The sequence below is a fragment of the Garra rufa genome, chromosome 3, assembly GCF_049309525.1.
Source record: "Garra rufa chromosome 3, GarRuf1.0, whole genome shotgun sequence".
In the NCBI taxonomy this organism is placed as follows: domain Eukaryota; kingdom Metazoa; phylum Chordata; class Actinopteri; order Cypriniformes; family Cyprinidae; genus Garra; species Garra rufa.
This window is the reverse complement of record NC_133363.1, coordinates 65,784,119-65,845,369: the sequence shown is the minus strand read 5'-3', so window position 1 is coordinate 65,845,369 and position 61,251 is coordinate 65,784,119. Positions and strand designations below refer to the sequence as shown.

At 33.5% G+C, this 61,251-nt stretch overlaps 1 protein-coding gene across 1 annotated transcript; it reads right to left on the bottom strand.

Moving 5' to 3' along the window:
* Window positions 1-17,517: 17,517 nt before the first annotated feature.
* On the bottom strand, window positions 17,518-48,576 carry LOC141331750 (uncharacterized). The gene is made up of 10 exons (XM_073836780.1): window positions 48,570-48,576; window positions 46,015-46,180; window positions 43,498-43,607; window positions 41,860-41,941; window positions 36,607-36,799; window positions 36,444-36,512; window positions 26,570-27,525; window positions 23,805-24,595; window positions 21,358-21,561; window positions 17,518-18,534 (listed from the first exon to the last, which is right to left on the bottom strand). Exons 1-10 carry the CDS (start codon window positions 48,574-48,576, stop codon window positions 18,281-18,283), a joined length of 2,832 nt encoding a protein of 943 aa, XP_073692881.1. The 3' UTR covers window positions 17,518-18,280.
* Window positions 48,577-61,251: the final 12,675 nt, after the last annotated feature.

The window sequence follows — 61,251 nt, the reverse complement described above, 5'->3', positions numbered from 1 at the left end:
AAGAGAATGTTGGTTTAAAGAAGAAAAAACGATTTGGGATAATTTGGTAACCATCCAGAGACATTAAAAACTGTAAAGTTTAAGAAAAATGAGATAGTGATTCTCAGTTTTAATTATATTGAATTTTTATTCAATAGGAAATAACATAGCCTAGTAATAATAGAGTATAATACAGTGCTAAGAAAGCAAGTAAAAATGGAGAGTAGTAAAAAAGAAGATAAGGAAATAATTAGCTTAAAACCTGAAGAAGGAAATCTTTCAGAAAAACTAGAGGAGGAATTGTGGTTATTGAAAAAGAACCCGTACAGATAAGTGCCGTTTTTAGACTGCTAGAAGAACAGGCGTAAAGAGAGATAGAAAATACACAAAAATAGTTAGGTATGCAGAGTCCAGGATTCTTTAGAATTACGACTGGATCGCCTTACTGGAATTTTGTAGTGCATGCCGTAATGACAGACTGCATGGCGAAGTTGCGTACTATAAAATACTCAAAATTAAAAGATAAAACAATAATGTAGTCCTTGATTGAAATTGCAATCAGTTGAGAGGTTAAAATAATACATTTAACCTTAATAACGATAGGACAGTTTAGACATTTTGGAATAGCAATGATAAAGGAATGCTAACTAGAAAAATAAGTAGACTAGAAAGGCAATTGATAAAATAAGACTGTTAATGAACAACAAGAATAGAGAAAACTAAAAACAAACTTACAATGAGAGAAAGGGAGTAATAAAAACCCCTGAACGGCAGTTTTTGCCACAGAGAGACAGAAGGGAGCTCCGAAAACCAGTAAGAAATAGAAATGAGTAGTAAAGAAGAAAAGAAAAAGACTCTTATTAGTCAACACTAACTAAAGAAAGTAAAAGTAGTGAAATACAGTTAGAAATATGATAAGATACAAGACTACATTAGAAAAAAAGGAGGTGGATTGCAATTAAGAAGAGTGACCAAACAAATTTAAAGTGAATGACCAGAAATAGAAATTAAAGTAACTAAGTATAAAGATCCCACTAGCAATAAGAAAGGAAGAGATTTAAGAAGAAAACGAGTTAGGAAGATTGTTCCTGAAAATAATTTAACTTACAGGCAAATGCGAACAGCAAGCCAGTCACCTTATGCCACTAAGATAAGCGAGGTAAAATGAATGGTTAAAAATAGGTACACAAATTATATGCCAAAAGGGTTTGAATTTAACAGAAAATAATTAGAGAGATGGAAAAGAGATAAAAAGCTTAAACGTAGAACTAAAGCAAATAAGGAGGGAGTTGAATACTGTGAGGGGTCGGCAGGCTATAGCAAAACTAGAAATCGGAATGTGGGAGACTCCAGCGAAGCGATTAGAATTTACAACTCCACAACAGAGTAGAGAGGAGTAAAATGATATACAGGCAAAGTTATTAGAACTGTAGTTAACGGAGGCAGTTAGACAGCAAATAGGATCTAAAAAGGCAGGAGAAAATCATAATGCTTATACAGATCGGATTATAAAAGCGGCAGAGAATGCAAATTTAGGTTGTGAAGCTATAGCTCGCTTTAGTCCATACATGTACAGGTCATGCAATTTCAGCAACAGTTATAGAGAGGGTGAGGAATTTAACCGGAACAGAGGACAAATATACGCAATGGAAGGAAATGTTAATAAATGCGTCTAAAGATCAAGTTCCATTGTTAAGTGTATGGTTATCGATAGAAGAAGAGATACCTATGACAGATAAAGTAAGGTTATTAAGAGATGTAGGATGAAATATTCCAGGCGGATATAAGTTAATAGCAATTTTAGAATACTGTAGCTAAGAAATAAATAGAAGAGAGACTAGCTTTTGATCTGAGTTATCACCATGTAAGAATAGTGAAAAGAAGAATCCCAAAATATGCTTAGGCAAAAACAACAAAAAGTTAATCTGTTGAAAAAGCAGAATACAAAAGTGAGTGAAGGAAAAACATATAATACTCATTTTCAAATTAGACAAAGAAAAAAAAAAAATAAAGGTGAGAAAAATAATACAAGAATAGGAAAAAATGACATAGGAAGTAATCCTGGAAAATCAAATTATATTTCAGAAGATAGATGAAGAAAAATGACTCCAGAAGAAAGAAGCCGTGTGATTCAAAAGTGTAAAACAGAAGAATCAAATTTAATGTGTGTTCAGGCAGTAGATCTCTCGTCTTAGACAGAACTATTTAAAAAATAATAATAATAATAATTTTGATAAAGACAATAGTCTAAAAAGATATGCAGTCAAATGTAGGGAATGAAACAGGAGTAATAGAGAAAAAACAAAAAGTACCACAATGAAGGACATTTGGTCTGTTAAAACGGAACATTTATGACCAGAGAGTAATAGCATATGAAGAACATTTATTTGTTGATTTAGAAGGAGAGTATTTTTGGATACAGGAGCAGATGTGACCACTATAACAGAGCCAATACAATTTACAGATAGTATTTTAATTCAAGCTTATAATAGAAATATAGAAAAGAAACAAATAGGAGATAAATTCGGCATTAAGATGTTAAAGGGTATAGAAAACTTATTAGCTGCTAGAGATCTAAAAAAAGGTCCTGAGATTAAAAAAAAAAAAAATTAAATATCGAACACGAATTAAATAGAATATGAAACAAAATGATAGGATCAAAAGAAGCGAAAAATGAATTAATACAATTCATGGGAAAAGCTCCGTATAGGAAATATAAAAATGAGTGTGGAAAAGTAAGTGATAAATATGCACATGAAATAATAGGTGTAATACATAAGCCTCAACGTCAATATCCAATAAATTAAAATGGCCAAAGAAGAATTAAATCGAACAATAGAAGAGCTGGTAGAACAGGGAGTTCTTCAAGAAGTTAAGTCTGTGATAACAAACAGTCCAATACAATTAGTACCAAAACTAGACAAAACGTACTAGTTACAGATCGTAAAGCATTGAACAGAGTAATGACACCAAATAGACGTTATGTAAGTAATGCTAGAGACACAGTTAAAAGGTTAAAAATTGAAGATTTCTAACTAAAGCTAGATTTAGCGAATGGCTTTTGGTCTATTCCATTAACAGAAAAGAATTAGAAAAAAAAAACTATTTTTACTTTAAGTAATACACATTATGTATTTAAACAATTGCAACAAACTTAGTAATATGTAAACCGTAATGAAGTTACTAAACTATTCATAAGGAAATACTAAAGCAATTAGAGATTTATGGTGGTGAGATATTAATCATTGATAACAATGGAAAAACTTGTAAAAACTGTAAAGAAAGTGGTGAATCGCCAAGCGGAGGCAGGATTGAAACCGAACATTAAGAAAGTAATGACAGATAAGGGTGAATTTTTAGGATTTTGGATATCAGCAGAGAATAGAGAAATTACACAAAGAATAAAAAAGTGAAGTACAAATCTAAAAACTTTAGAAAGGGTTAAAAAAGTACAACAAATGATGGGACTTATGAATTATGTAAGGGATATAATTCTTAAGCTTAGTAAAAAGCTTAACCAATATGCTACAATGAAAGGTAGTAAATTAGGTTGGACTGAAAAAGCAGAGAAAATGCTACAAAACTTAAAAGACGCAATTCTAAGTTTAGGTCAAAGAAGAAAGGATGAAATTATGAGAAGGCTTAAAAAGTAAATTTAGATTGTGATTTAACTGGTTATCATTTAATAACAAAAAATTAAAGAAGTAATTACAAATACTAATTTGTAAAAGATGTGAAAGCTGGAAAAATCCAGAGAAAAATTTTTACCTATCAAGAAGAAACTAGCAGCAATTAGTAAGAGATATGCAGAATGTTAAGATCTAGCACAAGGACAGAAGATATTAATTAACATAGATGAAGCAATAACGGGACATTTAATGAAAAATAAAAGATCCGAAAGCCCAGAATTTGAGATGACAGTGATTGGTTCAAACTATAAAATAAAATAGAGGTAGAGAAAAATGTCAGAAAATGAAAGTAACCGTGTTTAAAGGAATAACAGTGTACACAGATAGGTCAAAAACTCTCGTGGACGCTAATATAGCTCATTGGACATTTATCATACAAGTAAAGAAAGGAGAAAAGTTAAGAGACGAAAGCTGTGTTCTCGAAATAACTCAAATTGCAGAGGTAATAGCTTTATTAAAAGCTTGTGTAAGATTAAAATAAGCTAATAAAAGCTTAAGTTATTCTTATAAAATATAGCAAATATGTTAAAACAAGAATAAATGAGAACGTAGACATATAGGGAAAATTTATTGGAAAACCTGTTGAACATAGTGAACTAGAAGGAAATTTATGATCTAATAAGAGAGTTAGATCTGATAGTTATTCATCAAACTATGCATTCCTTAGATGACACAGAAGTAGCTCAAGGAAACTGAGAGGTAGACAAGTTAGCAAAATTAAGAAGAAGAATTGTAGTCAGAGAAAACAAGAATAACACTGTTTAGAAAATACATATACATGAAAAATACATGAAAAATCCCAGTATAAACCTAAATAGGCAAAGTTTTATCTGACAATTATATAACTATTGCCAATTAGAAGAAAAATATAGACAAATAGGACTAAAATGTAAAAATTGTATGCAAAAAAGATACAATGAAGCTATAAGAAATGACTATGGTAAAATTACACCAGAAAGAGTTAGTCAAGAATGGTCATTAGATATAGCTGGACCTTTAAATCCTAAATCAAGGTCAGGAAATAAATTCATGCTGATAGCAGTAGATGAATTTTCAAGTCGGATTTGGGCAAAATCCTTAAAAGAGGCATCTGCAAATGTGATTATAAGAGCATTAGAAGAATAGACAACTAGTTGGTTTAGACCTCAACCGTATAAATGTAATTACGCTACTTAGTTCATTCAAAGGGAGTTAGAAGATTGACTTTCGGAGAAACATATAGTTGTATATAAATCTTTATGCTGTACTCCTGAATTAAATGAAATCGCAGTATGCAAGTGAAGTATATCATTATACTTATTATAGATCAACTCACAATTATGTGAGATGGAATGAATATATGGACGAAGCCTTGTATTACAGTGACTTAGAAAATCAAAGAAAGAAAAACAATAAAGTGTCAAGTTAGAGATAATGTCTAATAATAATAAAGTTAGACAATAAGTAGTTAGCTTATCCTTTTTTAAGAGTTGAAAAGCAAACAAACCATAGAGCCATCTGAAAATGGATTTTGGAGTAAAAGAAATTAAATTTTAACTAAGTAAATTCTTGGAAAAGAAATCCAAGAAGAGAAAGAAAAATAACCCTGTTTCTAGAGTGCAACGTAAATGCAGTGAATTGCATAAAGAGAAACAGAGCAGCTTTACTCTAGTGTACAAATGTGAAAGATAGAAATTAGTAAGTTAAGGAAGCAATAATAGTATGTCTCTGGATGGACCAAAGTTAAGAGTAACTATGTTTAGTGAAAAATGAAGAATAGAAATCAACACTAAACTAGAGTCTGAGTAAATGGCAGAGCAAGAAAAAGAGGCAGTGAGTGAACAATGAATATTTACTGGCAGTGGTCTGGTCGTCTGGCACCGTAAGTATACAATTCATCAATTAAATAATGAATTGGAAATAACCCCCAAAGAAGGGGAACAAATAACAGAATGTTTTGAGTGTTGATCAGACTTTTAGAAGGGGAAGAAAGGCTAGTCAATAGAGAAAAGTCTTCTAACACATAAAACAACTTCAGAGTTGAAGATTCAGATCAAGAAGCAAGTGCTGGAATGTGGGGAAACGAATGATTAACGACTAAGGGAGATTCCAGAGCACTCCATTTTCTGTTGTATGATACAAGATAACGGGAACTGAAACAAAATGGACGAGCAGAGAGAAATATAGCAGAATAGTGTGAAAATGGAAAAAGGTCTGCTTAAAAAAAAACCAAACTTTGTAGTAACAATGATAACTATAGCTATACTTATAGTATTTTGGAATTTGGCAAAAAGCAGAACAAATTTGACTGTAATGGATCACGATACAGGGATAAGGTACCACGTACCCAGACTATGAAATTGACAACCTTAGTGATAAACAAAGAAATTCACTTGAAAAGTCAGAAAAAGAAGGGGTTAACATAGAACATCATAAAATGTTACCCTTAGATGAATAATAGCAAGAAAAGATAAATGAAAAACATTAGAGTGTAAAGAGCTGTTTACAAACGAAAATATATACATTATATGAAAGTTTGCAAAAGTTAAGAAATCCATTTCCCGGTCTAGGAGGGTATGGTGAATCCACTAGAGAAGTTAAAGTAACTTTAGGATATTATAAGTAATTAAGAGAAAAGAACATTTTATCAGATCAGTTATACCAGATTATAACAGATAAATACTGGGAGAAATGCCCTGACGATAATTTTAATGAATGAACCAAGACTAGATATTGATTGGAAATTACATGTGATGTGGCATTTTAAAGTACTAGAAATATTAAATAATAGATTTAAAAACCAAGCTTGCATGGTCAGAAAGATATATTAGATCAGCTGTATATGGGCAGGGCAGTGAAGAGGTGATGAGAGTTATAGTCACAGAGCAGGAATAAGGGCAAAAGTCAAAGGCAGTTATTGGATAATATTCTCACATAGAGATGGAGTTAAAAGTTAAGGAGTAAAAATTTAAACAATGTTAAAGCAACCACTGTTGTGGAGAAATCTGATAACGAAGAATAACACGATGACTGATCAGATTATAATACAGTTTAGGCTGTTTGATTTGCTGCAAGAAGTAGCAATGAGTATGGAAAGATAATTCCAATTAAAATTAAGAGTCCAATAAAATGATCCACAGTAGGAAATTATCGAGCTAGAGTACAGAATGATAACAAGAAGTTAGGGAAGGAATATCCAATACCTATAGTTTGAATAAGAGATAAGAACGATAAACAAATAAATACATAGGTAATTCCTGAAGAGATTCCAGAATACTATAGGAAAGAAGATGAGCCAAATATGGCTTATAAACTGATAAGAAGTTTTAGAGGTGATTTGTACATAACAAAGGATTAGTTCATCTGAAACTATTTTGGATGGTGAGATATTGTTATGATATAAAAGAAACTGGAATTGTGTGATGGGCAAACAAAAGATAGTAACAGAGATAATATGAATCAGGGAATTAGTAGGTTGCTATCCAAGACCATTAACACTGATATGGTGATATATACAGATGCATAAGTAAAGTATGATATGAAAAAAAAACGGAAGATGCATGCCTCCATTTCCACTATATTTCATAGCGGCCAAAAACATTATTTTAAAGAAAGTACTAATCCAGAGAAAACTAAAGGTACAGAAGGGGAATTTAAGAGAGTAAGGTCTCTAAAAATAAAAATAAAAAATACAAATATGAAGTAAAAAGGAACTTTTTATTTCTTGGAGGAATGTCAAAAAGTACCTATAGAAATTTGAAGTGGATCATGAGTAATTTTCATGTGATATTAATCACAATAATTGGACTGTTGGTTTTAATCATTTGGGAGAAAACTGATAAGAATGATTTGTTTCAGAATCTGTAGGATAATGAAAAAGTGTAAAAAGGGTGTAAAATAACCCCGACACTAATTTACATTCAACTATTCATGCACCTGATAAAGTGGGTGTTGTCAAACCTAGATCCTATAAGACCTCATACGTCTAGTAACATAAAGACAGAACACTTCAAGACTTAAGGACACACCAAGACTTAATTTGCCAACACGAAGAGAATATATGGCACATAGCAGAATGATGACTGCAGAGTCTGTCTTTGAACGACTTGATCATTTCGACCAAATGGTAATTATATATTTATTCTGTCTAAGAAAGAATAATGCTGTTCATTAGCAACAACTGAACATTGTAACTAAGAATAAAAGAAATAAGTAAAGTATGTATAGCGATACTTTGAATTGTAATATATTTTATAGGAGTTTAAAAGAACTGCAAGGTCAACTGTTGTCACGAAATCCAAACTACTGTATTGCTGTTAGAGAAGATGAATGCATGTGTTATCATCAGATGTTATTTATTCAGAAAACTAGATTTGTTATGGGAGATCTGTGTAACAATTGCTTTAAAAGATGTAAAGTGATAGCCTGGTTTAATGATGATGATGTAACAATGGAATACTGTGTAAGATCACACGAGTTGATCACATGCCTGAGTATAGATGTATTTAAACAATGCAAGAATAAACTGAAGTTGCTCCACCCAGAGGCCAGATACTGGTACAATGACTTAAGTGCTCACAAAAGTTGGCTAAATGATGACTTGCTTTTAGTGCATGAGTTGCATGGCAAGTACACCAATGATGTTAACAGAGTAGTGAAATTTGATGAAATGTTTATTTCATAAATGAAAACATTGAGGGAGTTGCTAGACACAAACGTCTCGACAGAGCTTCAAAATGACGTAGACGGCCACTGGGACGGTATTTGTACCTAGATCCAGAATTCCATTGGTTGACATTTGTAGAACATGTCTGATTAATGGAAGGAGCCGCACGTTTATTTGTGAAGACTCTAAGGGACAATTGATTGGAGCATGTTATCATGAAATTACTGATGGGAAATTGATGAGACAAAAATTTGGACAATATTTGACAATTATAAAACAAAACATCAAAATTTGGCCAACTGGTGATATTGTGAGTGGAAAAATTATAGAAAGTAAAATTATATGGCCTAAGAACAAATTACCCTGGGTGGATCAATATATGAACACATTCCGAATGAAAGTTGTTACGGAGTCGAGACAAGTGTATACTAGACTAAGCAAATGTGTCAAGAATAAGAAATGTTACATGCCATACATGGGTTTCAAGATGCAGGACAAACTTGCAAGACTGGGGTGTTAATGAAATATGCAATTTTCCTGTTGCAAGTATGTCCTTTTCTTCTATACAACACTTGTATTGTGTAGCTTCATTAAGAAAGACACCACACACTTGTATTGTATACGTTTTATTGAAAGTAGTTTATTAAGAAAGACACCACACACTTGTATTGTATACGTTTTATTGAAAGTAGTTTATTAAGAAAGACACCACACACTTGTATTGTATACGTTTTATTGAAAGTAGTTTATTAAGAAAGACACCACACACTTGTATTGTATACGTTTTATTGAAAGTAGTTTATTAAGAAAGACACCACACACTTGTATTGTATACGTTTTATTGAAAGTAGTTTATTAAGAAAGACACCACACACTTGTATTGTATACGTTTTATTGAAAGTAGTTTATTAAGAAAGACACCACACACTTGTATTGTATACGTTTTATTGAAAGTAGTTTATTAAGAAAGACACCACACACTTGTATTGTATACGTTTTATTGAAAGTAGTTTATTAAGTAAAACACCACACATTTGTATGGTATACGTTTTATTGAAAGTAGTTTATTAAGTAAAACACCATACTTGTTGTTTTAAAGCATTTATTAAGAAAAGGTTTATAACATGTACTAGCAAGAACATAGCTAGGAAATAAACATGTATTAGAAAGAGCTTTGCTAAAAAGAATGACCAAGAGGAATTCAAATGTTACCGTCGAGTGTTCTGTAGTAGACAGGCGTAGAGTGAAGCAGAGGAGAAGAATCCGGAGAAGATAGAATGCGAAGATGTAGAGAGGTTATATAGGTACTTTCTTAGGGGATTTCCAAAAACTCATGGTATCTCAGGACATTGGAATGCACCTGCTGGGTATAAAAGGCTGAAGTACGAAGAGGACATGAGATGCTGGTTCTGCAACAGCTTCTCCGGTGCCAGACGACCTGACATGACGACCTGCCATTGAAGCCTTCGAACGACTAAGATAGCAATTTATTTTCTTTTATATTTCTTTATTTTATATAGTAGTATTTGTATGTAAAATATATAACCTATAGACAATAAAATTATACTTTATTATAACCAAGAAGCCTGCCTGCCAAAAGACTCTGATTGATAGACTTGAACCGAACAGACCACGGAGGAGTCTTCTGAAGCCTATGGTGTGAGTATGAAAATTACTTATACGATAGGGCAGATTCGACTATCTTTACCTAACCTGAGAATAAACAAAATAAGGTAGAAGGTGTAGGAAATTGAGCACCGCAAAACAACTTGTAGAATCAGCTGAAGAGTCCAGTCAACCTTTACTGAGAAATAACAGCTCAGACGCCTGACTGACCAATGCTGTTGAATCAGAAGGTTGTATGGACATGTACTGGGAACATCAACCTCATGGATGTGATTATCAGTGATTACGTGTATAAAATGTACTCATGCACCCAAACAAATAAAAACAAATCATATTTGGCCATAGCATGACAGATTATAGACAGACGTTGAATGAATAAAAATTTTAGGTAACACTTTTACAATAAAGTTTGATTTGTAAACATTAGTTGACTACAATAGTTAACATGAACTAACAATGACAATTACTACAGAAGCATTTAGTAATTTTAGTTAATTCTGCCAAAACACATACGATAAAGTTTTGATGCTATATTATTTATTGTTTTGCTAATGGCTGGTTGCTAAGGGTGGTACACACTTGCTAAGGCTGCTCAGTGATACACAGAACCATTGGGTGAAGTGGTCATAGCAATGAAAAGCACAAGATGTGGAATAACTCAGCTGAGTACGACCGAGTGCGCATTGGGAGCCACGTCTCATGAAAAGCGCACAAACACTGAACCAGTAATGTACGTAACAAATTGTGTATGCATGTAACAATTCAGGGCTCTAGAGTGCGACCAATTTGGTCGCACATGCGACCTAATTTCTCAATGGTGCGACTAAAAAAAATCAAAGGTTGCACCGGTGTGACCAGCCGTTCGAGGAAAAAAAAATGAAACTCTGTGACTCTTAAAGTCTCCCTGTTGTTCAACAACAGACACACATTAGGCCCACATCGTGGTCTAAACCAATCAGAGATAGTGAAGAACTTTATATTGACCAGATTGTTAGTTAATCATTTACAAGTCAATATTGCCTATATGGACAGTGATTTAAAAAAATAAAATAAAATAAAAAATAAATAAATAAAGTGAACTTGTAAAACTGCTGTGTTAAATGTGATGCAGTTGAAAATTTGGGTGCACCTAACTTTTGTGCTGGTGCACCTAAGAAAAAAAGTTAGTCTAGAGCCCTGCAAATACATAACACAATTGTGTTGAAATACCCATCTTGGAGAGTATCCTTGAAAAAACTGTCAGTTATGTTTTAAGTGAGAGTAAACAGTTGAGAAAGAAATTGGATGTGTATCATTATATTAATCCAAAAAAAATGAACACAAGAAAATCAATCACTGCTTTTGACTGAATTACTTTGTAGTTTTAACAAGAATTAACCTAGATTTATTTTACATTTGATTATTCGGTTCCTGTTCCTGCACCTACAAACTTGAAAAAAAAAAAAAAAAAAATGAAACATTGCGTAAAACAGCACAAATAAATAAATAAAACAAACATACAAATTAAACTATTTCAAACAGGGCCCACAAGTACAACCTGCACTGGGGCCCAGCAAACCCCAGCTACAGCCCTGACAATATGTGTTCATTTCTGAGAAAATTTCTACCTACACTAGGTTCAGAGCAAAAAAGACCCCTGAAGAAAAATGATGGTAAAAGACAGTAGTTTGTTCACATTATAAGTCATATAAATAATAAGGCAGATAGGGGGACCAAACAGATGTACATACATGTAAAACATTTTAACATGTTGATTAAATCATGCATTCAGTTTGTATTTTAGCTCTCTTGTACCACATGTGTAAACAGATGAATGTGTTACTACTTCAGGTCATTGCACAGGTTTGTTTTTTTTCGTATTCGTCGCCCTTTCCTATTAAATAGCTTGCTACAAATGCAAAAATGCAGAAAAACAAACCTGACTAATTGTTTATGACGGACGAAAGTTTCAGACGCAGTGTGTAAATGCGATTGAGACAAAAGTTTCAGACAAAAATTTCAGTGTGCAATGACCTTTGCTTGTGTTCAAATAAGTGTTTTTTTGGTGCAGTTAAAATTCATAGAAATTAAAATACTTTTTGTTAAGGATTGCTAATCTATAGATGGACATTGTACTTTTTTGATCTTTGTGATGCATGTCTTTTAAGGAACACTTTGTTGTTTTTAATTTCTTATTGTAATAAAAGGCAGTGATCTGAAATGCAAAGTCTGAGATGATTTCATAAAACAAGACACCAGGTACAAACACACTCATGTAAATCTACAGCTGTATTATGTCCGTCAGCATAAGAGCTGCTGAAGATCTGAACTACATCTTCTGCTGTATCCTGATGTGTGGAAGAGGGGATTGAACAGATGGGAATAAACTGGAAAAGTCATTTATTATGAGTTTGGCATTAAGAATTGCTGAGTCCACTCCATACTATCTGTGAAGTGCTTTTAATGGAAGATAATGAAGTGTTGTAAACATGAAAGCATCTGTAGTGTATGTTTATTCCAAGTAGTTATGCTGCTTAGAAATAGTTATTTTGTCTTGTTAATCCAAATTTGGGTCTGGCCAAGTAACAAGCTATCATCCTGTTTATTCATCACTGGAAATGGAGGTTGCATTGTGGGATACAGCAAATTCACACTGTGTTTGCATGCTGAATATACTGCACATTTCATGATTGGTGCAGTATACTCACCACTCAAATAATTCTGTGGCTCCATCTAGTGTTGATCAGAGGAACCCATGAGAACATCAATCTCATGTGTTCAGGAAACTGCTGAAACAATTTAGAAAACATTGATCTGCGTAGTATTTTTGTGTTACTCCATAAGAACTTGTTTGCAGAGTATGTGTATAAATGAATGATCATATGCTGATATGGACTCAATCTAAAACAAGTGTTGGAAACCATGTGCAAACAATTACATGATTAATAAAAAGAAATGATTTGAAACACATTTGATTCTTTTAAGATGAGGCAATACAAGTAACAATACATTTCAATGTAAAGTTGCTGCCACAGTATAAAATAAAACTGACATTTAATCACATTTGTGACCCTGGAGCACAAAACCAGTCTTAAGTCGCTGGGGTATATTTGTAGCAATAGCCAAAAATACATTGTATGGGTCAAAATTATTGATTTTTCTTTTATGCCAAAAATCATTAGGAAATTAAGTACATGAAGATTTTTTATGAAATTCCTTCTATAAATATATCAAAATGTAATTTTTGATTAGTAACATACATTGTTAAGAACTTAATTTGGACAACTTTAAAGGTGATTTTCTCAGTATTTTGATTTTTTTGCACCCTCAGATTCCAGATTTTATGGACTCGATCTAAAACAAGTGTTGGAAACCATGTGCAAACAATTACATGATTAATAAAAAGAAATTATTTGGAAGATTTAAAAAACATATTTGATTCTTTTAAGATGAGGCAATACAAGTAACAACACAACATTTCAATGTAAAGTTGCTGCCACAGTATAAAACACTGACATTTAATCACATTTGACACAATCAAAAACTGTTTTGTTTTTTAATTAGTTCCTGCTTTAATGGTAATAAGACTGAACTATAATAAGGATAACTACACCATAACAGTGGACAATATTCTGTTTATTATAAGCATGGTAAAGTTTTGTTGTCTGCAGCTTCAAATGCATGTGTTTTATTGTTCATCAACTGGGGAAAAAAAACTGAGTAAGTGACTGCAACTATGATTTATTTTATATTTAATATTTTAGGGGATTGTATGGTACTAAACTATGTTTATGGACCAGTTGTGGTCAATTTATTTGCCGTTAACCACCGTTTTGAGCACTGACGTCATATTTTGACCTGAAAATGAAATGTCCACCTTACACTGTTGTAAATCTTAAATTCTTTGGAGCTCAGACTTAAATTTGTTCTTTTTTCAAAGAAAACACCTCTTAAGATTATTGCTGAATTTTTAAGTTTGTAAGTAAATCATGGTTTACTGTAAAATTGAAAAAAAAAAAAAATCATAAGTCATAAATCTAAGTTGTGTTCCAAATTTGAAGTTGATATCACAAAAATGAGTACAAGGTTATTTAGCAGAGGATGTTTAGAATTAACAACAACTGATAATGTTTACTATCCTGCAGCATGTGAGCAGCTTGTGTTGTGAGAAAACTTCAATCATAAATGACACACGCCTGACACGCCAAATGATGTTTCCATGTGTTTGTAGTTTAATAAAAAGACATGACAATCTGAAATTCAAAGGTTTTTCTTTGCAGTGTGACATTAAGCTCTGTATTTGTCAAGATATTGTCTCTAAAATCTGATATACCTTTACAACAGCATTAAGAAAACAACTTTAAAACGTAGTACTTTCATATAAGTCATATTTACAGAATGTACATCATCATCATCACGCAGCGGAAACACTCTACTGGCTAAAATCATGTTACGATACGTCACTGTACACCGATCAGAGATCAGAACACTGTACAGAACAGAGAGAGAGAGAGAGAGAGAGAGAGAGAGATAGAGAGAGAGATAGAGATAGAGATAGAGATAGAGATAGAGAGAGAGATAGAGAGAGAGAGAGATAGAGAGAGAGAGAGATAGAGAGAGAGATAGAGATAGAGAGAGAGAGAGAGATAGAGAGAGAGAGAGAGAGAGGAAATTCAGCGTCCTTCAACAGTCTGACAGGAGAGAGATATCACAAAATAAACACGCACTCGTGATCGGATTGGCACAGATGAGCAAAACTAACTCCGGCGGAATGAAACGCGACTGATCTCCAAACTCAATGATCCCAAAACACCACGTTCCTCTCGAACTGAACTGATGATGCATAGAAGCGACTGAATGCGAGTGGGTTGAAAAACAGCTGCGGCCACAGCAGATCAAGAGAAAACCAAGAACACAACCAAAGTTAAGGCAACTAAGACTTCAGAAAACAGACGGATCAATCCCACAAACAGCTCCAGATCATATCAGGTCCAGAAATGCAAAAGAAGACACTTCTGCATGAAGAGAATGAAGCCAGTTGCTCAGTTTTTCCGCATTTAGAGGCCATTTTCAGAAATTTAAGAATATTGTAGCTGCAAATTTTATTAATGTAATGAAAAAAAATAAATGCATTCATAAAATGATGACTACTTAACTGGGAAAAATGTTATACATCATGGTAGTATTTCCTCTGCTGATGTAAATTAAATTAATGTGTTACAGTAATGAGCATCTAGAGAGAATCACTACGGATAATGGCAATTAGAAAACTAACCAAATGTAAAATGTCCAGGAACTATGGTTTTTTTTCTACCAATGGTTAGCTAAAAAATAAAGAAATAAAACAGATTCAGACTTTTTTCAATTTAGACTTTGATCACATCAGTTTAAGTTTTTTGAGGGTAAAAAAAGTTAATTGCAACATTTTGGAAAAAAGTAACTGCAACTTTTAATCTCAAAATTGTGATTTTTTTTTGGAAATTGTAATTGTGAGATGAAACATTAGACTTACTTTTTTATTTTTTGTTTTTATAAGGTGGAAACAAGCTTGCATTGAAAAGCCTGTTGGTATTAATTGTTGCAAAAATAAATAAATAAAAAATATAGAATCAAATACAAATTAAAAACCACAATGCAAAAAAAAGCTATAGATAAAAACAGGCATCATTTTCTTTATGCAAAATATAATTTCCTATTTTTTTCTGTTGATTTTTGTAAAAAAACAAAAAAAAGGTAATTGCAAAATCTTGAAAAAAAGAGAACTGCAACTTTTTTTTGAAAAAAAAAAAATTGTGGGATAAAAAGTTACTTACTTTTTTATTTTTATAAGGTAGAAACAAGCTTGCATAGAAAAGCCTGTCGATATTAACTGTTGCAAAAAAAAAAAAAAAATTGAATTACAAAAAAATCACACTGCAAAAAAGAGGCATCATTTTCTTTATGCAAAATATAATTTGCTATTTTTTTCCTGTTGATTTTTGTAAACAAAAAAAGAAAAAAAGAAAAAGAAAAGGTAATTGCAAAATCTTGAAAAAAAGGGAACTTCTACTTTTTTTGAAAAAAAAAAAAAATTAATTGTGAGATGAGGTGGAAACAAGCTTGCATAGAAAAGCCTGTCGATATTAACTGTTGCAAAAATAAATTTAAAATACAGAATTAAAAAAAAAAAATCACAATGCAAAAAAAGAGGCATCATTTTCTTCATGCAAAATATAATTTCCTATTTTTTTCTGTTGATTTTTGTAAAAAAAAAAAAAAAAGGTAATTGCAAAATCTTGAAAAAAAGGGAACTGCTACTTTTTTTTGAAAAAAAAAATTGTGGGATAAAAAGTTACTTACTTTTTTATTTTTATAAGGTAGAAACAAGCTTGCATAGAAAAGCCTGTCGATATTAATTGTTGCAAAAATAAATTAAAATACAGAATTTAAAAAAAAAATCACAATGCAAAAAAAAAAAAGGCATCCTTTTCTTTATGCAAAATATAATTTGCTATTTTTTCCTGTTGATTTTTGTAAAAAAAAAAAAGAAAAAAAGAAAAAGAAAAGGTAATTGCAAAATCTTGAAAAAAAAGGGAACTTCTACTTTTTTTGAAAAAAAAAAATAATAATTGTGAGATGAGGTGGAAACAAGCTTGCATAGAAAAGCCTGTCGATATTAACTGTTGCAAAAATAAATTTAAAATACAGAATCAAAAAAAAAAAAAATCACAATGCAAAAAAAAGAGGCATCATTTTCTTCATGCAAAATATAATTTCCTATTTTTTTCTGTTGATTTTTGTAAAAAAAAAAAAAAGGTAATTGCAAAATCTTGAAAAAAAGGGAACTGCTACTTTTTTTCATTTTTTTTTTTTTAATTAATTGTGAGATAAAAAGTTAGACTTACTTTTTTATTTTCATAAGGTGGAAACAAGCTTGCATAGAAAAGCCTGTCGATATTAATTGTTGCAAAAATAAATTAAAATACAGAATAAAAAAAAAAAAAATCACAATGCAAAAAAAGAGGCATCATTTTCTTCATGCAAAATATAATTTCCTATTTTTTTCTGTTGATTTTTGTAAAAAAAAAAAGAAAAAAAGAAAAAGAAAAGGTAATTGCAAAATCTTGAAAAAAAGGGAACTTCTACTTTTTTTGAAAAAAAAAAATAATAATAATTGTGAGATGAAGTGGAAACAAGCTTGCATAGAAAAGCCTGTCGATATGAACTGTTGCAAAAATAAATTTAAAATACAGAATTAAAAAAAAAATCACAATGCAAAAAAGAGGCATCATTTTCTTCATGCAAAATATAATTTCCTATTTTTTTCTGTTGATTTTTGTAAAAAAAAAAAAAAAAAGTAATTGCAAAATCTTGAAAAAAAAAGGGAACTGCCACTTTTTTTTCATTTACTTTTTTTTTATTAATTGTGAGATAAAAAGTTAGACTTACTTTTTTATTTTCATAAGGTGGAAACAAGCTTGCATAGAAAAGCCTGTCGATATTAACTGTTGCAAAAATAAATGTAAAATACAGAATTAAAAAAAAAAAATCACAATGCAAAAAAAGAGGCATCATTTTCTTCATGCAAAATATAATTTCCTATTTTTTTCTGTTGATTTTTGTAAAAAAAAAAAAAAGGTAATTGCAAAATCTTGAAAAAAAAGGGAACTGCTACTTTTTTTTTCATTTACTTTTTTTTTTTATTAATTATGAGATAAAAAGTTAGACTTACTTTTTTATTTTCATAAGGTGGAAACAAGCTTGCATAGAAAAGCCTGTCGATATTAACTGTTGCAAAAATAAATTAAAATACAGAATAAAAAAAAAAAAATCACAATGCAAAAAAAAAAAGAGGCATCATTTTCTTTATGCAAAATAAAATGTCCTATATTTTCCTGTTGATTTGAGTGTGAATTAGGATCTGGACGTGTTTGTGAGATTGATCCTGATAGTAGAGCGGATCTCCAGAGGTGCAGACTGACGTCTGTCGGACAGAATCAGACTCCAGACGCGTGAGGTAAAGACTGTCCTCGAGCTTCGAGAAAGAAAAGCTGGTCCCACATAATCCAACACTGTTTATCCAGCGGATGGAGAGAAAACAGAAAAAACAGTCTAAAACATCGCAGCCAAACAGTCCATACCTGCTGTGCTCAAGACATCTGCCTTTCAGAGGAGTGTGAACACCGGTGTAAAGGCAGAAAACTGTGTTAGTTTGTCAGAGAAATGGTCTGAGAAACACACACAGGGGAATGTGGGAAGTGTGTGCACTAGCTTAGAAGAACAGCTTAAAGAAATACAACACTGTTCTGTCATCTGTACATGTGTGTGTGTGTGTGTGTGTGTGTGTGTGTGTGTGTGTGTGTGTGTGTGTGTGTTTCTGTGGTTAGCAGACAGCGGCGGCGGTCGTGTTCCCGTCTCGGCGTCCCTGTTTCTTGAGTAACTGAATGCGGTTGTGGCAGTAGAACTTGATGGCCCTCCAGTCGCGCTGGTTGCTGACCAATAGAGGGCAGAGCTGCAGGCATCGCTCACAGTCGGCTTTAGCAGGAACACGCAGCTCCATGATGTTACGCTTCAGGTGCGTCTCCACCGCCACACGCTCCGCCTCCGACCACGGACGCTTCAGGACGCCACGCTTCCCTGAGAGAACCATTAACAACAGGTCAACAACAAAAACACAGTCCTTAACATTCATGACGAGTATTGGGCATCTTACTTCCAGAATGTAACACATTATTTTGATAATTGGTCGATTCTTTTTTTGGATTAATCGGCTTAAAAAAATCTTTTTTTTTTTTTATCCCACATTCTGCCCAAAGTCCTTCAAACAAACGTGCTAAATGAATGTTATGAGAACAGTGCTTCATTTATTAGACCAGCGGTCGTAATGAAGAGAAAAGACAAATATCTGAAGAAAAACACTAGAAAGAGCTGGACTATTTTTTTCCACACAGATAACAGGAATAATTCTAGCATTAGAAATAGCCTACTGTTACTAAAGAGCTTATGCATAATGGAGGACTAACCAGAAACTAAAAAATGATTTTGCTGATCACAATACTGTTAGTTTGGAACAGCAGTGGCACAAACCTTACATCATTTGGTAAGACTGTATATAGTGAACAAAGTACAAATCTCTACATGAAAGAATAGCCTAATACAGATAATAAAGATGAATGAAATCAAACTCAGTGTTGACCAACAGATGAGAGGAATGCTCTGCAGGAACGCGCGCTTACTGCTCAAAGTCACGTTTACTTCATTTGGTTATATAAAAGGCAGCTATGAGTCGCCTGATATTTATATACAGATAATTAGACACTTTTACCCCTTTACAGTTCCTACTCTCCATAAATATGTGCACCACATGTTGTCTTTCAAACCTGAATTTAACATTCAACCACATAAACTTCAGCACAATGAATGTTTTTGTGTATTAAGTTTGAAATGTCTCCCTCTCTGTGTTCTGGCTGTCTGACGCTCATTCAGTAAAGATTTAAAATAAACTGTCAGGACGGACTTCTCTGCAAAAATGGAAATGCTTTTGTGAATTTGTGACATTTACAGATAAGGATAAGACCGTAAACTGAAAGTTTTCATGCTGGGGATGCAAACGGATGTGTCAAAGCGTCTCACAGGGCGAGCCATTCCGCTATTATCTTCAAGTTTAAAACAAAGAATTCTCATGTTTTTATATAATGTATACATTAGTTACATTTCAATATTACTGTCTCTCAGTTGCAATGTGTTACACTAGCTTTGAGTTACTTTCACCAAACTATTCACAGAGCTATGACTAGGCTTTCTAAAACACAAAAATGTAGTTTATTGCTGCTCATTAGCCTATACATCCAGTGGAGGCCGATGTGGTAGGTCTACCAAAGCAAAAAATGCTAAAATCACATTCAGATACCAGTATGTGGGCCTAAATGTTTCATTGTAGTTTAGGGTTCTGATTGTAACACACTGTAGATGGCATAGGCATGGCCTTATATATAATGTATATCAGTGTTTTTCCGGAATTTTTAAGTGCTTCACCTTTTTTTTCTTTCAAAATTGTCGCGATTCACATGCAATCAAGTCAAGCCAACCATAAGAATGCATACATAAACATTATTAAATGGTTAAGTGTTAACCAAGATATACATATACTACTGTGATATTGCTACTTTTGTAATGTGTTACTCCCAACACTGTTAACTGACATAAAACAAATGTGAAATGAAAAATACTAAAACCTTAAACATTTTTTATTTCATTTAGCTGCCAGAGAAGTATTTCTCATTTTCTGTTTCTTTATTTTTATTTTAAAAAGCAAAAACTACCTGAACATATTTAGAAATAAAAAATTATAATAGTATCTCAAGTAAAAATGTACATTAATTAATAAAACTAAGATAACACTAGTAACATATTTTAAAAAAAGTTATTAGTTTGATTTGACGCCCAAAAAAACTACAAGTGAAATAAAAACTATACTACAAAAAAAAAAAAAAACTAAAAGTACAAAAACACAACAAAACAATTCGCTAAAACTAAAACTGAAACGAAAACTCAAAAATTATTCTATTATTATAAACTATTCAAATTATTAAAAAAATAAAAAATATAATACTATATGTGACCCTGGACCACAAAACCAGTCATAAGGTTAAATTTTACAAATCTGAGATGTATACATCATATGACAGCTCAATAAATAAGATTTCTATTGATGTATGGTTTGTTAGGATAGGACAATATTTGGCCGAGATACATCTATTTGAAAATCTGGAATCTGAGGATGCAAAAAAATCTAAATATTGAGAAAATCACCTTTAAAGTTGTCCAAATTAAGTTCTTAACAATGCATACTACTAATCAAAAATTACATTTTGATATATTTATAGTAGGAATTTTACAAAAAATCTTCATGGAACATGATCTTTACTTAATTTCCTAATGATTTTTGGCATAAAAGAAAAATCAATAATTTTGACCCATACAATGCATTTTTGGCTATTGCTACAAATATACCCCAGCGACTTAAGACTGGTTTTGTGCTCCAGGGTCACATATTAATGATACCGCAAGAACACTGGGAAGACATTTATTATATATTTTTTTAAACATCTTTTATTACATTGCAAAAACCATTAGATATTATAACTAGAATTCAAGATTGTTTTTAGAGAATGTATCTTGTAAATCAATGTAAATCAAGTTCATTTTTCTTACACCAACTACACAACTGGTTACAAACCACAAAACATCTGACTAAATTTGGAGAGGTTTCCACACTCTCTTACTGTTGTGTGCAACCAGAGAGGACAAAACATGCTGTTATTGATTGATTTCTGTGTCATTTTAAACCTCACTCACTTCAGCATGCAGCTCTGGTTCAAGATGATGTCTGATCAACATAACTTCAAATGAAAAGTGGTTGTACCTCATGTGAAGTGCAGGAGTGTAGCGGAGACTGACCTGATTTGACCTGAGCGCTGCGTCTCTTGTGTGCCGCTGAAGATGAGCTTGTGGACGCTGACAGATGAGGACCGTTGCTCTTCTTCGTCCGTGGCGCTCGATTACCGGACACTTCCTTCTTTCCAGCGTCAGCTTTGTCTTTACTCTTACTGGCCTCTCCGTCAGAGTCGTCCGAGAAAGAGTCGGCAGAGTTCCCCGACATCACTGACACAAAAACAAGGAACGCTTGAACATGTTGCACACAATAAAACCCTCTAAACTACAGTCTTGACTCATTTAGGACATATCCTGCTGTGTATTTCCACATTTGCACATTAATTAGGCCAATGGGTAAATAAAGTAATTATGTAAATATATGTAATGCAATGTAAAAAGTTTGGGATAATCTCTACTGTCACACCAAGCCGAGTCTAAATAAGTGACCCTGGACCAAAAAAACAGTCATAAGGGTACATTTTTTTAAAATTGAGATTTAAAATCTGGAATCTGATGGTGCAAAAAAAAAAGTCTAAAATTGCCTATAAAAGTTGTCTAAATTAATTCTTAGCGATGCATATTACTAATCAAAACTCAAGTTTTGATATATTTATGGTAAAAAAAAATTGACAAAATATCTTCATGGAACATGATCTTTACTTAATATCCTAATGATTTTTGGCTTAAAAGAAAAATCGACAATTTTGACCCATACAATGTATTGTTACAATATACCTGTGCTACTAAGACTGGTTTTGTGCTCCAGGGTCACATATAAGGGTTGCTAAATTACACAGATATTGTAAAACAAATGTACTGCAATGCAGCTGCAAGTTGAAAATAAAAGGCTGCATGGTATTCATTTAATAATTCCTCCTGTATAAGAGCATCTGTAGTGTTAGTAATGTCATAACCACATGCATAAGTACATAACTAGTCAAACAATTAGGATTTTTGTTAATGCATTTCTTTGTCAAAAAACAGTAAAAACAGTGAAATATTATTAGAATTGTTTGGAAAATGTTTTTAAGTGAATATCTGTAAAAATGTAATTAATTGCTGTGATTACTCCAGTCTTCAGTGTCACATGATCCTTCAGAAATCATTTTAATATTTTGTTAAAGGTTTAGGATTAAGTTAAGTAAAAAAAAAAAAACGAAACGAAATGATACTTTTGTTCATCAAGGTTACAAAAGAGTTCTAAAAGCTGTTCTTTTGAACTTTCATCTGTGAATCCTAAAAAATGAAAACGGTTTCCAGAAAAATCTTGGGCAGCACAACTGTTTCCAACATTGATAATAATCAGAAACATTTCTTGAGCAGCATATTAGAATGATTTCTGAAGGATCATGTGACACTGAAGACTGCAGGAATGATGCTGAAAATTCAGTTGTGCATCACAGAAAAAAAAAATCATATTTTAACAGATAAACAGAATACAGTTGTTTTAAACTTTCATAATACTTCACTGTTTTTTAGGGGTGTGACGAGATACTTATCTCACGAGAACGAGACGAGATTTTTTAACTTTTTAAAAGAAATCCTCAATGATGAACTATATAAGGGAAAATAGTATTTTATTAAAAAAAAATTAAAATAAAAACACAAAATGCAAAAAAAAATATAGGTGCATTTTGATATGAACTTAAACTTATGAAATTAAACTTCTATTGTAATGAATTATATGCACTAATAAACATGCAAACTAATGCTGCATGATTCTGGATAAACTGAAACAAGTTTCTTTTATAATCTGGAGATCATGATTCTGAAGAAATAAAGGATTAGAAATCTAAACAAAATTACATAATTGTCTAGTGGTTCTGACAGAATGTTCGTCGCTTAAGTCTAAATTTGAAAAAAAAAAAAAAAAAATAGGAGCCAGTGTCTCAATTAATAAAGACTTGTTTCACTATTGCAATCTCATGAATATATAATTCAATGACAAATACTTTTTTTAAACGTGCGGTTGTGGCCACCTCCTGGTGAAGAGGATAAATGCTACACTACAGACGTGTTAGAAGATACTGATTCGTTTGATCGCTACTGAAGACAATAAGTGTTTATTCCCAAACTATAAGCTGTTATCCCAGTACTTCTGTTATTTAAATGTCTGTAACAAAGAAATAATGATGATGATGTGGTTAAAAAGACAGTTTGTGTTGCTCTTTCTGAAACAGCAGCAGATTTGAATGTCTTCAATAACTTTAACATGGTAAGCGTCAGTGGAGCGTGAAACAGTTGTAACAAATCGTTGTCATTCATGAATAAGATCGCATGGGTGTTTGAATAGAGATCGTGATATTTTAATTATTACTGCTAAATGTTTTGGCATGATATCGTCACGTTCTGCGAGATCTGACTGGGACGCATCGGTGTATATCGCGAGATCTCGTCACAGCCCTACTGTATTTGATGAAATAAACGCTCTCTCGTTGATCAGAAGTGTATGTGATTAGTTTTTCTGGTACCGTCCAGCTCGAGGCAGATGTGCTGCAGGCTCATTCCTCTGAACAGCACTCCTTCTCTCTCTCCGTAGAGCACGACCCTCCCCACGCGGTTCATCAGAGCCGGGTCCTGGACGATCCGAGCGCAGCTCTGAGTCACGTGATACTCCCTCTGCAGGAAATCCTCCAGTCGTTTGGCAGCTGCACCCGGCGTCCGTTCGCCCTCCTCCAGGAGCAGCAGCTGGGTCAGGATGGCCACCTGTCGTCGTGCGCGGGGCGCGGTGAGCGTCGTGGGGTTTTTAGCGCCGCTAGTGCGCGCCAGGCTCCGGAGCAGGTCGGTCCCGCGCAGCGGCGTGGCCGGGGAGTGATACGGCCGGGAGAACACGTACGGACTCTCGGGATCCACGCCCACGTCTGCAGACGTCTTCAGGAGGAGATCCAGACACGCTTCTGAATGCGGAGGGAGGATGAGCGGCTGGACGCGGCCGCGTTTGCCCAGGACACCCACACGCGGCAGGTGATCGAGAACGGCGCGCTCGAACGGGGAGAGCGAGGAGTCGAGCGGGCAGGAGGAGGTAGAGGAGGGTGCGGCGCGGGTACGGTAGTCCTGAATGGTGAGTTTGGCCACCTCGCACTCGCGGTGCCGGTTGTAGAGGATCAGGAGAGCCAGACTGGAGTGGCAGAGGAGACGCCAGGCCTCGGCTGACGGCGAAGCGCGGGACAGAGACAGGAAGGACGAGTGCTGCTGCCGGCGGAGGTACAGGACCAGCGTTGAGAGCGCCGACAGCAGAGGAGGCATGTGAGAGCGCTGAGAGCTGCAGGAACACAACAACACAATTTACAACAATATTACAATAATGTTAGCTATTCATCGCAACACCCTAACAACCTTCCAGGATATATCCATCTGGACAGCCAAGACAATCCACTGACTATCTAAAGCCATATGGACAATATGTTGCAGCCAGTGTTGAGGAAAGTTACTTTTAAAAGTAATCCACTACTATTCAGTTTCACTTAAAAAAAAAAAAAAAGTATCTAATTGCATTACTTGGTTACTTTCAATGGAAAGTTACTTTTGCATTACTTTTTGTCACCTGGGCTGAGCTTCCTTAATTTAAGATGGCGTTTTAGTGACTCATTAATTTTTTTTTTTCCGTAATATAATATATATATATATATAATATTTTATTTAAAATACTACGATAATAAAGTTGAAATGCTATGAGAATAATATTAATGAGAATGAAGTAAAAATATTACAAGAATAAAGTAAAAATATCAATAGAATAAAGTCGAAATGTTACAAGAATAAAGTCGCAATACTACGAGAATTAGGGATGGGCGATATCTCAATATTTAAAATATATCGAGATATTTTTTAAACTCGATATGAATTTTGACATATCGTATATATATCGATATAATGTAGGGATGGGAATTGATAAGATTTTTACGATTCCAATTCCATTTTCGATTCTGCTTAACGATTCAATTCTTTATCGATTCCCTTATCGATTCTCATCTGGAAGAAAAGGGACAACAAATTGTTGATTAGCATAGTTAAACTGTCTCTGTTTGGGGCTTTGTACTTAGGGCTGAGAATCTTTGTCATCTCCCTAGAAAATATATAATGGGAATGAATGAGTCCTGCAGCTTTATTAGCCGAGGACATGCTAACGTTGTTACTGCTGCTGCCGCTGCTGGGTTGAGAACTGTTAGTCCGGAGCGGATCGAAAACGCAACATTCTTTTATTGTTATTGCATGCTGTGTGCGCAAATGTTTTAGCATGTTAGTGGTATTTCCTCCCTTTGAGGAAATATCTACGCTGCGAGTATTGCAAGTTGCCCTATTTTCGTCTTTTTTGGTGAAATACTACCAGACTTTTGAGCGTTTGTTCCGCTTAGGCGCCAGTGCTTATTGACTGAGCGTAAGCTACGCAATGCGCGTGATGACGTCATTCGTGCCCACTGGAATCGTTAAGGGAATCGTTTGCAAATTTTGCAAACGATTCGATGGAATTGAAACACTGGGAACCGGTTCTCAACAAGAACCGGTTTTCGATTCCCATCCCTAATATAATGTTTATATTTCATTTTCGCAACTTTGCTTGTTTGCCTTCTCTGTGCTGTGCTCGCTCCCGCCTCCTTGCTTTTGTTCCGCCTGTCGTCTCATTCAACACGCCGGCGCCCGCAACCAGCCCGGAGGCTACAGAACTCGTCGCAAAAAAAGGACAACTGACTCCATTATATGGAGATACTTTGGTTTTAATGCGTCGGATGAACAACAGACAGATGTCTACTGCCGTGAATATATGTATACCAGTGTTTCCCCTACCATTATTTCAGGGTTTTTTTTTTACTACATGCATACTGAAGCATGCCTGAAGTTCCCGCAAATTTTTATTCTTAAAATATTTTGACTTTATTATCATAGTATTTTGACTTTAAATTCTGGTAATTTCAAATGTATTGTCATTTAGACTAATTTAGACTCCATTCTCATAGTATTTCAATTTTATCTCATGATTTCGACTTCTCAAAATATTGTCCTTAATCTCATAATCTTAGAATTTTTTTTTTTTTTTTACATGGCACTAAAACACCGCCGTATTATTTGTTTTTTTTAACAAAAATAAATATTTTTTGGTGACTGTAAAGGCCCTTTTACGCCCAAAGACTAAAGGAAGTGTCTCTGTCTCTGCATTTCTGATTTCTCTCAACACGGGACAGGAGAGCTGACAAACAAACACAAGCTCTCCACGAAACCTGTTTTCAGACAAACTCACCTCGCCATTTCGCCGTTCTTCTCCTCTGTGCTTCCGTCTTCTCTCATATCAGTCTCCTCCTCCTCTTCTTCATTCTCCTCCTTTTCCTCCTGTTTCCCAGGCGTGGGAGGCGGCTCCTCTTTCGTTCGCTCCACCTCCTCCTGCTTCTTCTGCTGCTGTGCTTTCTCTTTCTTCGGCGGCCGTCCTCGTCTGGCGGGAGGATTGGGCGTGACCGCCGGGCTCTTTTTAGCGGCGAGCGCTGCTCCCTTCTTAGGCGACGTCAACGAGCTCTTCTTTGAGGTATTGGCGACGGGAGGCGGAGACAGCGAGAGCGAGAAAGAGACGCTTCCAGATTTTGAACCTGAAGACAAAGCGTTTGGTTCGCGGGAAAACAGGGACGTTCCCAGGGAGGACGAGGGCTGAGCGGGAGAAGCGAACGGGTGCGAGGCGGCGCCGGCGGTGTGAGCGGGGACGTGCGACAGCTCCATGGCGGCTCTGACCTCGGGCTGATGGTCGTGGTGTTTCTCCAGGTGGCGTGCGAGCGAGCGGAAGTGTCGGCCGCAGTACGGACAGTGCTGCCGGCGGGAGAGCGTGCCGTTCGCGCCGATGTTTATGTTTATATTGTTGTTTATGTTTGTTGTGGGCGGGGCTAGAGGCTGCTGGAAGGGTGATGGAGAGGAGGGGGCGGGGCATGTGAAGGACAGGGGGCGGGGCTGGGTTCTGGGCGGGGCCTTCTTCTTGACCGTCACCGAGGTTTTCCGTTTCTTGCGGCGTCTCATCATGCGGCCCCGCAGATCCTCCAGGTCCTCTTCGTCGTCGTCATCATCGTCGTCGTCTTCCTCCTCTTCGTCCTCCTCTCGGTCTGAGTCGCTGGCTTCCGAGTGAGACATCGGTGAGGAGGAGGGCGACAGCGACCAAGACGGAGTGAGGTAGTCAGAAACGGTGAGAGACAGAGGGAGTGATCCTGGATCCTCCTCCTAAAGAGACACAGAAACAAATGAGCTGTGAGTGAGACATTCTTGTCAGCCAAATATTTGAGTTTAATCTTTCTCCGCCAAACACAGAATTCTCTGTATTCATGAGACAATTCTTCCCTGCCAAACACAAAGATTTTCCCCCTTTATTATTGTAATTTAAACTTTATTCTCTTAGTATTTCGACTTTACTCTCGTAGTATTTCAACTTTACTCTCGTAGTATTTTGACTTTACTCTTGTAATATTTCAACTTTACTCTCGTAGTATTTCGACTTTACTCTTGTAATATTTCAACTTTACTCTCGTAGTATTTTGACTTTACTCTTGTAATATTTCAACTTTACTCTCGTAGTATTTTGACTTTACTCTTGTAATATTTCAACTTTATTCTCGTAGTATTTTGACTTTACTCTTGTAATATTTCAACTTTACTCTCGTAGTATTTCGACTTTACTCTTGTAATATTTCAACTTTATTCTCGTAGTATTTTGACTTTACTCTTGTAATATTTCAACTTTACTCTCGTAGTATTTCGACTTTACTCTTGTAATATTTCAACTTTACTCTCGTAGTATTTTGACTTTACTCTTGTAATATTTCAACTTTATTCTCGTAGTATTTTGACTTTACTCTTGTAATATTTCAACTTTACTCTCGTAGTATTTCGACTTTACTCTTGTAATATTTCAACTTTACTCTCGTAGTATTTTGACTTTACTCTTGTAATATTTCAACTTTACTCTCGTAGTATTTTGACTTTACTCTTGTAATATTTCAACTTTATTCTCGTAGTATTTTGACTTTACTCTTGTAATATTTCAACTTTATTCTCATAGTATTTTGACTTTACTCTCGTAGTATTTTGACTTTACTCTTGTAATATTTCAACTTTATTCTCATAGTATTTTGACTTTACTCTTGTAATATTTCAACTTTACTCTCGTAGTATTTTGACTTTACTCTTGTAATATTTCAACTTTACTCTCGTAGTATTTTGACTTTACTCTTGTAATATTTCAACTTTACTCTCGTAGTATTTTGACTTTACTCTTGTAATATTTCAACTTTATTCTCATAGTATTTTGACTTTACTCTCGTAGTATTTTGACTTTACTCTCGTAATATTTCAACTTTATTCTCGTAGTATTTTGACTTTACTCTTGTAATATTTCAACTTTATTCTCATAGTATTTTGACTTTACTCTCGTAGTATTTTGACTTTACTCTCGTAATATTTCAACTTTATTCTCGTAGTATTTTGACTTTACTCTTGTAATATTTCAACTGTATTCTCATAGTATTTTGACTTTACTCTCGTAGTATTTTGACTTTACTCTTGTAATATTTCAACTTTATTCTCGTAGTATTTTGACTTTACTCTTGTAATATTTCAACTTTATTCTCGTAGTATTTTGACTTTACTCTTGTAATATTTCAACTTTATTCTCATAGTATTTTGACTTTACTCTCGTAGTATTTTGACTTTACTCTTGTAATATTTCAACTTTACTCTCGTAGTATTTTGACTTTACTCTCGTAGTATTTCGACTTTACTCTTGTAATATTTCAACTTTACTCTCGTAGTATTTTGACTTTACTCTTGTAATATTTCAACTTTACTCTCGTAGTATTTTGACTTTACTCTTGTAATATTTCAACTTTATTCTCGTAGTATTTTGACTTTACTCTTGTAATATTTCAACTTTATTCTCATAGTATTTTGACTTTACTCTCGTAATATTTCAACTTTACTCTCGTAGTATTTTGACTTTACTCTCGTAATATTTCAACTTTACTCTCGTAGTATTTTGACTTTACTCTCGTAATATTTCAACTTTACTCTCGTAGTATTTTGACTTTACTCTTGTAATATTTCAACTTTATTCTCGTAGTATTTTGACTTTACTCTTGTAATATTTCAACTTTATTCTCATAGTATTTTGACTTTACTCTCGTAGTATTTTGACTTTACTCTTGTAATATTTCAACTTTATTCTCATAGTATTTTGACTTTACTCTCGTAGTATTTTGACTTTACTCTCGTAATATTTCAACTTTATTCTCGTAGTATTTTGACTTTACTCTTGTAATATTTCAACTTTATTCTCATAGTATTTTGACTTTACTCTCGTAGTATTTTGACTTTACTCTCGTAATATTTCAACTTTATTCTCGTAGTATTTTGACTTTACTCTTGTAATATTTCAACTGTATTCTCATAGTATTTTGACTTTACTCTCGTAGTATTTTGACTTTACTCTTGTAATATTTCAACTTTATTCTCGTAGTATTTTGACTTTACTCTTGTAATATTTCAACTTTACTCTCGTAGTATTTTGACTTTACTCTTGTAATATTTCAACTTTATTCTCGTAGTATTTTGACTTTACTCTTGTAATATTTCAACTTTATTCTCATAGTATTTTGACTTTACTCTCGTAGTATTTTGACTTTACTCTTGTAATATTTCAACTTTACTCTCGTAGTATTTTGACTTTACTCTCGTAGTATTTCGACTTTACTCTTGTAATATTTCAACTTTACTCTCGTAGTATTTTGACTTTACTCTTGTAATATTTCAACTTTACTCTCGTAGTATTTTGACTTTACTCTTGTAATATTTCAACTTTATTCTCGTAGTATTTTGACTTTACTCTTGTAATATTTCAACTTTATTCTCATAGTATTTTGACTTTACTCTCGTAATATTTCAACTTTACTCTCGTAGTATTTTGACTTTACTCTCGTAATATTTCAACTTTACTCTCGTAGTATTTTGACTTTACTCTCGTAATATTTCAACTTTACTCTCGTAGTATTTTGACTTTACTCTTGTAATATTTCAACTTTATTCTCATAGTATTTTGACTTTACTCTCGTAGTATTTTGACTTTACTCTCGTAATATTTCAACTTTATTCTCGTAGTATTTTGACTTTACTCTTGTAATATTTCAACTTTACTCTCGTAGTATTTTGACTTTACTCTTGTAATATTTCAACTTTACTCTCGTAGTATTTTGACTTTACTCTTGTAATATTTCAACTGTATTCTCATAGTATTTTGACTTTACTCTCGTAGTATTTTGACTTTACTCTTGTAATATTTCAACTTTATTCTCGTAGTATTTTGACTTTACTCTTGTAATATTTCAACTTTACTCTCGTAGTATTTTGACTTTACTCTTGTAATATTTCAACTGTATTCTCATAGTATTTTGACTTTACTCTCGTAGTATTTTGACTTTACTCTTGTAATATTTCAACTTTATTCTCGTAGTATTTTGACTTTACTCTTGTAATATTTCAACTTTACTCTCGTAGTATTTTGACTTTATTCTTGTAATATTTCAACTGTATTCTCATAGTATTTTGACTTTACTCTCGTAGTATTTTGACTTTACTCTCGTAATATTTCAACTTTATTCTCATAGTATTTTGACTTTACTCTCGTAGTATTTTGACTTTACTCTTGTAATATTTCAACTTTACTCTCGTAGTATTTTGACTTTACTCTTGTAATATTTCAACTTTATTCTCATAGTATTTTGACTTTACTCTCGTAGTATTTCAACTTTACTCGTAATATTTCGAATTTACTCTCGTAGTATTTCAACTTTACTCTTGTAATATTTCGACTTTACTCTCATAGTATTTTGACTTTACTCTCGTAGTATTTCAACTTTACTCGTAATATTTCGAATTTACTCTCGTAGTATTTCAACTTTACTCTCGTAATATTTCAACTTTATTCTCATAGTATTTTGACTTTACTCTCGTAGTATTTCAACTTTACTCGTAATATTTCGAATTTACTCTCGTAGTATTTCAACTTTACTCTTGTAATATTTCGACTTTACTCTCGTAGTATTTTGACTTCACTCTTGTAATATTTCGACTTTACTCTCGTAGTATTTCAACTTTACTCTCGTAGTATTTTGACTTTACTCTTGTAATATTTCGACTTTACTCTCGCAGTACTTCAACTTTACTCTCGTAGTATTTTGACTTTACTCTTGTAATATTTTGACTTTACTCTCGTAGTATTTAGACTTTACTCTCGTAGTATTTTGACTTTACTCTTGTAATATTTTGACTTTACTCTTGTAATATTTCGACTTTACTCTCGTAGTATTTCGACTTTACTCTCGTAGTATTTTGACTTTACTCTCATAGTATTTCAACTTTACTCTCGTAGTATTTAGACTTTACTCTCGTAGTATTTTGACTTTACTCTTGTAATATTTTGACTTTACTCTTGTAATATTTCGACTTTACTCTCGTAGTATTTCGACTTTACTCTCGTAGTATTTTGACTTTACTCTCATAGTATTTCAACTTTACTCTCGTAGTATTTTGACTTTACTCTCGTAATATTTTGACTTTACTCTTGTAATATTTTGACTTTACTCTCGTAGTATTTTGACTTTACTCTTGTAATATTTTGACTTTACTCTTGTAATATTTCGACTTTATTCTCGTAGTATTTCGACTTTACTCTCGTAGTATTTTGACTTTACTCTCATAGTATTTCAACTTTACTCTCGTAGTATTTAGACTTTACTCTCGTAGTATTTAGACTTTACTCTCGTAGTATTTAGACTTTACTCTCGTAGTATTTAGACTTTACTCTCGTAGTATTTAGACTTTACTCTCGTAGTATTTAGACTTTACTCTTGTAATATTTCGACTTTACTCTCGTAGTATTTTGACTTTACTCTTGTAATATTTCGACTTTACTCTCGCAGTATTTCAACTTTACTCTCGTAGTATTTAGACTTTACTCTTGTAATATTTCGACTTTACTCTCGTAGTATTTCAACTTTACTCTCGTAGTATTTTGACTTTACTCTTGTAATATTTCGACTTTACTCTCGTAGTATTTCAACTTTACTCTCGTAGTATTTTGACTTTACTCTTGTAATATTTTGACTTTACTCTCGTAGTATTTTGACTTTACTCTTGTAATATTTTGACTTTACTCTTGTAATATTTCGACTTTACTCTCGTAGTATTTCAACTTTACTCTCGTAGTATTTTGACTTTACTCTCATAGTATTTAGACTTTACTCTCATAGTATTTAGACTTTACTCTCGTAGTATTTAGACTTTACTCTTGTAATATTTCGACTTTACTCTCGTGGTATTTCAACTTTACTCTCGTAGTATTTAGACTTTACTCTCGTAGTATTTAGACTTTACTCTTGTAATATTTCGACTTTACTCTCATAGTATTTCAACTTTACTCTTGTAATATTTCGACTTTATTCTCATAGTATTTCAACTTCACTCTCGTAATATTTCGACTTTATTCTCATAGTATTTATTTCAACTTTACTCTCGTAATATTTCGACTTTACTCTCGTAGTATTTCAACTTTACTCTCGTAGTATTTCAACTTTACTCTCGTAGTATTTCAACTTTACTCTCGTAGTATTTCAACTTTACTCTCGTAGTATTTAGACCTTTTCTCTCGTAGTGTTTCGACTTTACTCTCGTAGTATTTCGACTTTACTCTCATTGTTTTTCAACTTTACTCTCGTAGTATTTCGACTTTACTCTCGTAGTATTTCGACTTTACTCTCGTAGTATTTCGACTTTACTCTCGTAGTATTTCGACTTTACTCTCGTAGTATTTAGACTTTACTCTCGTAGTATTTAGACTTTACTCTTGTAATATTTCGACTTTACTCTCGTGGTATTTCAACTTTACTCTCGTAGTATTTAGACTTTACTCTCGTGGTATTTAGACTTTACTCTTGTAATATTTCGACTTTACTCTCATAGTATTTCAACTTTACTCTCGTAATATTTCGACTTTATTCTCATAGTATTTCAACTTTACTCTCGTAATATTTCGACTTTACTCTCGTAGTATTTCAACTTTACTCTCGTAGTATTTCAACTTTACTCTCGTAGTATTTCAACTTTACTCTCGTAGTATTTCGACTTTACTCTCGTAGTATTTAGACTTTTTCTCTCGTAGTGTTTCGACTTTACTCTCGTAGTGTTTCAACTTTACTCTCGTAGTGTTTCGACTTTACTCTCGTAGTGTTTCGACTTTACTCTCGTAGTGTTTCGACTTTACTCTCGTAGTATTTCAACTTTACTCTCGTAGTATTTAGACCTTTTCTCTCGTAGTGTTTCGACTTTACTCTCGTAGTATTTCGACTTTACTCTCGTAGTATTTCAACTTTACTCTCGTAGTATTTCAACTTTACTCTCGTAGTATTTCAACTTTACTCTCGTAGTATTTAGACTTTTTCTCTCGTAGTGTTTCGACTTTACTCTCGTAGTATTTCGACTTTACTCTCGTAGTATTTCGACATTACTCTCGTAGTATTTCGACTTTTTCTCTCGTAGTGTTTCGACTTTACTCTCGTAGTGTTTCAACTTTACTCTCGTAGTGTTTCGACTTTACTCTCGTAGTGTTTCGACTTTACTCTCGTAGTATTTCAACTTTACTCTCGTAGTATTTAGACCTTTTCTCTCGTAGTGTTTCGACTTTACTCTCGTAGTATTTCGACTTTACTCTCATTGTTTTTCAACTTTACTTTCGTAGTATTTCGACTTTACTCTCGTAGTATTTCGACTTTACTCTCGTAGTATTTCGACTTTACTCTCGTAGTATTTCGACTTTACTCTCGTAGTATTTCGACTTTACTCTCGTAGTATTTCGACTTTACTCTCGTAGTATTTCGACTTTACTCTCGTAGTATTTCGACTTTACTCTCGTAGTATTTAGACTTTACTCTCGTAGTATTTAGACTTTACTCTCGTAGTATTTAGACTTTACTCTCGTAATATTTCGACTTTACTCTCGTGGTATTTCAACTTTACTCTCGTAGTATTTAGACTTTACTCTCGTGGTATTTAGACTTTACTCTCGTAATATTTCGACTTTACTCTCATAGTATTTCAACTTTACTCTCGTAATATTTCGACTTTATTCTCATAGTATTTCAACTTTACTCTCGTAATATTTCGACTTTACTCTCGTAGTATTTCAACTTTACTCTCGTAGTATTTCAACTTTACTCTCGTAGTATTTCAACTTTACTCTCGTAGTATTTCAACTTTACTCTCGTAGTATTTAGACTTTTTCTCTCGTAGTGTTTCGACTTTACTCTCGTAGTATTTCGACTTTACTCTCGTAGTATTTCGACATTACTCTCGTAGTGTTTCGACTTTACTCTCGTAGTGTTTCAACTTTACTCTCGTAGTGTTTCGACTTTACTCTCGTAGTGTTTCGACTTTACTCTCGTAGTGTTTCGACTTTACTCTCGTAGTATTTCGACTTTACTCTCGTAGTATTTCGACTTTACTCTCGTAGTATTTCGACTTTACTCTCATAGTATTTCGACTTTACTCTCATAGTATTTCGACTTTACTCTCGTAGTATTTCAACTGTACTTTCGTAGTATTTCGACTTTACTCTCGTAATATTTCAACTTTACTCTCGTAGTATTTCGACTTTACTCTCGTAGTATTTCAACTTTACTCTCGTAGTATTTCGACTTTACTCGTAGTGTTTCGACTTTATTCTCGTAGTATTTCGACTTTATTCTCGTAGTGTTTCGACTTTACTCTCGTAGTATTTCGACTTTACTCTCGTAGTATTTCGACTTTACTCTCGTATTTCGACTTTACTCTCGTAGTATTTCGACTTTACTCTCGTAGTATTTCGACTTTATTCCCGTAGTATTTCGACTTTACTCCAGTAGTATTTCGACTTTACTCTCGTAGTATTTCGACTTTACTCTCGTAGTATTTCAACTTTACTCTCGTAGTATTTCAACTTTACTCTCGTAGTATTCTGACTTTACTCTCATTGTTTTTTAACTTTACTCTCGTAATGTTTCGACTTTACTCTTGTAGTGTTTCGACTTTACTTTCGTTGTATTTCAACTTCATTCTCGTAATGTTTCAACTTTACTCTCGTAGTATTTCGACTTTACTCTCGTAGTATTTTGACTTTACTCTCATTGTTTTTTAACTTTACTCTCGTAGGGTTTCGACTTTATTCTCGTAATGTTTCGACTTTACTCTTGTAGTGTTTCGACTTTACTTTCGTTGTATTTCAACTTCATTCTCGTAATGTTTCAACTTTACTCTCGTAGTATTTTGACTTTATTCTCATAGTATTTCGACTTTATTCACGTTGCATTTAGACTTTATTCTCATAGTATTTTGACTTTATTCTCATAGTATTTTCAACTTTTACCTACTGAAGAGAAATATCTAATAGATTTATGGCCTGTTCATACCAAGACAAATGTTCAGTGTGAAAATGATTTTATTGTTGTTTGATAAACATCACAACAGCTTTTTTAGTATCTTGGTATAGTATAATAGTTTGTGTTAATTTTTTGAATTAGATTTGGATTTTTATGTTTTTAACTTTTATGTCAATTTTACTTTTTTATGTTTTAGTAATTTTGTTGTGTATTTTTTATTAAATTTTAGTTTATTTAGTTGTAGTTATTTTAGTGCTTTCAAAGTACCTTCAAGATACATAAAAATTAGATGTTTTTCCAGTTGAAGTTCATTTACGTAATAATGACTTATGCTTTTTTTTTATTTGATCATGAATATGACTAAATAATAATATAAAAGAAAAGTATTATTAATGCAATATTTCACTGTAAAACAAAAGCAGATTATTTAAGAAAAATAATACTTATCTTATTTGCCAATTTATTGTTGCATATTTTACAGTTTATTTTCCTATTTTCAAAAAACAATCACGCAGTAGAGAACGACTCCTTTTAGACACTTTCTTTGCTATTTTTCACATGCATTACAATTTGGTTTAAATACATGTGATGTACATCAGATTGCAGTGTTCACAGCACCTTTAAAAAGTAAATCATAACAACAGTTCATGTTTAGTGTGTTTGAGTGTCCGTTGCATGAATCACCTTCTTGATGTTGCTCTCTGGGTTGAATCCACATTCAAACCCACGTGGGGACACCGAAGTATGAAAGCCCTGCCATTTAAGATAACAAAACATGAATGAGTTTTAAATTTACGCAGATGCATGGAGCATATAAACATGTTTGAGCGGTTTTCTGATCATTCACCATATTTTCTCCCCAGTCGGTCAGACTGTAGTCCACCGTGATCTCCTCGCCTTTGGCAATGTCTCGAATGGCTATGACGACGAGCCGGACCTGACTCCCACAATGCACCTCTCTAATCCTGCAGTTGGGAGGTGGGTGGAACAGAACAGGGCCGCGGACGCCGCTAGTGCCCTCTTCAGACAGCTCAGGCACACTGCAAGACGCAGACAAACACACAGTACATTCAGAGTCAACACAACTGAGGACAATGGAAGCTTCAAAAAATATTTAAAAAAATAAAAAACAAAAAATGTGACTTTTTATCTCACGATTCTGCATTTTTTTCTCTTGAGTCTTATATACCTTGCAGTTAAACCTCAGAATTGCAAACTAGGAATTGAATAGTCGACTTTGAATTTTCGACTTTATTCTCACAGTATTTCGACTTTATTCTCGTAGTATTTCGACTTTATTCTCTGAGTATTTAGAGTTTAATCTCGTAGTATTTTGACTTTATTCTCGTAGTATTTCGACTTTATTCTCGTAGTATTTCGACTTTATTCTCTGAGTATTTAGAGTTTAATCTCGTAGTATTTTGACTTTATTCTCGTAGTATTTCGACTTTACCCTCGTAGTATTTTGACTTTATTCTCAGAGAATTTCGACTTTTTTCTCGGAGAATTTCAACTTTATTCTCATAGTATTTTGACTTTATTCTCGTAGTATATCGATTTTACTCTCTGAGTATTGAGAGTTTATTCTCGTAGTATTTAGACTTTACTCTCGTAGTATTTCGACTTTATTCTCGTAGTATATCGATTTTACTCTCTGAGTATTGAGACTTTACTCTCGTAGTATTTAGACTTTATTCTCGTAGTATATCGATTTTACTCTCTGAGTATTGAGACTTTACTCTCGTAGTATTTAGACTTTACTCTCATAGTATTTCGACTTTATTCTCGTAGTATATCGATTTTACTCTCTGAGTATTGAGACTTTACTCTCGTAGTATTTAGACTTTATTCTCGTAGTATATCGATTTTACTCTCTGAGTATTGAGACTTTACTCTCGTAGTATTTAGACTTTACTCTCATAGTATTTAGACTTTATTCTCGTAGTATATCGATTTTACTCTCTGAGTATTGAGACTTTACTCTCGTAGTATTTAGACTTTACTCTCATAGTATTTTGACTTTATTCTCGTAGTATATCGATTTTACTCTCTGAGTATTGAGACTTTATTCTCGTAGTATTTAGACTTTACTCTCATAGTATTTCGACTTTATTCTCGTAGTATATCGATTTTACTCTCTGAGTATTGAGACTTTACTCTCGTAGTATTTAGACTTTATTCTCGTAGTATATCGATTTTACTCTCTGAGTATTGAGACTTTACTCTCGTAGTATTTAGACTTTACTCTCATAGTATTTCGACTTTATTCTCGTAGTATATCGATTTTACTCTCTGAGTATTGAGACTTTACTCTCGTAGTATTTAGACTTTAATCTCGTAGTATTTAGACTTTACTCTCGTAGTATTTAGACTTTACTCTCGTAGTATTTCGACTTTACTCTCGTAGTATTTCGACTTTACTCTCGTAGCAGTGATGGAGTACTCGAGTCCTGGACTCGGACTCGAGTCCGACTCGAGTCACTATTCTTTGGACTCGAGTCCGACTCGAGAATCCACTCTCTGGACTTGTGACTCGACTTGGACTCGCAGATTGATGACTCGAACTTGGACTCGGACTCGAGGATATATACAATCGGACTTGAGCATTCATCACTTTGTTTTTGACTAAATATGTTATAAAATATTATATAAGGTGTTACACTTTTCCTGTTTCGTGCCCAAGACCGGCCGCGATCTCCCTTCACAGACACTGCTACCTCTCGCTCTCTTTGCTTGACAACACACTCACTGACGTCACTCACTTTTACGCTCGTGCAATGCATGATGCATGATTCGCGGGCTAAATGTTCACATTTGTAAAATGCAGAAAGACGTGCCCCGGATCGTGAAGTTCGCCTACGCAAATTTTGCTTCTAATGCTGGAAAGAGCAGCGCTATGTTGTGTGTGTAATCGCACAATTGAGGAAAAGACTGGCACAACCTCAAACTTTAACAGACACCTGTCACGGATGCACCCAGAAACATAAGCAAAATGCTTTCCATTGCCTAACGTTAGCTTTTTTCAAAAAAATATTTTTGACTAATGCATATATGATAACAAATAGAAGAAGCTAGGGTTAATGTATGTCTGGTTCAGATTACAGCATTTTTTTGTCTGTTGATAACTTAACGTTACTAGTCACTGTGCCGGATCAGATTTTTGCGATATTTGTCTGTTGCGATAGTCACTGTGTCAGATTAAACATTTTTTTGCAATTTTGACTCTTAAAATCCTGTGGTGTCGACAAGAAACATGTCAGACGTTACTTTCTGACCAGTCGCTTGCCGTCACACACACGCACACACACACGTTAAATAATTCGGTCACACACACAATCTCTCTCTCTCTCTCTGCATATCGTATTGATTTTTACGTTTTAAGTATCTTTAAAATACAGTGTCCTGTAAAATGCAGGTTTTTTTTTTTTTTTTCGCTGAGTGTATTTCTGTAATACAGTGTTAAAGGATTAGTTCACACAAAAATGGAAATCTCCTAATCATGTACTCCTCCCATTGCCATCCAGGATCTTTTTTTTTCTCCAGTGGAAAATAATTTTTTTTCTTAAAAGAAAATCAGTTCAGGATGTTTACTTAATGGACTTCAATGCCAACTCAGTTGGTTGTTCTTGTTTCTTAATCAGGTGAGTAAATTATTAGGAAATTTTCATTTTGAGGTAAACTAATCCTTTAATGTTACTTATATATCAGAAATATATAAAAAAATATTTAAACTATTAAATATAATCGTGCCACAACTGGAGACATGTAGACTCGAATACGGGACTTGAGACTCGACTCGGACTCGAACTCTGGTAATGGTGACTCGACTTGGACTCGACTCGGACTCTTCTTTGGTGACTCGGACTTGGACTCGGACTCGAACACTGGGACTCGAGACTCGACTCGGACTCGACAGTTGGTGACTCGACTACAACACTGTCTCGTAGTATTTCGACTTTACTCTCGTAGTATTTCGACTTTACTCTCGTAGTATTTCGACTTTACTCTCGTAGTATTTAGACTTTACTCTCGTAGTATTTCGACTTTACTCTCGTAGTATTTAGACTTTACTCTCGTAGTATTTCGACTTTACTCTCGTAGTATTTCGACTTTACTCTCGTAGTATTTCGACTTTACTCTCGTAGTATTTAGACTTTACTCTCGTAGTATTTCGACTTTACTCTCGTAGTATTTCGACTTTACTCTCGTAGTATTTAGACTTTACTCTTGTAATATTTCGACTTTACTCTCGTAGTATTTAGACTTTACTCTCGTAGTATTTAGACTTTACTCTCGTAGTATTTAGACTTTATTCTCGTAGTATTTAGACTTTATTCTCGTAGTATTTAGACTTTATTCTCGTAGTATTTAGACTTTACTCTCGTAGTATTTAGACTTTACTCTCGTAGTATTTCGACTTTACTCTCGTAGTATTTCGACTTTACTCTCGTAGTATTTCGACTTTACTCTCGTAGTATTTCGACTTTACTCTCGTAGTATTTCGACTTTACTCTCGTAGTATTTAGACTTTACTCTCGTAGTATTTAGACTTTACTCTCGTAGTATTTAGACTTTATTCTCGTAGTATTTAGACTTTATTCTCGTAGTATTTAGACTTTACTCTCGTAGTATTTAGACTTTATTCTCGTAGTATTTAGACTTTACTCTCGTAGTATTTAGACTTTACTCTCGTAGTATTTAGACTTTATTCTCGTAGTATTTAGACTTTATTCTCGTAGTATTTAGACTTTACTCTCGTAGTATTTAGACTTTATTCTCGTAGTATTTAGACTTTATTCTCGTAGTATTTAGACTTTACTCTCGTAGTATTTAGACTTTATTCTCGTAGTATTTAGACTTTATTCTCGTAGTATTTAGACTTTATTCTCGTAGTATTTAGACTTTATTCTCGTAGTATTTAGACTTTATTCTCGTAGTATTTAGACTTTACTCTCGTAGTATTTAGACTTTACTCTCGTAGTATTTAGACTTTATTCTCGTAGTATTTAGACTTTATTCTCGTAGTATTTAGACTTTATTCTCGTAGTATTTAGACTTTATTCTCGTAGTATTTAGACTTTACTCTCGTAGTATTTAGACTTTACTCTCGTAGTATTTAGACTTTATTCTCGTAGTATTTAGACTTTATTCTCGTAGTATTTAGACTTTATTCTCGTAGTATTTAGACTTTACTCTCGTAGTATTTAGACTTTACTCTCGTAGTATTTAGACTTTACTCTCGTAGTATTTAGACTTTACTCTCGTAGTATTTCGACTTTACTCTCGTAGTATTTCGACTTTACTCTCGTAGTATTTCGACTTTACTCTCGTAGTATTTCGACTTTACTCTCGTAGTATTTAGACTTTACTCTCGTAGTATTTAGACTTTACTCTCGTAGTATTTAGACTTTACTCTCGTAGTATTTAGACTTTACTCTCGTAGTATTTAGACTTTACTCTCGTAGTATTTAGACTTTATTCTCGTAGTATTTAGACTTTACTCTCGTAGTATTTCGACTTTACTCTCGTAGTATTTCGACTTTACTCTCGTAGTATTTCGACTTTACTCTCGTAGTATTTAGACTTTACTCTCGTAGTATTTCGACTTTACTCTCGTAGTATTTAGACTTTACTCTCGTAGTATTTAGACTTTATTCTCGTAGTATTTAGACTTTACTCTCGTAGTATTTAGACTTTACTCTCGTAGTATTTAGACTTTACTCTCGTAGTATTTAGACTTTATTCTCGTAGTATTTAGACTTTACTCTCGTAGTATTTCGACTTTACTCTCGTAGTATTTCGACTTTACTCTCGTAGTATTTAGACTTTACTCTCGTAGTATTTCGACTTTACTCTCGTAGTATTTAGACTTTATTCTCGTAGTATTTTCGATCTCACGATTTTTATCTCACGATTCTGCATTTTTTCTCTTGAGTCTTATATACCTTGCAGTTAAACCTCAGAATTGCAAACTAGGAATTGAATAGAAACTAGATAAAAAAAAAAGTTTGTCAAGACCAATTTTAGGTTGGCTTGAGAAAGCCTAGCTTGAAAGTTTAAAACAACTGTAAAAGCTTAAAGAGCAGGTTCTCTCTCGTACCAGAGCTGTGGGTCGGTGAGGTAGTACGGGCTGCCCGGTGGAGGAAGCCGGTCTTCAGCTCCCTCTGCATACTGGTCATCCCCTACACAAACACCAAAATCACACATTAAAATAAATAAAAATAAATAAATGAACCAACCCTGTACAGCCTAATCATCAGAAAAAGTGGGTGGTTTACTTGCATCATATTTGATCCATCAGGTTTTTATGTGTCATATAGTCTGGTATAGTGAGAACATGGAGAAAAAAACAACTCTATTTTATTTAGAGACTCAAACTGAGCAAACACACACTTTGGGCAGATGCTGTTATTTACATGATGAAATTCTAATGTGTGTAATGTACACTGATCAAAAAAACTGAACAAGAAAACTGTAATATTGTAGCTGTTTTCAATGTGAATATATTTTAAAATGTAATTTATTCCTGTGACACAAAGCTGAATTTTTAGCATCATTACTCCAGTCTTCAGTGTTACATAATCCTTCAGAAATCATTCTAATATATTGATTTATTATCAGTGTTGGAAACAGTGCTGCTTAACATTTTTTCACAACCCGTGATAATTTTTCCAGGATTCTTTGATCAATAAAAGGTTCAAAAGAACAGCATTTATTTAAAATAGAAAGGTTTTCTAACAATATACACTAGTGTTCAAAAGTTTGTGGTCAGTAAATGTTTATTCTTTTTCTTTTTTGAAGAAATTAATACTTTTGCTTACCAAAGATGTGTTAAATTAATGAAAAGCAATAGCATAGATTTACACTGTTAGAAAATATTTTTATTTTGAACAAATGCTGTTCCTTTTAACTTGTAATTCATCAAAGAATCCTGAAAAAAAAAAAAAAGAATCACAGGTTCCAAAAAATAATACTGTTTCCAACATTCATAATTCTAATAATAAATCAGTATTTTAGAATGATTTCTGCAACAGCTGATGAAAACTCAGCTTTGCATCACAGGAACAAATTATATTTTAAAGTATATTAAAATAAAAAAACATTATTTTATATTGTAATAACATTTGGCAATATTACTGTTTTTTCTGTATTTTTGATCAAATGAACACAACCTTGATGAGCAGAAGAGACTTTAAAAAACATTACAAGTCTTACTGATCTCAAACTTTTGAGCGTCAGTGTATATCAATGAGATTATTTTTTAGGATAGAGCAGACACTGACATAAAATAATGTAAATCCAATATGTCTTAGCAAGATGAGATTGATCCAAACATATAATGCAATCCAATCCAATGATGATTGAGAGATGAACAAATAAACGTTCCTCAAAAGATGTGAGATGTTTTGGAGGCTTGAGAAGATCATTCCTCCACTGAGGAACACTGAAAGTAAAGCTTCTAGAAACAAACATTCCTCAAAAGATCCTGATAATTAGAATTGAGACAAAAAATGATTGATAGAGAATCAAGTAAAGCCTAGTAAGTGTTCATCTGGAAATATTACTACAGTTATTCTGACAAAAATCAGCCAGGATTTGACAGCAAAACCACACATGAAGCACCAGCTGAAGGTGAATGTTTGTTTAATTACAATAAAGAGCTTTTATTTGATGAAAACACACTCTAAACTATCAATAAGATGACAGAAGGCATGCAGTTGATAGTATATTTCAGTACCTGGGCTATAACTGTGTTCAGACAGACTCTCCTCCTCATCCTCCGTCACATACGCCGCTCTGTCACACACCTTCACCGGCGTCCCCTTCCTCTTCCTGCCGCACACACGCCTGTGCAAAACACAAACACACCGCATCACGCCATCAGACGCACTACTACAGGCCTTTACCATCACACTGCAGTCACACTGATGATTCACACTAACACTAACCGAACGAACACTTCAGGACACAGCGCAGATACGATCATGCAAACCGATTCAGACTAATGACTCTTGTGACTTATGGAAGAAAAAGGTATTAATAACAATAAATAAATATGACTGCAATTACACATACACTGCTAAATGCTTTTCTTACTTAGATTTTTTGACTTGTTTCCAGCCAAAATATGTACAAATTCTTAAATCAAGAAAGTAAAAAATAATTTTAGTTTTCAGAAAAAAACAAGTCAAAATGAAGTGAGTTTTTGCTTGAAACAAGCTCAATAATCTGCCAATGGGGTAAGATAAAAAAAAAAAATCTTATTTCAAATAGAAAACAATATCATTTATATCTTATCCCACTGGCAGATTATTTAGCTTGTTTCAAGCAAAAACTCTAACCTAATTTAGACTTCCTTCTTTGGTTTAAGATTTTTTAGCTGGAAATAAGATGAAAAAATCTAAGTAAGAAAAGCATTTTTTTTTTTTTTTGCAGTGTAGTTTAGTGAAGTTTATCTTTAACCAGTATTGAAGTGAAATCTGTAGGGTTTGTGCACTGCAAAAAGCTCTTTTCTTACTTAGATTTTTTTGTCTTGTTTCCAGTCGAAATTTCTAAAAGTTATTGAATCAAAAAGGATTTTCTACACGAGTAAAAATTGTCTTGTTTTCAGAAAAAAAGTCAAAATTAAGTGCATTTTTGCTTGAAACTAGCTAAATATTATCTGCCAATGGGGTGAGAAAAAATTATCTCGTTTTCTGTTTGAAATAAGATTATTTTGCTTGTTCTAAGCAAAAACTCACCTAATTTTGAAGCAAAATAATTTTTACTTCTTGACTTAAGAATTTTCAGATATTTTGGCTGAAAACAAGACAAAAACATCTAATTAAGAAAAGCATTTTTTGCACTGTAGTTTAGAGAAGTTTATCTTTAACCAGTATTGCAGTGAAATCTGTAGGCTTTGTGCATTGCAAAAAGTGCTTTTCTTACTTAGATTTTTTGTCTTTTTTTAAAAATCAAAAATAATTTTTCTACATGAGTAAAAATTATCTTGTTTTCAGAAAAAAAAAACAAGTCAAAATTAAGTGAGTCTTTGCTTAGAACAAGCTAAATAATCTGCCAAAAAAAATATTATTTCAAACAGAAAATAAGATTATTTTCTCTTACTCCATTGGCAGATTATTTTACTTGTTTCAAGCAAAACCTCACTTAATTTAGACTTGTTTTTTCCTTCTTGATTCAATAATTTTGAGATATTTTGGCTGGAAACAAGACAAAAACATCTAAGTAAGAAAAGCATTTTTTTTGCAGTGTAGTTTAGTGAAGTTTATCTTTAACCAGTATTGAAGTGAAATCTGTAGGCTTTGGTGAAAAGCGTTGTTCTTTTTAACTTAGATTTTTTTTGTCTTGTTTCCAGTGAAAATATCTAAAAATGATTGAATCAAAAAATTCTGACTTGTTTTTCTAAAAACAAGAAAATAATAATAAAATAAATTTTGGCTGGAAACAAGACAAAAAAATCTAAGATGAGTGTAGGTTGTAGCAAGGTTCTCTAAATGTTATGATAAACATTCACAAGCAACATTAATAGAATGTGCGTTCAACGTTTTTAACAACGTTATTTATTTATCGTTTATGGAATGCTTTTATCTGCTAAATTTTTATAAACATCATTAGAACATACTGGGAATATTATGATAACAATAACACATACTAATTTCATTATTAGTATATTAAAAATGAGTATTACGCTTCCTAATTTAGATAACATTACTGCATAGGTATATATATGATGATTACTACTATTAAACTTAAACAGCATATTATGTTTTACCTGTTTGTTTGGTTAGTTATTGCATCAAATACAGAATTAAACCCAGTAAAATCGGATTATCGGACACTTTGACACGCAAATAATCGCTATCGCTCGGATAAATATATCGCTCGATTCGGTTACCATGGTGAATTGTTGTAACGGTCGCTTGCACACGTGAGCGCGCCCAGCAGCAGTGTCCGTGCACGCGCTGACAGGTCTCGCGCACTCGCGTAGTGTTTTGCTAATCGTTCGAGTCGCCGCGGCATCTGACATTTACGCGACCCGGTAAAGAGCAACGGAAAAATAACATAGTAAAGATACGCGCGAGCTCGGAGCACGAGAAAGGCGTCGTTTGCTACAACGGACGCGGGTTTTGCTCTCATCGCGGCGTGTGCACGAGGACAACAGAACCGGACCGGCTAACCGTTAGCACGCACGCTAATCCGAGCACTTCCCCCGAAACAAACGGCACGATCCGTTTCCCCAGCGAAAGTGACTGACCCTCGCGGTGGCGGCGGCTTGCTGCCATCCCCGTCGCTGTCGAGGGTCGGGGGCTCCCGGTAATCGAACGGCGACCGCACGCTCTCCGCCATTAGCGCTGCTCCGGTGCGCATGCGCAGCAGCTCCGAGCTGGCCAGGCCCTGAGATGGGCTCCAACAGACACTGACTTCAATAAAACATCATTGTGATCATTCAGTGACATTATAGGCAGTATTATTTATGATCAAGTCAAGGGAAACCTACAGATATGAAGGAATTAAATAGAAAAGAAAATCCAGGCCTTGAAAAATAGATGCAAAATAATGCAATCTTAAAAAAATCATGGCATTTTCTAAGCTCTTTTTTTTGTTTTGTTTTTTTAAAGAAGTCTTTTATGCTCATCTCATTTATTTGATCAAAAATACAGAAATAGTAATATTGCAAATTGTTATTACAATATAAAATAATGTTTTTTATTATAATATACTTTAAAATATAATTTATTCCTGTGATGAAAAGCTGAATTTTTATCAGCTGTTACTCCAGTCTTCAGTGTCACATGGTCCTTCAGAAATAATTCTAATATGCTGATTTATTATTAGAATTAACAATGTTTTAAACTTTTTTTAAAATCAGTTTCTTGATGAACAAAAGGTTAAAAAGAACGATATTTTTTTAAAACTATAAATCTTTTCTAACAACGTAAATCTATGCTATCACTTTTTTATTAATTTAACACATCCTTGATCAATAAAAGTATTAATTTCTTTCAAAAAGAAAAAAAGAAAACCTTTCTATTTCAAATAAATGCTGTTCTTTTTTAACCTTTTATTGATCAAAGAATCCTGGAAAAAAGTATCACAGGTTCCAAAAAAAAAAAATCAGCAACTGTTTTCAACATTGATAATAAATCAGCATATTAGAATGATTTTTAAAGAATCATGTGACACTGAAGACTGGAGTAATGATGCTGAAAATCAGCTTTGTATCACAGGAATAAATTACATTTTTAAATATTTTCACATAGAAAACAGTCATTTTAAATTAAAATAATATTTCACAATATTACAGGTTTTTTTTTTTGTATTTTTGTTCAAATAAATGTGACTTTTAAAAATCTTATATATATATTAAAACATTATTACTGCTCACACATTACAATCCTTCCAGTATATGTAACTAAATATTATTGTAATACTAATGAAATGAAAAAAATATACACTGCAATACACTATAAATATGTATATACACTTGCTACAAAGTAATGCATTATATTTATTTGTAATATTGATATTAAAATGTAAAGTGTGAGTTTATTACTGTTTTTAATTTTAAATGGTCACATGAAAATGTGTAAAATATTAGTGAAACAATTAATGAAATGATAAAAACCCAGGATAATTTTTAGAGTAGCTTTAATATATTATATTTTTAATGATTTAAATTTTGCTAATGTTTTATATTTTGCAATTTCTGTAAAATTGTGGAAACTGGGAAGCATTTCTTTCTTTCTCACATTCAAAAACCATCTATTACACACAAACACAGCAGGCATGCAAAGAATACTCACACACTGAGTTTCATCCCATAATTTATTGATTAATATAGACAAATACATGATACTGTGATCAATAATATAACAAAATAGAGAATGTGAGGAATATGAGCTGAACGTTCTGCTGCAAAGCTTCGTTAGTGTGTGTTTCTCACAGATAAAACCGACCCCGAGAGACGTTCGGACGACAAACGTGCAGCGACTTCATTCAGATCAGACAAACAGTGCATAAACCTCCAGATACGACCACAGATTCACAGCATTCACAACCTCAGAGTTAGTCGCCAGGAGCTACGCTGGTTTATTAATAGCAGAGAAAAGCATCACAGTGTTACATTTACAAGACATCTCAGTAAAAATGAATAAATAATGACATTAATATATTAATAATTCAGATTTTTGGTTGCAAGTCTATAGACTACAGTCTAAAAATAACACTATTGTCTTCACTATTCAGTAATGCCTTTGATTTGGATTTAGTTCACAATGAAATCTGACTTCAATCATACAGTAATTCACAGTCTAAGTCACAGGCGGTTTGCTACATCATTAGTTAGTACAGTAAGAGGTTAGTAGGTTTGGTTTTGCAGGTCACAAAGCTGCGTTTGATCACTAATGGCTCACTAACTAACCGGTTAGTTCTTGGGTTTTCACAATTGTATGCATCTCAGGACATGGGTCACATTGTTTTAATATATGTGAAACAATCAGAGCACAACTATTAACTGTTATCATCTTTATATCTAACCTAAAAAAAAAAGGTAAACGTCAAACTTTGTTAGTTTGTTTGTGGGTGAAATGATACTAGTAATGTACACAACTTTCTTCACTGTAAAAAACTATTTGTTGAGTCAACTTAAAATAATTTGTTACCTCGCTGCCTTTAAAAAAAAAAAAAGTTTAACCAACTTACTAAGTAACAATTTAGATATTTGAGTCGATTCAACTTCAAATTTTAAGGCAGCTCACTGTAAAAATTAAAAAAATTAAAATTCTTGAGTCAACTTAAATAATTAGTTACCCTCCATGCCTTAAAATTTTAAGTGCAGTCAACTCAAATGTTTAGCCAACTTAAAATGTTTGGTTGTACTAAGTAGGAATTTAGATATTTGAGTTGATTCAACTTCAAATTTTAAGGCAGCTGCACTGTAAAAAAAACTATTTCTCAAGTCAACTTAAAATTATTTGTTACCCAGCTGCCTTAAAATTTTAAGTTCAGTCAACTTAAATAAAAGTTTAGTCAACTTGAAATGTTAAGTTGTACTAAGTAACAATTTAGAAATTTGATTCAACTTAAAATTTCAAGGCAGCTGCACTGTAAAAAAAATCATTTCTTGAGTCAACTTAACTAATTTGTTTGCCTCTATGCCTTAAAATTTGAAGTTCAGTCAACTCAAAAAAGTTTAGCCAACTTAAAATGTTAGGTTGTACTAAGTAACAATTTATACATTTGAGTTGATTCAACTTAAAATTTTAAGGCAGCTGCACTGTAAAAAAAACTATTTCTCAAGTCAACTTAAAATTATTTGTTACCCAGCTGCCTTAAAATTTTAAGTTCAGTCAACTTAAAAAAAAGTTTAGTCAAATTGAAATGTTAAGTTGTACTAAGTAACAATTTAGATATTTGAGTTGATTCAACTTAATATTTTTTTTACAGTGAGATGCCTTAAAATTGTGAGTCAACTTAAAATAATTTGTTACCCGGCTGCCTTAAAATTTTAAGTTTAGTCAACTTAAAAAAAATGTTTAGTCAACTTAAAATGTTAAGTTTTGCTAAGTGACAACTTGGATATTTGAGTTGATTCAACTTACAATTTTAAGGCTTGAACTTACAACTTGAATATCTAAGTTGACACTTAGTACAACTTAAAATTTCAAGTTGAGTGAACTTATTTGAGTTGACTGAACTTAAAATTAAGGCAGCAAGGTAACAAATTGTTTTAAGTTGAATCAACAAATTTGACTCAAAAGTTACAGTGGGGTAACTTGCCCACCTTTTAAGTTTAACAAACCATTTTTATTTGTTAATTCAACTCAAATATCTAAGTTGTCACTTAGTACAACTTAACATTTCAAGTTGAGTAAACTTAGAGTTGACTGAACTTAAAATGTTAAGGCAGCAGAATAACAAATTATTTTAAGTTAACTCAACAAATTGTTTTTTTTTTAGTGTTTTGTTTCTCACAATTGTGACAGTAAACTTAGGATCATATCTACAAAATCATATCTCGCAATTCAGAGTTTATATCTTGCAATTGGCCTTTGTCTCATGATTCTGAATGTACATCTCACAATTTTGAGAAACGCAAGAAAAAAGTCAAATATAAGCCAGATATGAACTTTGTGAGAAAAATGTCAGAACTGTAAAATAAAAAGTTGCAATCGCTTAATTTATTTTATATTCCATATTGGAAATGTTCACTCTGCTTTTTATCATACAGTGAAAACATAAAGTGACCATAAACTCTCTGTTCTTCTGCTGTGTAGATCTCAAATCTTATTTACAGTAGGCCTACATGCATTAAGATTTGTCAAGTGCGGCTATTTTTGGTGCATTTTGATGCTTGACAGCTTCTGTTCACTGTCAGCTTTCACTGTTTGAAGCAGAACCATGTAAAAATTCTTCAGCATGTGATGTTTGTGTTGTCCAAATAAAGTCTTATGGTTTTGGACTGAGAGATGGTTCCTCCATTGAAGAACTCAATACTGACCTCTGCTGATTTCTACAGGTAAATGTTTAAGAATTTTTTGACACCAATGGTAAAATCATCTAAGACGTGTGTAAGTAAGGTTGAAGCGTGTGTGAAGCCGGTGATGTATTTCACAGAAGAGCCCTAATGGTTCAATCCCGTCAAGCGCTACCGTATTAGACCTTGAGCACAGCACATTATTATAGATCTGCATTTCACACAATATCAAGACCGTAGACAATAAAATCAGATGATGAGTTTTTAGAAGATTTCAAACCTTGTTTTCAGAGAGCATCTTAAATGTTTTTACTTCACCCCAAACAGATCGTTTTGTTGTTGTTTTAAGCATAAATCCAATCTAAAATACTGAGAGATTTATAAAGCAAGACCAACTATTTGTCATTGGGGTATAAAATAAACATCTTTGAAAACAAGTCTTCAAGCAAATGTTTTCAAAGGCTATTTTTTTGGAAAAAAACACCATTTATGCTCATTTTTTAACCAAGCTTTACACCAAATTATGCTTGTTAAAGGAGTAGTTCACTTCCAGAACATAGATTTACAGAGAATGTACTCACTCCGTCGTCATCCAAGATGTTCGTGTCTTTCTTCACTGGTGAAGAAATTATGTTTTATGAGGAAAACATTTCAGGAATGTTCTCCATATAGTGGACTTCTATGGTGCCCCAGAGTTTGAACTTCCAAAATGAAGCTTCAAAGGACTCTAAATGATCCCAGTCGAGGAAGAAGGGTCTTATCTAGCAAAACAATTGGTGATTTTCTAAAAAAAAATTAAATGTATATACTTTTTAACCTCAAATGATGGTCTTGTCTAGCACTCTGTGTATTCCGTTTCAAGACAGTTAAAGTATGTCGAAAAAGTCTCATCTCATGTTCTCCTCCAACTTCAAAATCATCCTACATCGCTGTAGAAGTACCAACCCAGTGTTTACAAGGTGAACATGCAAAGAAGGTTGTACTAAGTTGTACTAAGTAACCATTTAGATATTTAAGTTGATTCAACTTAAAATTTTAAGGCAGCTGGGTAACTTGCCCAGCTTTTCAGATTAACAAACATTTTTTTTTGTTAAGTCAACTCAAATATCTAAGTTGTCACTTAGTACTACCTAACATTTCAAGTTGACTAAACTTATTTGAGTTGACTGAACGTAAAATTTTAAGGCAGCAGGGTAGCAAATTATTTTAAGTTGACTCAACAAAGAAGGTCAAATGGCCTTTACAAAAAAGGTAAACAGCGATGTAAGATGTAATCTTGAAGTTGGAAAATGAGATGGTAGTTTTTCGACATACCCTAACCGTCTTGAACCGGAATACACAGAGTGCACGCAGAGCTAGACAAGACGAGCATTTGAGGTTCAAAAGTATATATATATATATATATTTTTTTTTTTTTTTTTTTTTGAGAAAATTACCGATCGTTTCAATAGATAAGACCCTTCACTGTGAAAAAAAACTTCAAATTTGTTGAGTCAACTTAAAACAATTTCAATAAGTTCACTCAACTTGAAATTTTAAGTTGTACTAAATGCCAACTTAGATATTCGAGTTGACTAAACTAGAAAATGGTAGGTTACCCAGCTGCCTTAAAATTGTAAGTTGAATCAACTCCAATATCCAAGTTGTTACCTAGGGAAAACTTAACATTTCAAGTTGACTAAACTGTTTTTTTTTTTTTTTTTTTTTTTTTAAGTTGACTGAACTTAGATTTTAAGGCAGCCGGGTAACAAATTATTTTAAGTTGACTCAATAAATTGTTTCTTCCTCGGCTGGGATCGATTAGAGTCCTTTGAAGCTGCATTTAAACTGCATTTTGAAAGTTCAAACTCAGGGCACCATAGAAGTCCACTATATGGAGAACATTCCTGACATGTTTTCCTCAAAAAACAGAATTTCTTTATGACTGAAGAAAGAAAGACATGAACATCTTGGATGACAAGGGGCTGAGTACATTATCTGTACATTTTAATAATGAATTTCAGTCCTGAAATCATCTTCATCTAAACTAAAGATTTAATCCAAGCGTCACCTCATTCAGATTGTGTTCTAGACGTCTATCTACGGTCTGGATCTGCGTTGAAGGACCTGCGCTAGTTTTCCTTGCACTAAACATGGTCCTGCACTAAACAACACTGATTCTCCAATGAATATGGTGTTTAGTTCAGGAAAACAGGCCAGGATCCGCACGTCTGGAGCCTAGAGGAGCTGCTGCTGGCCTTGTTTCTCGCTGTGGAATAAGTGAAGGGTTTGAGAGGCAGAATCAGTCCAGTGGATGAGCTCCAGCAGAACTCTGTAGGTCCAGAGTTTAGCAGCAAAACTACCTTCCACTTCATCCTGACCCTGAAAATGACAGCAGACACAACAACGTGAGATAAACCCGAGCCTCTTTACTTTATAAACACATGCTCCTGGCCTTACTGTGAACTCAGTGGTGCACTCGTATGTGTACATTTATTAAAAATGAAAGTAACCAGGTTATTTGATATTGGTTAATGTTATCAGATTTTCAATGCCTTTGAAAGAAGTCTCTTATCCTCAGCAAGGCTGGGTTTAATTGATAAAAAAATCATTAAAAACAGTAATATTGTAAAATTACTTTATTAGATTTCTGTGAAAACCGTGATACACTAACATTAGCCAAAAGTCAGTAAGATTTAAAAACAAAAATTACTACTTATTCATCAAGGATGCATTCAATTGATCAAAACACATTAATCTTTTCATTTGAACGTTCTATTCATCTGTAAATCCAAAAAAAAAAAAAAAGTATGACGGTTTCCTCAAAACTGTTGGGCAGCACAACTATTTTCAACATTGATAATAATCAGAATTGTTTCTTGAGCAGCAAATCATTAGAATAAAGACTGGAGCAATGATGCTGAAAATTCAGCTGTTTTGCACTGCAATAATATTTCACTGTTGTATTGTATTTTTTAATACATAAATGGTTACCACATGAGATTTCTTTCCAAAACTCCAAAACATAAACAAATCTTAAGGTGAATAGGGTAAAAAAAAAAAAAAAAAAAAAAAAAAAAAGAGAAATTAACTAATAGTTATGACCTTACTTACTCAGTTGATTGATTACATTGATAATTGCAAACATTTTTTGTATTGCAAGTTTTCTAAAATGTTAGGTCTAAATATGCAAATGAAGCATCATTTAATGAGATATGCACTAATTTGCATACATTTCTAGTACAAAAATCTAAACACTGGATGAAGTCAGTTTCAAAACTCTTGTTTAATTTTTTTTTGACATATTAGAGTCAAATGTTTTTACAGAGGGAATTTGTCATTTTGTCACTCCATAATTCAGAAAAAAACTTGGACAGGAAACACTATATTTTTAATATTTTTGGGGGAATAAAATGTTATATAAAACTAAGCTAATTATATATGAACAAACCCCTCTGTAAAAACCTTCAGGATATAGACAGGAATACAAATGTAAAGTGTGGTGTGTGTAAGAGCTACTGAAGTGGAGATTTATGGCTCAGTGTAGGAGAAAACTCTTGGCCTTTAAAAATCTGTATTGTAATTGAAATCTATTGACACAAATAGATAAAGCGCTATACAAGAAACACTTAACAGTGTCTTTTAGATGTTTTCTTCCCACCAGTCTGAAAAAACACAGCCCAAAATCTTGACAGGTGCATGAAAAAACAGCATTTTGCCTGCAGTGTCTTCCCTTAAGCGTTCCAAAGATTCAAACAATAGTTCATGTAATGGTCATTTTTTATGATCCAGATCATTTGTGACCCTGGACCACAAAACCAGTCATAAGGTTCAATTTTACAAAACTGAGATGTATACATCATATGAAAGCTCAATAAATAAGCTTTCTATTGATGTATGGTTTGTTAGGATAGGACAATATTTGTCCGAGATACATCTATTTGAAAATCTGAAATCTAAGGGTGCAAAAAATCAAAATACTGAGAAAAACACCTTTAAAGTTGTCCAAATTAAGTTCTTAACAATGCATATTACTAATCAAAAATGACATTTTGATAGGTTTACAGTAGGAATTTTACAAAAAATCTTCATGGAACATGATCTTTACTTAATTTCCTAATGATTTTTGGCATAAAAGAAAAATCAATAATTTTGACCCATACAATGTATTTTTGGCTATTGCTACAAATATACCCCAGCGACTTAAGACTGGTTTTGTGCTCCAGGGTCACATTTGAAGTGAGTAACTAATATAACTGCACACTTTTCTTGGGTATCTCATTTGGTCACGCCATAAAACAGACAAAAACACTATATTTATTTTTTATAAAAACCTTCAGGATATAGACAGGAATAAAACAAAAACTCTTGGCCTTTAAAAATCTGTGTTGCAATTGAAATCTATTGACACAAATAGATAAAGTGCTATAAAAGAAAGACTTAACAGTGTCTTTTGGATGGTTTCTTTCCTCTAGTCTGAAAAAACACTTTATGGAAAACCAAAAAGCCTAAAATCTTGACAGGTGCATGGAAAAAAACCTGCTGTATCTCCTCTTAAGCATCCAAAGATTCGAACAATAGTTGATGTAATGGGTATTTTTTACGATCCAGATCATTTATACCTGGAAGTGAGTAACTAATATAACGGCACACTTTTCTTGGTGTGTGTGTGTGTGTGTGTGTGTGTGTGTGTGTGTGTGTGTGTGTGTGTGTGTGTGTGTGTGTGTGTGTGTGTGTGTGTGTGTGTGTGTGTGTGTGTGTGTGTGTGTGAGAACAGTAGAGTTAAATAAAGTCATCAGCAGTCTGTATCCGCAGAGGTTCTAGATAAAATACAAATTTACACACCCACTCTGTGGTCAATTTCTGGCGTCACAGGGCACAGAAATAGATGAGACGCGCACTTCACGCCAACACGCTCAGATCCAACGTAAAGTGACTTTCTGATCACGAGCCAAATGTCTGTTCATAGGAAATGTTTGGTTTACTGCGATGGGCTTCATTTGCTGGCGCTCGTCTGCCGCACTTCCTGACGTAGGAGATCCGCTGGACAGCGTTGGAGGGTCAGCAACTAAAAGTAGCATCGCCACTAACGTACCTACAGTGTCAGTGAGTCAGTGTGACGCTGCTTCAGCTGTTACTGTAACAAACTGCATTGGCAAACAGTGACGCTGACTGCAACTTTACTACGAATGAGCTGATGCCAGAATTGAACAGGATCTCCTACATTTATACTTACTTTTACATGAATTGTCTTATTGAATTATTCAGTCTTAACTCTTGTAAAAGTATATTTTATATAACAATATGTGACCCTGGTCTTACGTAGTGCGGGTATATTTGTAGCAATAGCCGAAAATACACTTTATGGGTCAGAATGATCGATTTAGATTTAAATTATAATACATATCTTTATGAGGGCGTTTTCTCGAAATGAGTTTGTTTCTCTAATTTACCAGAACTTACACACACCAAACTTAGCATTTTATTCCTCTCTATATTCTGAAGATTTTTTACTGAGGGGTTTGTTCATATATGTGACCCTGGAGCACAAAACCAGGCAAGTCTTAAGGCGAGACACTGAGGGTGAATAGGGTAAAAAAAAATTACTAATAGTTATGACTAGGGCTGGGAAACGATTAATCGCGATTAATCGCATCCAAAATAAAAGTTTATGATTGCATACTGTATGTGTGTGTACTGTGTGTATATATAACGTATGTATAAATACACACACAAACATGTATATTAAAGAAAACTGAAAATAAAAATTAAATTAAAATAAATAAAATATTTATAATTCTATATATAATCTAAATTAAATACAAATATAACTATCCACACATATAAGTATTTTTTAAAGGCTTTACATGTATGTGTGTGTATTTATATATACACATAATAAATATACACAGTAAACACACATTTAGTATGTTAACATAAACTTTTATTTTGGATGCGATTAATCGCGATTAATCGTGTCCCAGCCCTAGTTATGACCTTACTTAGGCAGCTTATTGATTACATTGATAATTGCGAACATTTTTTGTATTACAAGTTTTCTAAAATGTAAGTTCTAAATATGCAAATGAAGCATCATTTAATGAAATATGCGCTAATTTGCATACATTTCTAATACAGAAATCTAAACACTGGATGAAGTCAGTTTCAAAACTCTTGTTTACATTTTTTGACATATTAGAGTCAAATGTTTTTACAGAGGGGGTTTTGGGCATCTCATTTTGTCACAACATAATTCAGAATAAACTTTAAAATGATTTGGGGAATAGTCAGGAATGCAAATGTAAAGTGTGGTGTGTGTAAGTGCTGCTGAAGTGGATAATTTTGAGAAAACAGCCTTTAAAAATCTGTATTGTAATTGAAATCTATTGACACAAATAGATAAAGTGCAATAAAAGAAACACTTAACAGTGTCTTTTGGGTGTTTTCTTTCCACTGGTCTGAATAAAAGAAACACTATGAAAAACTAAAAAGGCCCAAATCTTGACAGGTGCATGAAAAAAAAAACAATGTTTTTGCCTAAAGTGTCTTTGGTTAAGTAGCACAGGTATATCTGTAGCAATAGCCAACAAAACATTGCATGGGTCAAAATAAATTTTTCTTTTATGCCAAAAATCATTAGGATATTAAGTAAAGATCATGCTCCATGAAGATATTTTGTACATTTCATACTGTAAATATATCAAATTTTTGATCAGTAATATGCATTGCTAAGAACTTCAGTTGGACAACTTTAAAGGTGATTTTCTCAGTATTTAGATTTTGAGAGCACCCTCAGATTCCAGATTTTCGAATAGTTGTATCTCGGCCAACTATTGTCCCATCCTAACAAATCATACTGCCCTCCAAAGGCAAAGTGCAGTAACTGCTCCAACACTGAAACTGAGAAAAATGCCTTTAAAGTTTTTACAACAGCCAGTCGAACATGTTGACACTCTTGTTTCTCTGAAACGGGACAAAATTGAACCAGGAGACTTTGCCACAAGACAAAACAGTTGTCACAAAGTCCATTTTAAGCCTTGATTCAATTTTGAACAAATGTGTAGTTACTGCGCTTTGCCTTTGGAGGGCAGCATACATCAATGAAAAGCTTTTTTTCAGCTTTCAATCTCAAAGAATTTACTTTAACATACTAGTATGTTCTAGCATGTGTTTTTTTAATTGCATTTGTATAAATGTATCAGTTCCAAGTTTAATGCATTTACTCTAATTATGGATTCATTAAAAAAAATGTTATATATGAGTAATGAAATTATATTTATGTCATGGAATGCTGCAAAAAATAGACATACAGTGAAATGTAAGCATAAATTAGGCATAAAATCAGCTTTAATTTAGACAAGTAAAAGCGGCAGTTTTTATTTCAAGGTATATTTCACATTGTATATCAGGTCACTGTTGCATAAATATATTTTACACCTAATTTATATATTTGTTCTTACTGTATGCTTATATTTTTTTTTGTTTTTTGCAATATTTAATTACATATTTAATTATTTTGTGATATATTGGTATGTTTCATTTTAGGTTGTATTTCATTATTTCACACCTCATTTCATTGTACTTTTATTTATTTATTGCATGACATATTTGTGACCCTGGACCACAAAATCAGTCATAAGGTTAAATTTGACAAAACTGAGATTTATACATCATATGAAAGCTCAATAAATAAGCTTTCCATTGATGTCTGGTTTGTTAGGATAGGACAATATTTGGCTGAGATACATCTATTTGAAATCAGAAATCTGAGGATGCAAAAAAATCTAAAAGACTGAGAAAATCACCTTTAAAGTTGTCCAAATTAGGTTCTTAACAATGCATATTACAAATCAAAAATTACATTTTGATATATTTATAGTAGGAATTTTACAAAAAATCTTCATGGAACATGATCTTTACTCAATTTCCTAATGATTTTTGGCATAAAAGAAAAATCAATAATTTTGACCCATACTATGTATTTTTGGCTATTGCTACAAATATACCCCAGCGACTTAAGACTGGTTTTGTGCTCCAGGGTCACATTTTTGAAATTAGTCTCTACACTGTAAAAAGTTTTCACCAGTTTCAACTTAAAAACTTAAGTCATTTCAACTCAAGTTAAATCAACTCATTTTTATTGTAATAAGTTCAAATGACTTGTAGTTTTAAGCTGACTTAACTTAAAATTTTAAGGCAGCTGCTCAACTTAGGTTTTTAAGTTGAATCTGGCGAACTTTTTTTACAGTGTATAGTGTTTTTAAACCCGGCTGAATTTGGTTGTTTGATGGGCGGTGTTGTGAATAGGCTTTCGTACAACAGTGCTGTCAGGTTGTGAAGGGCCTGTGACTTACAGGAATAGGGATTTAGGGTTTAGCGGCGCGGTTTGGGAAGGGTTTGATGAGCGTCCAAATGCTTATCGCTGCTTCTGTGTCAACTGCGGCAGGCCAAATAATAGAGCACGGGATACAGAGTTAACCGAAAGAAACATTCCTTTCAAGCAGCATGTCAACGTGAACAATGAGAATGATTCAGCGCAGATATCAGCCGCTTTAAAAGAGTAAAACAGAAACTAAAGTGACAGAATGATATTTGGCCATTTTTTAGCTGGTGTGTATTTGAGTTAATAAGTTTCACAGAATATTGATTAAGCAAGATACTACATTACAAAACATAATAACTAATGTAAAATATGGTCAACAGACAGAAAACAAAAAGTTTTCACCTTTTTTTTTAGGACTAAAATGTTATAAAACATCATGTGAATGATATCAACAAACCCGTTTATGAAAATCTTAAGAATATAAAGAGGAATAAAACTGCTAAATTTGGAGAAACACTATTTTTGAGAAAAACAACTGTCAATATATGTGTATTGTCATTGAAATCTACAGACGCAAATGATTCAAGAGCACTAATAAAACACAGCTGGATTATATGTGACCCTGGACCACAAAACCAGTCCTAAGGATCTTTTTTTATTTTTTTATTAAGACTTATATATCATCTGAAAGCTTAATGAATAAGGATACAACTATTTGAAAATCTTGAATCTGAGGGTGCAGAAAATCTCCTTTAAAGTTGTCCAAATGAAGTTCTTAGCAATGCATATTACTAGTCAAAGATTACGTTTTGATATATTTATGCTAGGAAATTTACAAAATATCTTCATGGAACATGATCTTAATATCCTAATGATTTTTGGCATTAAAGAAAAATTGATCATTTTGACCTGCACAATGTTTTGTTGGCTATTGCTACAAATATACCCATGCGACTTAAGACTGGTTTTGTGCTCCAGGGTCACATCTATGAACAAACCCCTCAGTAAACATCTTCAGAAATGCTAAGTTATGTGTAAGTTCTGCTGAAGTGGAGAAACAAACTCATTTTGAGAAAACGCCCTCATAAAGATATGTAGTATAATTTATATCTGCAGAAACAGACAAAATGCAAAAATAAAACCAGGCAAATGATATATCAACAAACCCCACAGTAAAAACCTTCACAACATAGATAGAAATAAAACTGCTAATTTTGGTGTGTGTGCACTCTTGAAAATAAAGGTGCGTCACGATGCCATAGAAGAACCTTTTTTGTTTAAATGGTTCCTTGAAAAACCTTTAACATCTGTTTCACAAAAGGTTCTTTGTGGCGAAAGACAGTTCTTCAGATTATAAAAAGGTAAGAAAGAGATGGTTCTTTAAAGAACCATCTTTCCTACCTTTTTATGATCTGAAGAACCAAAAAAGTTCTTCAGATGTTAAAGGTTCTTCACGGAAGCACTTAGACAAAAAAGTTCTTCTATGGCATCGTGAAGCACCTTTGTTTTTAAGAGTGTAGCCTTGGCCCTGTCCAAACAGGAATCCTATGCACTCTAGATATCTACACGTAAATGACTCTTTATCAAACTGAAATTGCAGATTTGCAGTCAGCCGTGCTCAAAGTATTGAGTTTGGCCAGGAATGCGTGTCTGTGCATGTACCTCGGTGCACTGAAGCGGTGGGGACGGCGGACAGCCCCCTTCTCCGTTCTCCAGCAGGGCTGCGGTGCTGTGCACCAGGTGTCCGAGCCGGTCCTTCACGGTCTTCCTCAGGTTTTCGTACTCTCCCTCCAGCTCTTCGCCCATCTCCTCCACCTCTCGGCTGATCAGGCACTCCAGGAGCTCCATGCAGCGGCGCAGGGCGGAGCGCACGTGTCCCACCTGCTCTGCGGTGGTCAGGGCCTCGGGGCAGAGGGCGAGGGTCACCAGACGGTCGCCGCCCGGCACGTGATGGGACAGGAAGTTCTCCCGCTCTTTCTGAGGAGGAGGAGGAGGAAAAGAGCTGTAATTAGTTATTACAGGAAAAGTGGCCCTTTAGAGGAAGATTAGTCACTCGGACCGCCCACTCCACGCTTACGGTTAATGCGGCGCGATCCTCCCAAACCACCTGTAATTAACCAAACGGCCCTCTGAGTCACATTTGATATCAATTATGCATTGTGTGTTACGCCACCTCTTCAGATGAACCCAAAAATGGCTCTGACGTCTGCTCTGACGGGACGCTTACAGCAAACAATGCAACCGGTCAAAAAATCATGGACTCATCAACATTTAAAATGTGAAAACTAGCTACTTTGAACCCCTCTGTGGGTTTACTTCAACAGTTTATAAATAAATCTTAATCCAATCATGACAAACTATGTAATGTTGCTTCTTGTGTTTCACATTTTCAAAGTTTTCCCCAGATTCAACTTAAAAACCTAAGTTCAGCAGCTTAAGTTAAATCAGCTTAAAACTACAAGTCATTTTAACTTATTACAACAATGTACAGATAATGTAGTCACCCCCTCGTCATCCAAGATGGTCATGTCTTTCGTTCCTCAGTCTTAAAGAAATTGTGTTTTTTTTTTTTTTTTTGAGGAAAACATTTCAGGATTTCTCTCTTTATAATGGATATGGATGGCGCCCCGAAGTTTGAACTTCCGAAATGCAGTTTAAATGCAGCTTCAAAAGGCTCTAAACGATCCCAGTCGAGGAGGAAGGGTCTTATCTAG

Coding starts and splice junctions, on each gene's coding strand:
- LOC141331750 (XM_073836780.1), bottom strand. Junction 43,608..46,014: donor AAGCCGCCGCCACCGCGAGG/GTCAGTCACTTT, acceptor TGTTTTGCACAG/GCGTGTGTGCGGCAGGAAGA. Junction 41,942..43,497: donor TGAACACAGTTATAGCCCAG/GTACTGAAATAT, acceptor GTGTTTGTGTAG/GGGATGACCAGTATGCAGAG.